General features: G+C 43.2%; 1 protein-coding gene across 2 annotated transcripts; it reads left to right on the forward strand.

Annotated features, from left to right (window-relative positions):
• Window positions 1-32,599: 32,599 nt before the first annotated feature.
• EXO5 (exonuclease 5) lies at window positions 32,600-52,696 on the forward strand. 2 transcript variants are annotated; one of them, XR_011557590.1, is made up of 6 exons: window positions 32,600-32,832; window positions 39,847-40,112; window positions 41,248-41,352; window positions 41,438-41,610; window positions 43,502-44,228; window positions 47,481-52,696. XR_011557590.1 is itself a non-coding variant. In XM_070735236.1 (5 exons), exons 1-5 carry the CDS (start codon window positions 32,732-32,734, stop codon window positions 43,964-43,966), a joined length of 1,110 nt encoding a protein of 369 aa, XP_070591337.1. In that variant the 5' UTR covers window positions 32,600-32,731; the 3' UTR covers window positions 43,967-52,696. The 2 variants fall into 2 exon arrangements, 1 of the variants encoding a protein (XP_070591337.1); XM_070735236.1 differs by having other exon boundaries at window positions 43,502-52,696.
• The last annotated feature ends 19,393 nt before the right edge of the window (window positions 52,697-72,089 follow it).

Raw genomic sequence — 72,089 nt, forward strand, 5'->3', positions numbered from 1 at the left:
AACAGATGTCCATGTGCCGCCTCTATGTTGGTTGAGGCAGGCAGAGTTTCCTTGAGTACTATTTGTTGGGGGTCAAGGGAAAGGGAGGGTTTTGCCTTCTCTTTCTGCTCAAGATCCCCATGGACCATTGGTGGGCCACTATGTGACACAGAATGCTGGACTCGATGGGCTTTGGCCTGATTCAGCATGGCTCTTCTTATGTTCTTATAGAAACACAGAAGACTGACGGCAGAAAAAGATCTCATGATCCATCTAGTCTCCCCTTACACCATTTTTTGTATTTTATCTTAGGATGGATCTATGTTTATCCCAGGCATGTTTAAATTCAGTTACTGTAGATTTACCAACCACGTCTGCTGGAAGTTTATTCCAAGGATCTACTGCTCTTTCAGTAAAATAATATTTTCTCACGTTGCTTTTGATCTTTCCCCCAACTAACTTCAGATTGTGTCCCCTTGTTCTTGTGTTCACTTTCCTATTAAAAACACTTTCCTCCTGAACCTTATTTAACCCTTTGACATATTTAAATATTTCGATCATCTCCCCCCTTTTCCTTCTGTCCTCCAGACTCTACAGATTGAGTTTATTAAGTCTTTCCTGATACGTTTTATGCTTGAGACCTTCCACCATTCTTGTAGACCATCTTTGGACCTGTTCAATTTTATCAATATCTTTTTGTAGGTGAGGTCTCCAGAACTGAACGCAGTATTCCAAATGTGGTTTCACCAGCGCTCCATATAGCGGGATCACAATCTCACTCTTCCTGCTTGTTATACCTCTACCTATGCAGCCAAGCATCCTACTTGCTTTTCCTACCGCCTGACCACACTGCTCACCCATTTTGAGACTACCCCTAAATCACTACCCCTAAATCCTTCGCTTCTGAAGTTTTTGCTAACACAGAACTGCCAATACAATACTCAGACTGAGGATTCCTTTTCCCCAAGTGCATTATTTTACACTTATTTTCTTAGTGATGGGCTCCTGTGGGGTACGGTGAGGTACACTGAACCGGTAGAAAATTTTTTGAATTTTTTTTCTTTTTCTCCCTTCTAGGCTGTGGGTATATTTTTCCAATCGCAGTAAATGAGGTTGCATATGTATAATTTTAGAAGAGCTGTGCGTGCGTCCGTGTGTGTGTGTACATAAACATACACATAGAAGCAATGGGTGGAAGCTGAAAAAGGAGAGAAGCAACTTAGAACTAAGAGAAATTTCCTGACGATTGCAACAATTCATCAGTAGAACATCTAGCCTCCAGAAGTTGTGAATGCTCCAACACTGGAAATTTTTAAGAAGATGTTGGATAACCTTGTCTGTAGGGTTTCCTGCCTAAGCAGAGGGTTGGACTAGAAGACCTCCAAGGTCCCTTCCAACTCTGTTGTTATTGTTATTAGTTTATATAGTAGATAATGCATATTTTTGTGTGCCTGTGGGTAATATGTACCGTATGTACACATATGGCATATATGCATAGAATTATATAGTATATTCCGGATGTTCAGTAATAGTAAATAGAAAGGGAAATTATATCCCTTTGAGGGGAGGGGAGGCCAGGCACCCTAACCCTAATCCAAATCCTTGACGTGAGTGATGTCAAGTTGGCCAAGGTAGTCACATGACCTTTAAGCCACCCCTGTCATATGATCATCAAGCTACTCCTACCTGGTCACATGGCTGGCAAGCCATACCCACAAAATAAGCCACGCCAACAGTGTGGTAGTAAAACATTTTGCAGCCCTTCATTATGTTAGATGGTTGTTGGGGGTATTATCACAGCTGTTCCAAGACTTCTGGCAGGAGCCAAATAATTTTATCCTTTTCCTTTTGTTTTTCCTTGGCCAGCAACACGAGTTTTTTTATTAGACATTTTTGAAAGATGCAGTGTTTACATGTCTTCACTCAATGTCCTTCTCTTTCATGGGAAGAATATTAGAACATGATCACTGACAATACATCAATAATAAGGTGGCAGGTACAGAAGTGTTTAGTAGCCGCAAGAAGATGGATCTGGCTGAAGCGCAAATTTCCTCAGCCGCGGAAGTTGCAAGATGGCCGCTGCTACTAAAACAGCCTTGCAAAAAGGCTACTGCGAACAGGATATTGCAAATCAAAAGAATGTGTCTTTTAAAGGGAAACTGTCCAGAAGAAGATAAACAAATGCCGCCGCTTTAAATCAGGAGTCTCCAAACTTAGCCGCATAGCTGGGTGGAGAGGCGCGGCATAAAAATCCGATAGATAGCTAGATAACTAGATAGCTAGATAGATAGCTAGCTAGATAGCTAGATAGCTAGCTAGCTAGCTAGCTAGATAGCTAGATAGCTAGATAGCTAGATAGCTAGATAGATAGATAGATAGATAGATAGATAGATAGATAGATAGATAGATAGATAGATAGATAGATAGATAGACAGACAGACAGACAGACAGACAGACAGACAGACAGACAGACAGACAGACAGACAGACAGACAGACAGACAGACAGACAGACAGACAAATAATTCTGGGATTAATAATAATAATAATAATAATAATAATAATAATAATAATAATAATAATAATAATAATAATAATTTATTACAACAACGATAAAAACAATATTATACTGGCACAAATCTAATATTAAAAACCCCTAAAAACCCTATCATAATTAAAAACCAAACAGCACATACATACCAAACATAAATTATAATAAGCCTGGGGGAAAGGTGTCTCAAATCCACCATGCCTGGCGGTATAAGTGGATCTTAAGTAGTTTACGGAAGACAAGGAGGGTGGGGGCAGTTATAATCTCCGGGGAGAGTTGATTCCAGAGGGCCGGGGCCGCCACAGAGAAGGCTCTTCCCCTGGGGCCCGCCAGACGACATTGTTTAGTCGATGGGACCCGGAGAAGGCCAACTCTGTGGGACCTTATCGGCCGCTGGGATTCGTGCGGTAGCAGGTGGTTCCGGAGGTACTGTGGTCCAATGCCATGTAGGGCTTTAAAGGTCATGACCAACACTTTGAATTGTGACCGGAAACTGATCGGCAGCCAATGCATAATAATAATAATAATAATAATAATAATAATAATAATAATAATAATAATAATAATAATAATAATAATAATAATAATAAATAATTCAAGTCTTAAAGTTGCCAAATTTGGGGACCGCAATTCAGAGACTTACATTTGGTTGCGAACATTGTATGCCCTCTGTTAATGATATGTGCATAACTGGTTGGGTGTTACAATATATAAGTAATCCAGCAATGTATGTTTACAGGATTTAGCCCATTGTTGCTTTAAGAGCTTTGTGATGCATTAAGCCATAAGAGGGAACCAGCAGCATCTCTCTTGGGTGTGAATTGTTGTAAGAACTACTGTGTGAAGTAAGAACTATGTGTTCTCATGTTGGTTTGTATATGTATATGTATTGAGAAGATTGATTGATGTATTTTTGAATGACTAGGATTGTTACTGACTACGATATTTTATAAATGTAAATAATATTTATATACTCAAGCTATCTGGTCTTGTTATATGTAGTACTATTCATATCTCTGGGTTATTAGCTGGATATTTTCTATTGCCATATGTTCCTCTATATTGTAACTTAAGAGTAGCACTGCTTACTCTTTATCATCTAACACGCTCAGATGATCTAATTTTATAAATTAGAAAAAAATTACAGGAAGTCCTTGACTTATGACTGTAATGGAGCCTGCCCATCATGATTGCATCAATAGCAATAGCACTTAAGACTTACGGTATATACCACTACATAGGGTTTTTACAATCCTCTCTGTAGTTTACAGAATAAGCATGTTGCCCCCCACCCTCAGAAAAATCTGGGTCCTTATTTTACCAACCTCAGAAGATCAAGATACAAACTTAATATTAACCACTCCAAACTCCAAATACAACTTTAGTAATCGAGTTGTCGAAGCATGGAATTCACTACCGGACTCTGTAGTATCATCCCCTAACCCCCAACACTTTACCCTTAGACTATCCACGGTTGACCTCACCAAGTTCCTAAGAGGTCAGTAAGGGGCGTACATAAGTGCACCAGAGTGCCTACCGTCCCCTGTCCTATTGTCTCTCCTATATCTCCTATATCTTCTCTTCTATACCTATATCTTTTCCTGGTATTCTCTCATAGTTATATTTCACTCCTTTATTTTCTCCTCCATTCCCCCCTTAATACATTCTACCAGATTATATATCCTCTATAACCCTCATTGTGTATTATTATGTATTGGACAAAACAAATAAATAAATAAAATAAATAAGAGCCTGAATCAATCTTGATCATGTCAGACTCCTGGAAGTGGGCAGAATTAATCTGCAACATTGCAAAAATGGGGGGTCTTTTTAATGCTTTCTTTTTTCCCCACTAAGAAGAGATTAAAAGGACCCAAACCCCTTTTATTATATAAAGAAACATGATGATGTTGATGATGATGATGATAATACTAATAATAATAATAAATAAATAATTTTTTTAAATTTTTTTTTAAAAAGGTGGTTCCACCGGGATTTGAACCCCGATCGTTAGATTCAAAGTCAAGAGACCTAACCATTACACTATGGAATTATCTATGCTTTCAACCTCTCTCCAAAGCAAGTAAAGGGAGGTCCTTTCAGCAAAAGGAGCTGGGAAATCCCACAATTTCAACGTCATGGAGTGTTCGGGATTTGGATTCGGGTTTGGTGATATCACCCAAATTTTTTGTAAAGTCCGCCCGAATCTGCCGAACCCAAATTTCGTTGGGTTCGCCCATCACTAATTGCGACCTCTTAATACAGTTCCTCATGTTGTGGTGACCCCCAACCATAAATTAAGCGCCAATTCTCCCAACAGAGAATTAAGCAGATTGGTAGGAAGGTCAGAAGGACAACCCCACTGTAAACCTCTGATTTGTCAGATTGTAAAAAAAAATGTTCCAAAGTGCCAGAATAGAAGCTTTAGTTCCTAACACCATGGCAAATTTGACTTTTTCCATGGCCTTAGGTGACCCCCCGTGAAATGGTTGTTCGACACCCAAAGGGGTCCCGAGTCCCAGGCAGAGAACCATTGCATTAGCGGAAATTTTGCGTACTATGGAGAATCTAAATACCACCTCTGAGTGGCCCTGCCCCCTTCTATTATCTGCCTCCCAAGACCCAGCTGATCAGAAGGAAATGGGAATTTTGCAGGATCCTTCCCCTGGAGTGGGACAGGAGTGGATATTTTACAGTATTGTTCCCCCAGGAATAGGAAGGAAATGGGGATTTTGCAGTATCCTTTTCCTGGAGTAGGAAAGGAATGGAGATGTTACAGGATACTTCCTCTAGAAGTGGGGAGGGAATGGGGATTTTGCACTATTCTTTCCCTGGAGTGAGGAGGGAATGAGGATTTTGCAGCATTCTTCCCCTGCTATGCCCACCAAACCAAGTCCATAGAACCGGTAGTAATCATTTTTGAATCCTACCATTGTTGATCTACATGAAGGACCCAATCTTATTACCTATTTGTGATGGTCATAAGTAGTGTTGGGCGAACCCAACGATGCTCGGGTTCGGGTTCAGCACCTGAATTTTTTAAAAAGTTCGGGTTCTGCACCCGAACCTGAACCCGAACTTTTGCTGAACTTCTGAGTTTGGCACTCGGGAAAGCACCAGGAAGCGCTGCCGCCCAGTTGTCACCTTTTGGAACAGTCGGGGCATTTCCCGGCGCTCTCCCAAACTTGAACCCGAACCCAAACTTTTGCCGAACTTCCAGGTTTGGCATTCTGGAGACCGCCGAGAAGCGCCCCGGCTGTTTCTGAAGGTGACAGCTGGGCGGCGGTGCTTCCCAGAACAGCCAGGGAGCTGTCGGCCAGTCGGGAGGCAAAAAAGGAGGTGGGGAATCCCACGAGGGGATTCCTGGGGCGGAGCTTTGACGTCACTGAGACATCCTTCCTGGAGTCCTGTGGCTGCCATATCATGTTAGGATAGGATTCAATATCTGGACTTCTAACATAAATGTCTTATAACAGGACTGCACGTAGGTCACAAAGTGAGTCTGCATTTCTGGTGAGATCTGTTTGGAAGTGACTGGCCATAAAGCAGTTCAAGGCAGCTCTCCTTGAATAACAAGAATGTGCCAGCAGGATGAGAACTGTGATAAAAGGATGCATGTTTACATTTCCTGGGGCACACCGGACGAAAGCAGCAATAAAAGACCTTGCTTTGTGGAAAACAGGAAGATAACCATATTCACAACAAAGGAGCCCAGGAAATTGGCCATAAGAGACATTTGTTCAGTAGAAGCTAGTTACGTGCCATATGTAGATAGGAAGGACTTGGAAGTTGTGTCATATCTTAGAGTTATGTTATTGGATGTTTGTATACCACTTGACATATACGTATAACCTTACCCAATTTGCATATTCCCCCCAATAAAAGGAAGTGCACGGCCCAAAACTGTGTCATTTCACCCAGAGAGAAATGTGTCCAAGTTTTCTTTCTAGGATTCGAATTCGTGAGTGACCCCATGCGTCTGGGTTGCCCTTAGTCCCTTTGAAGACATTGTCTTGATCAGGGACTTTGTGGCATCCGCAGAGTCCCCGTTTCAGCCGACCAGGAAGGACATCTCAGTGACATCAAAGCTCCGCCCCTGGAATCTCCTCGTGGGACTCCCCACCTCCTTTTTCACCTCCAGACTGGCCGACAGCTCCCTGGCTGTTCTGGGAAGCGCCGCTGCCCAGCTGTCACCTTCAGAAACAGCCAGAGCACTTCTCAGCAGTCCCCCAAATGCTGAACCCGGAAGTTTGGCAAAAGTTCGGGTTCGGGAGAGTGCCGGGTAGCGCCCCAGCTGTTTCGGAAGGTGACAGCTGGGCAGTGGCGCTTCCTGGCGCTCTCTCGAACCCGAACCCGAACTTTTGCCGAACCTTTGCAAAAATTTGGGTTCGGGTTCAGTGTGACGAGTGGCGCAAAGTTCGGTACGAGCCCGAACTTTGCAGGTTTGGTTCGCCCAACACTAGTCATAAGCAAACCTCATGGCTGTTAATTAACACTCCCGTTGTTAAGTGAACCAATGATACAATACACATCAGTTTTACCCCAAAATGGAAGTAAGTGCAGCGTTCAGCAAAACTGTCATAAAACACAATCACAGGACTGCAAGGCATGGCTGATGTGCCAGCTGAGCGGTGCCAGAGACTTTTAATCAGTTTGTAATCATGCTGACAATGTCATTCTGGAGTGTTCTTGGGCTACCTTTCCTACCGCAGTCAAGTTTTGCCCCAGATAAGGGGAAAAAAGCAAACAGAACTTTTAATGAGCTGCCACCAACTTCAGAGTGGAGAAGCAAAACCTATTATCTGCCCTGATTATCCACCAAATTGGATCGGTTCTGGCATGAAGGACTGAAAGCCTGGTTAAAAACAACTCACAGTGTGAGCTTTGTCAACCGGCCAAATTCAACACCTTCCCAGCAGCCTCGGGTTAAGCAGTCTGGGCCCCCAGGGAAGCAGGTCGACGTGTGTGTTGATGCCTTTGTCATTCTTTGGGGTGATTTTATTCCATTTAGCCCTTAACTTCCTACCTCCTTCCTCAGATTCGTATCTGTACAGGTTTGCAAGCTTCTGGTGGAGTTTAAAAGGCTCCTTATCCCAATTCGGTAGATAAACTTTTATCAGAGATGAGGAATTTAGAATGAATGGAGAAGCAAACAGTAGGAGAAGATGTTAGCAGGAGGACAGAGCTTAGGGACTAAAATCCTAGGCTTTTGTTTCCCAAGCAAGCAGCATTTTCCACCCAATTTCTGTCCTTTGCCCTGTTCCATGTTCCAAAATATTGTGCTATTACTAGAAATAAATAAAAAGGCTAAATAAAGGTAAATAAACAAGACTTTACAGACAACCCTCACTCCGTAAAAGACCTTGGAATACTCATACCTAATGACCTAAGTGCCAAAGCCCACTGCAACAATATCGCCAAAAAGGCTTCAAGAGTTGTTAACCTAATCCTATGTAGCTTCTTCTCTGAATCATACTACCAACCAGAGCATACAAAACTTTTGCCAGACCAATCCTCAAATACAGCTCATCTGTCTGGAACCCCCACCGCATTTCGGACATAAATACATTAGAAGATGCTGGGGCAGCATTTAAGGAATACTTTGAATGCAAAACCTTTCTCTTCTTCATCAGTCCCCTGATGTCCAGAAATACTTCACAAGAAGAGTCCTCCATTCCTCCATATGCAACAGAACCTACGCAACCAGACTCAAAATCCCAGGCTTAGAAAACTTAGAGCTACACGACCTAAGCATACCCATAAAATCATCTGCTACAATGTCCTTCCCGTCAATGACTACTTCAGCTTCAACCACAACAATACACGAGAACACAACAGTTAGAAACTCAAAGTAAATCACTCCAAACTTGACTGTAGTAAATACGACTTTAGCAACCAAGTATTTAATGCATGGAACTCACTTCCTGAATCTGAAGTATCTTCACCTAAACTCCAAAACGTTACCCTTAGACTATCCGCTGTTGACCTCACCCAATTCCTGAGAGGTGAGTAAGGGGTGTGCATAAGTGCACCAGAGTGCCTACCATCCCTGTCCTAATGTTTCCCTATTATTTGTTCTGCCGGGCTCTCTGAGAGAAGCCTCCCGAAAATTCAAGGATACAAATTTCAGACACACACACTTTTGAAAATTCAAAACAATGTTCTTTATCACAAAAGTCAAAATAAACTAAGCACTCTTTTTGTATTACAAAGAGCACTCTTCCCAAAACAACCAGGTAGTCTGTACAATTTTCCTTAATTAAGCAGTCAGTAAGTACTTAGCCAGAAGCTGTGAAGAAACTTCACACCCCTTCTTCTTCCAACGAAGGGAGAGACACACACACACGCTGCTCTGCTTTGGTTTCAAAGGCGTGAAAAAGTAACAATGTCCAGCAACACAAGATTCCTGACGAAACTGCAATAGATATTCTTCCACAATGGCCAAACCCACATGTTGCTATTTATAGCAGCAGCCCTAATTACTGGAGTTCCACCCAAACACAGGTGGCCTCCCTTATTTCCTGTAATATATTCTTACTTGGTCTCTTCTATGCATAATTCTGCGCTTGTGTGGGTCCAAAATGTCATCATCTGAAGCTATAGAAGATAAGGAAGATTGACTGCCTTGGCTGTGTGCCAAGCCCTCCTCTGCCGAGTCACTCCCACCTTCTTCTTCGTCCGAGGAAACTAAATTCTGATCTGATTCTGTCGGCAATAACACAGGCCTGTGACATGTTGAATTTTCCCCTGCATCCACCTCCCCATTCCCTGGGGCAGGAGCTGGGCCAGAGCCAACCACAACATTATTAGTACCAATATCATGTATATAAGCATTGTTATATCTTTGTATACTCCCAATACATACTTGACAAATAAATAAATAAAAATAAAAATAAAAAGGTAAAAGTTTCCCCTGTCCTGATGTCCCTGACTCTAGGGGACAATGTTTATCTCTGTTTCTTAGCCAAAGAAGCCACCATTATCTGAAGACCATTTTCAATGGTCAAGTGACTAGCATGGCTATACGCCAAAGGTGAATGGAATGCAATTACATTCCCACCAAAGTGGTACCTATTTATCTACTGACACTTGCATGCTTTCAAACTGCTGGGTTGACAGGAGCTGGGGCAAGGATGGGAGCTCATCCCATCCCACTGCACTTGGGTTTCAAACCCTGGCTGTCAATTTTCCCGCTGACAAGCTCAGCATCTTTAACTGCTAAAACATTGCGCTTCTATTAGTAGAAAAAAAGATGCCCCTTTTAATCTTAAGAAATTCCCCTTAATCTTATCTCTTCTGGGGACTGGGGCAGCATTTAAGGAATACTTTGAATGCAAAATCTTTCTCTTCTTCATCAGTCCCCTGAATTAGCCAGCCTAAGATCTTAAGATCTGTTCCCTTGATTCCATTCAGATGTAGGATTAAAGAGAAATAAGGGATTGTCATGGATATTGTTAACATCAAGGGGAGGGAGGGAGAGAGAGAAGCAGAGAGACAGAGAAAGAGAAACAGAGAGACAGAGAAAGAGAGACACACAGAGACAGGGGGAGAGAGAAACAGGGGGAGAGAGAGAGAAAGAAAGAGGTAAAGAGAGAGAAAGAGAGAGGCAGAGAGAGAGGCAGAAAGAGGGAAAGACAGAGAGACAGAGACAGAGAGAGAGGCAGAAAGAGGGAAAGAGAGAGAGACAGAGAGAGAGAAAGAGGGAAAGATAGGGAAGGGGAGAGAGAGAGAGAGGGAAAGAGAGAGAGGGAAAGAGACAGAGAAAGAGGGAAAGAGAGGGGGAGAGAGAGAGAGAAAGAGGAAAAGAGAGAGAGAGAGAAAGAGACAGAGAAAGATGGAAAGAGGGGGAGGGGAGAGAGGGAAAGAGAGAGAGAGAAAGAGACAGAGAAAGAGGAAAAGAGAGGGGGCTGGGAGAGAGAGAGAAAGAGGGAAAGAGATATAGAGAGAGGTAGAAAGAGAGACAGGGAAAGAGACAGAGAGGGAAAGAAGGAAAGAGAGGGAGAGAGGGGGGAAGAGAGAGAAAGAGGGAAAGAGAGAGATACACAAAGAGACAGAGAAAGAGGGAAAGAGAGGGGAAGGGGGAGAGAGAGAAAGAGGGAAAGAGAGAGAGAGAAAGAGACAGAGAAAGAGGGAAAGAGAGGGGGGAGAGAGAGAGAGAAAGAGGGAAAGAGGGGGAGAGAGAAAGAGAGACAGGGAAAGAGACAGAGAGGGAAAGAAGGAAAGAGATGGAGAGAGGGGGTAAGAGATAGAAAGAGGGAAAGAGACAAAGAGACAAAGAGACAGAGAAAAAGGGAAAGAGACAAAGAGACAGAGAAAAAGAGAAAGAGAGAGACAGACAAAGAGACAGAGAACGAGGGAAAGAGAGGGGGAGGGGAGAGAGAGAGAGAAAGAGGGAAAGAGGAAGAGAGAGACAGAAAGAGAGACAGGGAAAGAGACAGAGAAGGAAAGAAGGAAAGAGAGGGAGAGGGGGGAAGAGAGAGAGAGAGAAAAGGCAATTATTCTGAACTTTAGTCTATTTTCTGTTCTGCAACAAAGGGATAGAGACGGGGTGAAGTTCAAAATTTTCCCCTATTTTTTGTAGGCGTGGCTTGGTAGGCACATTGCAAAAATCCCCATTCCCCACCCTAGTCCTGGGCCAGCCACAGGCGGTATTTGCCGATTCTCCAAACTACCAGTTCGCTAGAACCTGCTGAATTTCACCCCTGGATGGAGAGACTGGAGTTCACTTGGAAGCTACTCAGAACAGATTGTAGCAATTTTAACTTTTTTGCACTGAACTGCTTCTTTTTCTCTGTTCTATTATGGTTAGCAGCTCGCCTCTTGACTCCAATTGACGGGGTTGTTTCGAAGCCCTGGGATATTCAGAGGCATTCAACCTGCTGAAGAGAGAGCAGAAGAGGGCAAGAGAATTAAGTACAGTAATATATAAATATTTGTCCTTGCTATGTTAATAACAATATCCTATACCTGTACTAAATTAATCATTATATTATTTTATTTCCTTCTGTTAAGCCACTCATAGAATAGGTTTTAAGGTTTGTAATAGTCCAAATCTTCTTTCTCTTTCAATTCTAAGGTCAATTTATCTATTTATTTATTTTTATTTATTTATTTATTTTGTCCAATACATAAAGAGGGTTTTAGTGGGGGGTACATATATATAGGTTGGGCCCAGAGGCAAATAAGGAGCTGTGATGTTCCTGCAATACACCAGGGTGATTCGACACAAAAATATGTAACCCTTCCCTGGTGCAGAGCTGAAGGGATTGGATACTGTAGCCTAGAGGATAATTCTCTGCCTTACAAGGCAAAGGTTGCAGGTTCAAGTCCCAGTGGGTATGGCTAGCTGATGAGGCCAAAATAAGGCCGAAATAGATCTATCCTAGTCTCCCTTAATTTTCAAATCCTTCTTATATAGCTTGCCGTTATTTAGTATTAAATACTTTTTTTAAAAAAAAAATTTGCTTAGGAGGCAAATGTTTAGATTGGAACTGGAAGGAACAAGCCGTTTTAGGTTGTTGTCTCAATGAAGATTAAGGGGCGTGCATAAGTGCACCATTGTGCCTACTATCACTGTCCTATTGTCCTATTGTCTTCTTTTATCATTATTTACTACCTATGTTATGCTTATACAAACTAGAATCCTATACTTGCTGAAAGAAAGAAGGAAAGAGAGAGGGAGGGAGGGGGGAGGGAGGGGGGAGGGAGGAAGGAAGGAAGGAAGGAAGAAAGACAGACAGGCAGAGAGACAGAAAGAAAGAAAGAAAGAAAGAAAGACAGATAGACAGAAAGACAGACAGAAAGAAAGAAAGAAAGAAAGAAAGACAGACCAAACGAAAGAAAGAAAGAAAGAAAGACAGACAGAAAGAAAGAAAGAAAGAAAGAAAGAAAGAAAGATTTTCAATCATCCTTGTCATGATTGTCTCAAAGTTGCTTTTGTAGGAAGCAACTGGACTTTCTGGTTTTTCTTTGAAGATGTTTCGCTTCTCATCCAAGAAGCTTCTTCAGCTCTGATTGGATGGTGGGGAATGGAAGGATTTATACTCCTTGCAGACAGCTGGTCGTTTGCTTTCTTTTAGAGAGTCGTTGAGGCCCCTTGGAGGTTTATCTGCATCCTCAGGGTCACCTGAGTGGTGCAAATGGGTATGGATCCGCAGTGGGTTGCTATTGGAACAGTAAAAGATGCCGCACTGGTAGTAAAAGTTGAGCTGTGCGTGATTTTGGGTGTCTTGCGTGCGCGCATGCATGTCCCAGCGTGCTTTTGCTTCTGTACATACTGAAGCTGAGTGACAGGCGGGGACCAAAGGCGAACGAGCTGCTGTTGTATCCTGTAATGGCTACCTTGTAACTCTGTAAATAGTTTGTTCCTCTTTCAGCGCTGTCTGAGCCCAAGCAGGAAGTCGCTCCTGATTGGCTCAGACGCGGCCGGCTCTGGCTTTGGCGGGAACCGCAAATATATAAAAGGAGCGGTTTCTCCAGCCAGAGTCAGTCGGTACTCGCTGAATTGTCACTTTACCTTGCTGAGCTGTCACTTGTTCTCTGAGCTGAATAAAAGTACCGATTGCTCCAAACCCTGTCTCTGGGTCTACTTCACTGGCGACGAACGGACGGAAGAAACTTCGCGTGCAACATGGACAAAATCCAGATCGGCCAGGCTCCGGAACTCTTCGATCCCGAGAAATCGACATGGGACGAGTACATGGCCACCTTCGAGATCTTCCTCGAGGCGGCGGGAATGCAGGACGCCGAAGCCGATCGCAGACGGGCTATTTTCCTTAACTACTGCGGCGCAGAAATCCGCAGACTCGCCCAAACTCTCACCGAGCCGGAACAAGCAAGAGCCACAGCGTGGGACGTCCTACAACAAAAACTGGCGAGCCATTTCAAGCCGACCAAACCAGCCATGGTTTTTCGGCATCAATTCCACATGATGGCTCAGAGGGAAACCGAGTCGATCAGCCAGTTTACAACACGGCTGCGAACAGTACTTGCTCAATGCAAGTTTAAAGACCCGGAAGCTCGCCTCACCGACGCCTTGGTTTTCGGCATGAAAAGCAACACGGTGAGAAATAAACTCCTCATCGAAGAAGAGCCGACTCTACAAACCGTGATTAAACTGGCGCAAACCGCAGAAGCAGCCGACGCAGCGGCGAGAGAATTGAAAGAGCACGGAAGGCGAGAAATCATTGCAAAAATCGACTCAACGTCTCCCAGCGCCGTGGAAACAGACAACCTCAGCCAACAAACCCCCAGCGGAGACAACTGCCTCCTGGTGCAAGACCAGCCGAGACACCTGAGAGCTACTCACCCAGCACCCTGCGCGGGCTGCCGGGGAAATCACCAGCGCCATCGATGCCCTTTCAGAGACGCTACATGCCGCCGTTGCAACCGGAGAGGCCACATCGCCATCGCATGCAGAGCAACGGCGCCAGAGGAAACATTTGCCACACCACAATACCAGCGACCTCCAAACCAGACCCCCCAATCGCGAGAAAGGAGACCATTCCGCAACGCGGGTCAAAGGAACTACTCAACCGCTAACCGCGACTACTATAGAGGTAACTCTCAATTTTCCGTGAATAACACGGCAACCAAAAAAGGGGCTAAAATTGTTATATCACTGTTACTCAATAACCAACCTTGCTCAATGGAGCTGGATACGGGCTCTAGATATACCATCATGCCCTGGGAAAAATTTAAACTGTATATGCCTAATGTATGTAAGGCTGACCTAAATCAAACCTCTTTGGTGATTAGAGACTTTCAGGGGGGAGTCATCTCGGTCTTGGGAACAGCAAATGTACCTATCGCATTCAAGAATGTTAAATGTACCCTTCCCATGCTTATTGTAACAGGGGCCAAGCACTCTCTTCTGGGTTTAGCATGGATGGAACCACTGGGCATCGAGATTTCGGGTGTGTGTAATGTAAACTGTTATGATATGCCTAACTTTGTGAAAGAGTTCCCCGAAGTGTTCAGCCCCACATTGGGATTGTATAAGGGCCCCCCTATATCTTTCTCTATTGACCCCAAGGTCCCACCGATCAGACTAAAACCTCGCAGGGTCCCCCTGCCGCTCCTTCCCAAACTAGACATACAGCTGGACAAACTCATTAGCCAAGGTATTTTGGTCCCTGTAGAACAGGGGCCATGGGAAACTCCCATAGTTACCCCTCTGAAGCCAGATGGCTCTTTAAGAGTTTGCGCTGATTACAAATCGACCCTGAACAGGGCACTCCAACACCACCCCTACCCCATTCCGGTTGTGCAACAACTGCTACACTCCCTGGGGGAGGGGAAAAGGTTCGCAAAGATCGACCTGGCGCAAGCTTACCAGCAACTTCCGGTCGATGAACAAACAGCAAACGCCCAAACAATTGTAACGCACAGGGGGGCTTTCAAATGCACGAGGTTACAGTTTGGGGTAAGCATAGCCCCAGGAATATTCCAGAGCATTATGGAACGCCTATTGTCAGGGGTAAATGGGGCCATTCCATACTTTGATGACATCTTAATTGCAGGGGAAAACCAGGAACAAGTAAACAAAAGAATAAGGGAAGTACTTAAGAGGTTACAGGACAAAGGTTTAAGAATCAAGCCTGATAAATGTGTCTGGGGAACCAACAGTATAGAATTCCTAGGATATAAAATAGATAAGGAAGGAATCCACCCCACAACAGAGAAGCTGAGAGCAATTAGAGAAGCCCCAGAGCCACGAGATAAGAATGAGTTACAGGCATTTTTGGGCCTCCTTAATTTTTATTCCGTTTTTTTAAAGCAGAAGGCAACAGTAGCAGAGCCTCTCCATCGTTTACTCCAGAAGGAAGCCCGCTGGACATGGGGGAAAACTGAACGTGAAGCTTTTTCTCAAATAAAAAAATTATTAACCTCTAAAAGTGTAGTAGTCCAATATAGTGCTTCACTACCAATTAGGCTCACGTGCGACGCTTCGCCGTACGGCATAGGAGGAGTCCTAGCTCACGTTCTACCTAATAAGACAGAGGCCCCAATAGCATTTTTTTCTAGAACCATGACCAGCACAGAAAGGAATTATAGCCAGTTAGACAAGGAGGCTCTAGCATTAGTGGCAGGGGTAAAGAAGTTTCACAATTACATTTTTGGAAGAAGCTTTGAGTTAGTCACTGACCACAAACCCCTACTAGGCCTGCTAGCCCCCAACAAGCCCACTCCACCTTTTATGTCTCCAAGGCTAATCAGATGGGCTCTTTTCCTCTCAGGGTATCAGTATGAGCTCACCCACAAGGGGGGGAAGGAAATCAATCATGCAGACGGCCTCAGCAGATGCCCCATAGCAGACTTAGTGGAAGACCCTGTTCCTTCCACAGATGTGTTAATGATAGAACTCGAGGAAAGCCCAATAACCACAGCAAAAGAGGTAGCTGCCCACACGCAGCAAGATCAAATCCTTAAACAAGTGGTGAACTGTGTTCTAAGGGGATGGCAAAATGATGTTGTGAAACCTGAATTGTGTGATTTTAAAAACAAAAGACTTGAGTTATCGTATGTAAAAGGTTGTTTGCTGTGGGGGGATAGAGTGATCATTCCCAAAAGCCTAAGGGGAAAGGTACTCAAAATGTTACATGTGGGTCATCCTGGGATTGTCAGGATGAAGAGCCTGGCAAGGGGGCACTTATGGTGGCCAGGGCTGGATGCTGATATTGAAAGTTGGGTGTCAAAGTGTGATCCGTGCCAAGAGTCACGGCCCAGTCCCCCCAAAACAACTCCGGCTGAGTGGGAACAGCCTGCTGGTCCGTGGTCTAGAATCCACATTGATTTTGCTGGCCCAGTGGGGTCTCAGTATTTTTTAATAGTGGTTGATGCCTTCTCCAAATGGTTGGAAATAATAGCAATGAACAACATAACCACAAGTGCCACTATCAAGGTATTGAGCAGACTGTTTGCATCCCATGGTTGCCCAGATCTCTTAGTGTCTGACAATGGGCCACAGCTAACAGCCAGGCAATTCGAATTGTTCCTAGATGGCCTAGGGGTCAGGCATGCCCTCATCTCGCCTTATTCGCCCTGGGCTAACGGATTGGCAGAACGTTACGTACGGGTGGCAAAGGAGGCATTGCGCAGGTCAGGCCCTGGGGATGTGCAACAGAACTTGGACCAATTCTTACTCACCCAACACATTACCCCTAACTCGCACACACATGTAAGCCCTGCAGAGTTATTGATGGGAAGGAAGTTGAGGTCACCACTAGACAGGTTAAACCCAAGGTTCTGTGTCAATAATAACCAAATGTGTATAAAACCTGAAAGAGAAATGTATTTGGGACAAAATGTATATGTAAAAAGTTTTGATGGAAATGTAAACTGGATGAAGGGAATTATTGTTAAGCAAAATGCACCTAAGACCTATGTTGTTAAACTAGAGGATGGTCGTTTGTGGAAACGACACATAGACCACATTCGGAAGCGAACAGAAAATCAATTGCCACAAACCGCTGACATGGATTCTCCCCCTTCAACAGACTTTAGTACATTGCCCGAAATAAGAGACACGCAAAGAGACTTATCGGGTCAGGGGGAACCATCCAGCGACGCCGAACCATCTTCGTCTTCCGAAGCCTTCGTTGGGCCCGCCAGGCCAAGTCCGCCACACCGGGAGAACAGCGGCGAGCCATCCTCCACAGTCGGTGGCGAAGGAGAAATAGAACTGCGCAGGTCAGCGCGAGCTCCTCAGAGGCCCCACCGATTGGACGACTTTGTCACATGGCTTTCTTGATGGATGTGTCCAACTATGAGGGGAGGGGTGTTGTATCCTGTAATGGCTACCTTGTAACTCTGTAAATAGTTTGTTCCTCTTTCAGCGCTGTCTGAGCCCAAGCAGGAAGTCGCTCCTGATTGGCTCAGACGCGGCCGGCTCTGGCTTTGGCGGGAACCGCAAATATATAAAAGGAGCGGTTTCTCCAGCCAGAGTCAGTCGGTACTCGCTGAATTGTCACTTTACCTTGCTGAGCTGTCACTTGTTCTCTGAGCTGAATAAAAGTACCGATTGCTCCAAACCCTGTCTCTGGGTCTACTTCAGCTGCCATAAAAGCTGCCATAAAATGAGCTACTGTAAAAGGACATGACTTGCCCCTACACCAGAGGTGCTACCCCTCCCTGAACACCCCATATACACCTGATAATAAAGTCTAGGGGAAAGTTTGGTAGGGAAGGTTTGCCGATGACTCTAAAGTGTGCAATAGGGTTGATATTCCTGGAGGCATCTGTAATATGGTAAATGATTTAGCTTTACTAGATAAATGGTCAAAGCAATGGAAACTGCAGTTTAATGTTTCCAAATGTAAAATAATGCACTTGGGGAAAAGGAATCCTTAATCTGAGTATTGTATTGGCAGTTCTGTGTTAGCAAAATCTTCAGAAGAGAAGGATTATGGGGTAGTGATTTCTGACAGTCTCAAAATGGGTGAACAGTGCAGTCAGGTGGTAGGGAAAGCAAGTAGGATGCTTGACTGTATAGCTAGAGGTATAACAAGCAGGAAGAGGGAGATTATGATTCTGCTATATAGAGTGCTGGTGAGACCACATTTGGAGTACTGTGTTCAGTTCTGGAGACCTCACCTACAAAAAGATATTGACAAAATTGAACGGGTCCAAAGATGAGCTACAAGAATGGTGGAAGGTCTTAAGCATAAAACATATCAGGAAATACTTAATGAACTCAATCTGTATAGTCTGGAGGACAGAAGGAAAAGGGGGGACATGATCGAAACATTTAAATATGTGAAAGGGTTAAATAAGGTCCAGGAAGGAAGTGTTTTTAATAGGAAAGTGAACACAAGAACAAGGGGACACAATCTGAAGTTAGTTGGGGGAAAGATCAAAAGCAACATGAGAAAATATTATTTTATTGAAACAGTAGTAGATGCTTGGAACAAACATCCAGCAGACGTGGTTGATAAATCCACAGTAACTGAATTTAAACATGCCTGGGATAAACATATATCCATTCTAAGATAAAATACAGAAAATAGTATAATGGCAGACTAGATGGATCATGAGGTCTTTTTCTGCCGTCAGTCTTCTATGTTTCTATGTTTCTAAGTCAAAGGGGAACCAGATTCACTTAACAACTGTGTTTTTAGCTTAACCACGGTGGCTAGAAAAATCGTAAAATGGGGCAAATTCACTTAAGGAATGTTTCACTTAGCAACAGAAATGTTGGGTTCAATTACGGCCATAAGGCGAGGCACAGACGTGTCCTGGCAGTCTCCAGGAATCAACGGTCAACAACAAAAACGTCAATGAACACATCATTTTTCTACATAAGTGTTGGCAGCAAGTTAGGAAAATCCTCAAATCTAACAGATAGGAAACATTTTCACACTCGGTGACTTTTTAGGAGGCCCATTCTGAAACGCAGTAGGTGGAACAGAACATAAACGAAGCTGTTTGATTTGCGTTGATACATAAATGATTCATTTGTTTTGCGGAATTTTTTATGCAGCCCCAGTGCCAAAGAACTGCAGGCGACAATCAACAAAAACAAATGCTAAGTAACAAACAACAGATTCAATCAATGCAAGAAAACAACAGAAAGATCAAAAATCATAATCGTGAACAAGAATTAATAAGATTCTTCTCCAGTCATGTATGAAGTCATTTTCTTCTTCTGCCATCTGAAATTATAGTTTTGTTAACAACTTTGAGGAAACATGTAAACTCTTTAAAAAAAAATGTTTTTTGGCATTCCTAGCTTTCGTTTTATTTAGGAGCTCAAGGCGATGCAGTTCCCCGTCTCAAGGGTTAAATCCAACAAATTATTATTATTATTATTATTATTATTATTATTATTATTATTATTATTATTATTATTATGTCAATACAACACAGCAAACGAGATCACTATGCTGGATTTCGTATTTCATCACCAGTCGGGCGCTTCCCAAGCACCTAGGACTGCGTGATGTAGTGGCGAATTATGTTTGCCGATCCCAGTAAAGCAGCTTTTTGCAATTGACAGATGGAGATTTTGTCAATTCCGATGGTTTTCAAATGTCCACTGAGATCCTTTGGCACTGCGCGCAGCATGCCAAGTACCACTGGGACCACTTTCACTGGCTTATGCCAGAGTCGTTGCAGCTCGATTTTTAGATCTTCGTATTTCACTAATTTCTCTAGCTGCTTCTCCTCAATTCTGCTGTCTCCTGGGATTGCGATGTCGATGATCCATACTTTCTTTTTCTCCACGATCACAATGTCTGGTGTGTTATGCTTCAGAATTCGGTCAGTCTGAAGTCGGAAGTTCCACAGTAGTTTTGCTTGCTCATTTTCGACCACTTTTTCGGGCTTATGATCCCACCAGTTCTTTGCCACTGGTACATGGTAGTTCCGGCACATGTTCCAGTGGATCATCTGTGCCACAGCATCATGTCTATGCTTGTAGTCAGTCTGTGCGATCTTTTTGCAGCAGCTGAGTATGTGATCGATTGTTTCATCTGTGTTATTGTTATTGTTGTTGTTGTTATTATTATTATTATTTATTTATTTATTAGATTTGTATGCTGCCCCTCTCCACAGACTCGAGGCGGCTCACAGCAGTGATAAAAACAATATACAGTAACAAATCTAATATTAAAGTTTAAATTTCTCAAACGCTCTGGAGAACCGGTACTAGAAATTTTGAGTAGTTCAGAGAACCAGCAAATACCACTTCTAGCTGGCCCCAAAGTATGGTGGGAATGGAGATTTTGCAATATCCATCCCCCAGGAGGGGAGGGGGAATAGGAACGTAAGAAGAGCCATGCTGAACCATTTTTTATTTATTTTTATTAATTTAATTTTGTCCAATACACAATAATACACAATGAAGGTAGTAGAGGACACCTTCAAGGAAATAAAATTAGAGAAGGAATAGAAGAGAGAGTATAGGATAAAATGAATCAATGAGAGAATAGAAAAAGGATAAAGGGATAGAAGAGAAGACATATGGGATACAGGAGAGACAATAGGACAGGGGTCTTAGGTAGATGCACCACTGTATTAGGGAAGTTAGGGAAGGAAAAAGAGAAGTGGATAAGCAGTGTTTTATTTTATTGTCTCAGCCTGCTGTTCCTGCCACCCCTATCATAAATTTCTGATACATTGAAGCTCTCTGACCTTTCTACATTATTTTACCCTCACTGCAACGGCCGCCATTTCCTCCTCCCTTTGACTGATGGTGGGATGTTGAGATAAAAAGCTATGAGGCCAGAGAGAGAAGAATAGCTCGGAGAACTTGCAGTTTTCCTCAGTAAGTTCAAGTTCATTAACTCATGATACCTTTTTCCTCCAGATTCCAGTTTTAATGATATTCTAGAAAGCTGCAGAGGTAGCATTAAAAAAAAATGGCAGCATTGTTTCTAGGAATTAAGCCAAGCTCATTAAACTAAATAAGAGGGATGTAATAAACATAAGAGTAATTCTTTTTGCAGGACACCAAACTCCAAGCCAAAACTCATCAGAGCTAGTAAAACATCCACTAAAGCAAAACGACACACACACACACCATTAAAAAACAACAAGTTAGAAAATTTAAAGAGCCAATGTCAGAGGATTGTCATAAAATCAAAAAAAGGAATGAAAAAGAGATACCTGAATAAGATCATTGCTAAGATTTAATGTATATTCTGCAAATATAATCTGTGTAATAGAAAATAAGCACTGTTAGAGTTGTATTACAGGCACGTCACAAATTGTCCAACTTTTTTTAATGTCTTTTGTCTTTTGTTGTTTGTGTTTTGTGTATTATAAATAAAGTTTATTTTTATTTTTGAAAAAAACAACCGGAAATATATATTTGTTGTGGTTGGCCCTGGCCCAGCTCCTGCCCCAGGGAATGTGGAGGTGGATGCAGGGGAAACTTCAACATGTCACAGGCCTGTGTTATTGCTGACAGAGTCAGTTCAGAGTTTAGTTTCCTCGGACGAAGAAGAAGGTGGGAGTGACTCGGCAGAGGAGGGCTTGGCACACAGCCCAGGCAGTCAATCTCCCTTATCTTCCATTGATTCAGATGAAGACGTTTTGGATCCATGCAAGCGCAGAATTATGCATAGAAGAGACCAAGTAAGGACATATTACAGGAGTTAAGAGAGGCCACCTGTGGTTGGGTGGGGCTCCAGTAATTAGGGCTGCTGCTATAAATAGCAGCATGTGGATTTGGCCGTTGTGGAAGAGTATCTGATCGCAGTTCGTCAGGAATCCTGTGTTGCTGGTTTCTGGACTTTGTTGATTTTTCACGCCTTTGAAAACAAAGCAGAGCAACGTGTGTGTGTGTGTGTGTGTGTGTGTGTGTGTGTGTGTGTGTCTCACTTCGTTGGAAGAAGAAGGGGTGTGAACTTTCTTCACAGCTGCTAGCTAAGTACTTAATGACTGCTTAAGGTTAATTGTACAGACTACCCAGTTGTTTTGGGACGAGTGCTCTTTCAATACAAAAAGAGTCCTTTGTTTATTTTGAATTTTGTGATAAAGAACATTGTTTTGAATTTTCAAATGTGTGTGTGTCTTAAAATTGTACCCTTGAATTTTTGGGAGGCTCCTACCAGAGAACCCGGCAGAACATATATTTTTGTCTTGAATCTCATGTCTAGATACGTCAAACAATGCAAATGAGATTTGCAAGATTTCCATAGTTCAATCAAGGTACCAGCCAGTTAATAATGTTCTCCACAAAGGACAACATTTTGCACACGCTTTTTCCCAACCACCTTTCAGTGTTGCCTTGCCTCTGGGCATGCGGTTTTCCTTACGTTGATGTGGAGCGCACACTTAATTTATTGTATTGATTTTATTTAAAAGAAAAGAGATAGGGCTGCACAGCTCCGTCTTAAAGACTCCAGGCAGATAAATGTCCAATACAAGTAGAAAAAATAAAATTAAAAAAACAGTAACTTCCCCATCCCACCCACTGGCGACAACAATTGCCACAAAATGAGCCACTTAATAGGTTCCATCCAGTGCAGGGCTACCAAAATTTTTACTACCACACTGTGGGCGTGGCTTATGCAGGACATCCTGCATTTTATTTCAACATCTTTCAGTGCAAATTGCTCCATTTTCGCTAGCCCACTGCGTTCCCCCCCCCATCTGAGCAGTAGCCCACCCTTGGATTCCCTCCCACTTTGGGGTCTCCAGGCTCACGGCCTGACAAAGAAGTGTAAAAGGAGGGAGGGGGGCAATCTTACTTCCATAGGGATGATGTTCCAGAGGGAGGGAGCCACCATTGAAAAGGCCCTTCTCACTGAGAAGGCCCTTTTACACCACAATGTAACAAAGCTATTGAGCTCTGTGAGCCGGGGTGGGGCAGCAGGTAGAGTGCAGTACTGCAGGCCCCTGAAGCTGACTGTAGATCTGCAGGTCAGCGGTTCAAATCTCATCCCTGGCTCAAGGTGGACTCAGCCTTCCATCCTTCCAAGGTGGGTAAAATGAGGACCCGGATTGTGGGGGCAATATTCTGGCTCTGTTAAAAAGTGCTGTTGCTAACATGTTGTAAGCCGCCCTGAGTCTAAGGAGAAGGGCGGCATAAAAATCAAATGAATGAGTGAATGAATGAATGAATGAATGAATGAATGAATGAATGAATGAACAAATAAATAATGTTGAACTTATGGCACATGTACCACAAGTGGAATGCAAAGCCTTCTCTGTGGACACGCCGGCTGTTGTCCCAGCCTAGCTCCACCGCGCATGTACGCATGCCTCCCACCAGCCAGCTGGTCTTTGGGTCTCTGCCGTGCATTCATGCACAGGCGGTGGGGTGCATGTGTTGGATGTGTGCATGCATGTGCAGGGTGGAGCGCATGTGCAGTAGTGCTAACATTGCATTTTAGGGGTGCGCATAGGTGCATACATGGCCTCCTCATTCCCATAACCTGTTTTGGGCCTGGAAGGCCTCCTGCACCAACCTGGAAGCCAGAAATCAGCAAGGGGGGTGGGGCGCATGAACAGGAGACACATGTGCATGCACAGTGGCGGGATCAGTAGCGGGTTCCTACCGGTATGGTGGACACCATTGTACTGGCAGTGAAAATTGAGCTGCGCGCAAAGCTCAGTGTCTCGATCGTCCAAGCGAGATTTTGCTTCTCTGCATGCAAAACGCAAAAATCTCATGAGGGAATGATGGGCGCGCATGTGAGATTTTAGCAATTTTTTGCTTCTGCGCATGCACAGAAACTCGGCTTCTGAGCATGCTCAGAATAATTTTTTTTTTAAAAAAAATAATAATTTAAAGAATCCAAAAAAAATTGAAAAGAAGAAGACGGTGCCCATGGACCCCAAATCGAGTCGGTAGACCAGCATGTTGCTACTGGTTCAGGTGAACCGGTCCAAACTGGGACAAACCCACCTCTGATAGATGTGACCGGGGAAAAAATGGTCCTACAAATAACCTGGTCCCGAACAATGTAGTTCCACCGCTGGAAATGAAGATGTGTGCGCAGCTCCAGCTGATCGGCAGCTGTTACTTTCTGTATCACTGGTCTCAGCTCGGCTCTGTGCTCCTTGCTTTTTTCCTCTTTCCTCCTTCCTGGTCTCGGATGAGCTTCCCTCTCTCCTGCCCGGCTCCTCTCTAGCCTCACATGGCCACCTCCTGCCTGAGGTGCAAGCAACAGCCATGGGTGGAAGCGGCGCTGACAGCATTTATGCTTAGAAACATAGAAACATAGAAGACTGACGGCAGAAAAAGACCTCATGGTCCATCTAGTCTTTTACTATTTCCTGTATTTTATCTTGCAATGGATATATGTTTATCCCAGGCATGTTTAAATTCAGTTACTGTGGATTTCCCAACCACGTCTGCTGGAAGTTTGTTCCAAGGATCTACTACTATTTCAGTAAAATAATATTTTCTCAAGTTGCCTTTGATCTTTCCCCCAACTAACTTCAGATTGTGTCCCCTTGTTCTTGTGTTCACTTTCCTGTTAAAAACACTTCCCTCCTGAACCCTGGCAGCACCTGTTCACCTAGCTACCCATCCTGAGGCGGGGGAGGCAACCCAGGAAGGAGAGTGAAGCACATTTTGTCACCCCAGCGAGCGACATTGGTAAGGTTGTAAGTCAAGGACTTAACAGTTCACATGAACGATGATGATCATTTAAGCCACTCCCACCTGATCACATGGCCGGCAAGCCGCTCCTGCCCAGTCACATGACCATTAAATAAGTTATGTTCTGTGTTAGCAAAAACTTCAGAAGAGAAGGATTTAGGGGTAGTGATTTCTGACAGTCTCAAAATGGGTGAACAGTGCAGTCAAGTGGTAGGAAAAGCAAGTAGGATGCTTGGCTGCATAGCTAGAGGTACAACAAGCAGGAATGGGGAGATTATGATCCCGCTATATAGAGTGCTGGTGAGACCACATTTGGAATACTGTGTTCAGTTCTGGAGACCTCACCTACAAAAAGATATTGACAAAATTAAATTGGTCCAAAGACGGGCTACAAGAATGGTGGAAGGTCTTAAGCATAAAACGTATCAGGAAAGACTTCATGAACTCAATCTATATAGTCTGGAGGACAGAAGGAAAAGGGGGACATGATCGAAACATTTAAATATGTTAAAGGGTTAAATAAGGTCCAGGAGGGCAGTGTTTTTAATAGGAAAGTGAACACAAGAATAAGGGGACACAATCTGAAGTTAGTTGGGGGAAAGATCAAAAGCAACATGAGAAAATATTATTTTACTGAAAGAGTAGTAGATCCTTGGAACAAACTTCCAGCAGATGTGGTAGATAAATCCACAGTAACTGAATTTAAACATGCCTGGGATACACATATATCCATTGTAAGATAAAATACAGAAAATAGTATAAGGGCAGACTAGATGGATCTTTTTCTGCCGTCAGTCTTCTGTGTTTCTATGTTTCTATAAGCCACACCCACAGTGGCAGTAAAAATAAGCCACACCCACAGTGTGGCAGTAAAAATTTTGGCTGCCCATTGCTGATTACACTCCTTGATGCAAAGATTAGTGGAGGAAGATTTTAAAAAATAAAAGAAGGTGGTTGCGATCGTAATACCTGCCCTTTTTGTATTTTTCCCACCCCACCAGGATGTCAGACAAGCATTTTTTAGCCGGTGCTTATTCTGAAAAATGCTTCATTTGAAGTTAATTCTCTACTGTTGCTTTCCAGGCCAACCAATAAAATCATACATTTATATTGGCGGAATACTTGTAAACGAAAAGGCTTCTTCTTCCTTTCCCCATCTGCAGTGCGAGGTGAATGCCAATAATACACATTTTTTAAGATGGCTTAGATTTGGCCTTCATTCACATGTTATTGATCGCTTTTGTATTTTCTGCCGAAATAGTCCACTGGCGTAACAAATCAAATAATTTGCAACCAGGAATTGAATAGACAGGCACCATGGAATGTTAATGTTCTGGCCTTAATATTGTTATATTTAATTACTAGTGATTCTCATACAGAATAATAGAGTTGGAAGGGACCTTGGGGGTCTTCTATTCCAAACCTCTGCTCAAGCAGAAAATTGGGACTTATTTACAGGACCGTCTCCTGCCGCATACCTCCCAGAGACCTATTATTATTATTATTATTATTATTATTATTATTATTATTATTATTATTATTATTATTATTTATTGGATTTGTATGCCGCCCCTCTCCGTAGACTCGGGGCGGCTAACAACAGTAATAAAAAAACAGCATGTAAATCTAATACTAAAACAACTAAAAAACCCTTTTTGTAAAATCAAACATCCATATACACAAACATGAATTGTAAAGGCCTAGGGGGAAAGAATATCTCAGTTCCCCCATGCCTGATGGCAGAGGTGGGTTTTAAGGAGCTTATGAAAGGCGAGGAGGGTGGGGGCAATTCTAATCCTCGGGGGGAGTTGGTTCCAGAGGGCCGGGGCTGCCACAGAGAAGGCTCTTCCCCTGCCAAAAGACATTTGTTTTGTTGATGGGACCCAGAGAAGGCCAACTCTGTGGGACCTAACCGGTCACTGGGATTCATGCGGCAGAAGGCGATCTCGTAGATACCCTGGTCCGGTGCCCTGAAGGGCTTTATAGGTGATGACCAACCCTTTGAATTGTGACTGGAAACTGATCGGCAACCAATGCAGACTGCGGAGTGTTTGTGTTACATGAGCATTTTGGGGAAAGCCCATGATTGCTCTCGCAGCTGCATTCTGCACGATCTGAAGTTTCTGAACACTTTTCAAAGGTAGCCCCATGTAGAGAGCATTACAGTAATGGAGCCTCGAGGTGATGAGGGCATGAGTGACTGTGAGCAGTGACTCCCGGTTCAAATAGGGCCGCAACTGGTGCACCAGGCGAACCTGGGCAAACGCCCCTCTTGCCACAGCTGAAAGATGTTTCTCTAATGTGAGCTGTGGATCGAGGAGGACGCCCAAGTTGCGGACCCTCTCCGAGGGGGTCAATAATTCCCCCCCCCCCCCCCCCCCCCGGGTGATGGATGGACAGATGGAATTGTCCTTGGGAGGCAAAACCCACAACCACTCCATCTTATCAGGGTTGAGTTTGAGTCTGTTGACACCCATCCAGGCCCCAACAGCCTCCAGACACCGGCACATCACTTCCACTGCTTCGTTGACTGGACAATAAGAGCTCACAGAGTTGGCCTCCTCCGAGTCCCATCGACTAAGCAATGCAGGTTGGCAGGATCATGGGGGAGAGCCTTCTCTATGGCTACCCCGGCTCTATGGAAACAACTTTCCTCCGATATCCATACTGCTCCCACCCTGCTGGCCATTCGCAAAGCTACGAAGATCTGGCTTGGCTGACAGGCCTGGGGACCATAAATTCACAACTTGATGGCCAACTGTAAGAATGGTGTGTATGTATATGAGTGAGATTTTCTTTTTATAATAACTTTTTATAGGTTTGTTTTAGTTTGTTATGTTTTAATCTCAGTTAACTGTTCGACTTCTTTTACTGTTTTGTATTTATTCTTATTGTACTTATACCGTTGTTGTAAGCCACCCTGAGTCCTTCGAGATTGGGCGGCATAGAAGTCGAATCGATAAATCGATAAATTGATAAATCAGTAAATCAGTAAATCGATAAATCGATAAATCGATAAATCGATAAATCGATAAATCGATAAATCGATAAATCGATAAATCGATAAATCGATAAATCGATAAATCGATAAATCAATAAATCAATAAATCAATAAATCAAGCAGGAGACCTTATATCTGTGATGGCAAACCTAGGGCAGAGCCCTCTTGGTACCTGCACCATTACCAGCTGCTTTTGTGGTTTCCGGCGGCACATGCATGCCGGCCAGGTCATTTTGGGACGTGTAGGAGCCTCGGGAATCCAAAGACCAGATTTCCGGGGCTCTGGTGCATCTGAAGACCAGCTGGACAGTGTGCATGGACATGCTGGAAACCAGAAGACTCCGGCCCACGGGTGCTTAAATCTGAATGATGAAATGTTTGCATTGAAAATGGCTGCGTTAACATTTCTTCCTATTTGGGGTTTTTAAGCTTGACTTCTGCTTGTCTGCATTTCTTTTGGGTTCTTTTTGCTGATCTTTTTTCTTGCTGTTAGCTACTCAAGGTCACTGTTGAAGAAGAAGGGCAGCTGTCTCAATTGAATTAACTAAGTAACAGCTAACAACTAAGAGCCTTGTGGTGCCTGCATTGGCAAAATACCTTACTCCGCCAGACTTGAAATTCTTGGTTTAGACAACTTACAACTCCATCGTCTCCATTCCAACTTAATTATAGTTCATAAAATCATATACCAAAATGTCCTACCTGTTAACGACTACTTCACCTTCAACCGTAACAACACACAAGCACGAAATCGATTTAAACTAAATGTCAACCGCTCCAAACTTGACTGCAAAAAATATGACTTCAGCAACAGAGTAATCAATGCCCGGAATGCACTACCTGATTCTGTGGTTTCTACTCCTAACCCCAAAACCTTTAACCTTAGATTATCTACAATTGACCTCTCCCCCTTTCTAAGAGGTCTGTAAGGGGTGTGCATAAGCGCACTACTGTGCCTACCATCCCTGTCCTATTGTCTTACTTTTTATCATTACTTATCTAATGTTTTATTTGTACAAATTTCCACTTTATAATTGTTTGACAAAATAAATAAATAAATAAAATAAATAAATAAATGTATTTATTTATTAAATTTATTTATTAAATTTATTTATTTATTAAATTAGTATGCGGCCCCTGTCCATAGATTCGGGGTGGGTGCAAACTGATGCGTGCTAGAGAGAGAGAGAGAGAGAAAGAGAGAGAGAGAGAGAGAGCAAGAATCTCATCCTCAGCCATCCCAAGTTACTTTTTATATCTCATTTCTAGTATTTCAGTGCCATCTGGTGTTCAATGCATTAAACTCCTGAAAGCTTTGAACAAAGGAATCTCACACTGATGGCAGAACCTATTTTAAGTTTCAATGTGCAAAATCTATTCTATGCTAGATTCTCTATTCTCTTCTCTCTTCTCTATTTACTATTCTCTATTCTATTCTAGATTCTATTGTCTATTCTATTCTACTTTATTCCCTGTATTCTGTATTCTATTCTATTTTATCCCATGCCATCCCATAGGTAGTCCTTGATCTACAACCATAGTTTATTTATTTTATTTATTTTTATTACTTAGATTTGTATGCCGCCCCTCTCCGAAGACTCGGGGCGGCTCACAACACGTGGAAACAAATCATAAATAATCTGACAATTTAAAATATTAAAGATTTAAAAAAGACCCCATATACTAACAGACATACACACAAGCATACCATATATAAATTAAACATGCCCAGGGGAAGATGTTTCAGTTCCCCCATGCCTGACGGCAAAGGTGGGTTTTAAGGAGTTTACGGAAGGCAGGAAGAGTAGGGGCAGTTCTAATCTCCGGGGGGAGTTGGTTCCAGAGGGCCAGTGCCGCCACAGAGAAGGCTCTTCCCCTGGGGCCCGCCAACCGACATTGTTTAGTTGACGGGACCCGGAGAAGGCCCACTCTGTGGGACCTAATCGGTCGCTGGGATTCGTGCGGCAGGAGGCGGTCTCGGAGATATTCTGGTCCAATGCCATGAAGGGCTTTAAAGGTCATAACCAACATTTTGAATTGTGACCGGAAACTGATCGGCAGCCAATGCAGGCTGCGGAGTGATGGTGAAACATGGGCATACCTAGGTAAGCCCATGACTGCTCTCGCAGCTGCATTCTGCACGATCTGAAGTTTCCGAACACTTTTCAAAGGTAGCCCCATGTAGAGAGCATTACAGTAGTCGAACCTCGAGGTGATGAGGGCATGAGTGACTGTGAGCAGTGAGTCCCGGTCCAGATAGGGCCGCAACTGGTGCATCAGGCGAACCTGGGCAAACGCCCCCCTCGCCACAGCTGAGAGATGTTTTTCTAATGTGAGCTGTGGATCGAGGAGGACGCCCAAGTTGCGGACCCTCTCTGAGGGGGTCAATAATTCCCCCCCCAGGGTGATGGACGGACAGATGGAGTTGTCCTTGGGAGGCAAAACCCACAGCCACTCCGTCTTATCCGGGTTGAGCTTGAGTCTGTTGACACCTATCCAGGCCCCAACAGCCTCCAGGCACCGGCACATCACTTCCACCGCTTCGTTGAGCCCAAAATCTACGATGTTAAGTGATAATTTGTTCAGTGAGCTTTGCCCCAGTGTACAACATTTCTTGCCACAGTTGTTAAGTGAATTACTGTAGTTGATAAGTTAGTAATATGTTTGTTAAGTGAATCTGGTTTCTCCATTAACTTTGCTTGCCAGAAGAAGATCGCTAGGGGATCACATAATCTTGGGACCCAGCAAAGGTCATAGGTATGAACCAGTTGCCAAGCATTTGAATTTTGATCCCCTGATCATGGGGATGCTGCAACAGTTGTAAATTGGACAAACTGCACAGTACCAATATTTTCCCATTTCTTTTATAGAAATATATACTGTATATCTGAAGAGGACACCCAAAGGAGTCCAAAAAGTCAAAATTAATTTATATCCTTTCAGTATTATTTTCATAAATAACTCAAGGTGGCAAACATATCCAAAACACCACCTCCTCCTAATTTCCCTGCAATTTATTTATTTATTGGATTTGTATGCCGCCCCACTCCGTGAACTCGGGGCGGCTAACAACAGTGGTAAAAACAGCATGTGACGATCCAATACTAAAACAGCTAAAAACTCTTGTTATAAAACCAATCATACATACAAACATACCATGCATAAATTGTTGAAGCCTAAGGGGAAAGAATGTCTCAGTTCCCCCATGCCTGATGGCAGAGGTGGGTTTTAAGGAGCTTACGAAAGGCAAGGAGGGTGGGGGCTATTCTAATCTCTGGGGGGAATTGGTTCCAGAGGGCCGGGGCCGCCACAGAGAAGGCTCTTCCCCTGGGTCCCATTGTTTCGTTGACGGGACCCAGAGAAGGCCCACTCTGTGGGACCTAACTGATCGTTGGGATTTGTGCGGCAGAAGGCGGTCCCGGAGATAATCTGGTCCGGTGCCATGAAGGGCTTTATAGGTGATGACCAACACTTTGAATTGTGACCGGAAACTGATCGGCAACCAATGCAGACTGCGGAGTGTTGGTGTGACATGGGCATATTTAGGAAAGCCCATGATTGCTCTCGCAGCTACATTCTGCACGATCTGAAGTTTCCAAACACTTTTCAAAGGTAGCCCCATGTAGAGAGCATTACAGTAGTTGAGCCTCGAGGTGATGAGGGCATGAGTGACTGTGAGCAGTGACTCCCGATCCAGGTAGGGCTGCAACTGGTGCACCAGGTGAACATGGGCAAACGCCCCCCTCGCCACAGCTGAAAGATGTTTCTCTAATGTGAGCTGTGGATCGAGGAGGACGCCCAAGTTGTGGACCCTCTCCGAGGGGGTCAATAATCCCCCCCCCAGGGTGATGGATGGACAGATGGAATTGTCCTTGGGAGGCAAAACCACGTGTAAGGTTGTTTGGGCTAAAAGAAAGGGGCTGGCCAGGCAGGGCTTCCAACTTACTGCCGCTACTGGTGCATGTTTTTCTGGCGTGTGCATGTGTGCATCAGCGCGAGATTTGGCTTCTGTGCATGTACAGGAAGGAAATCTCACGAGAAGACTTGTGGGCGTGAGAGATTTTGTTGATTCTTTTGCTTTTGCACAAAAAAAGATTGGTGAAAATCGCTGAAATCTCATGTGCGCATGTGTCGTCCTGTGATATTTTGCTTCCTGAGCATGCGCAGAAGCCAAATCTCTCTCTGGTGTGTGTGCCTGCCTACCAGTCACACGGAGCTCATCTGAGCACAAAGCCTGAAGATGATGAGTGGGACCTCGTCAAAACGTCGCCAGGGGTCTGTCAACCTTACAGGGGAAAAGATCTGAATAGGCCAAGAAAATGCCAGGATGCTCGTGAAAATCTACAAAAACAAATATAGGAAACAATACATAGAAAACAATAAAAGAAAACTACAAAAAATGTAAACATATACTGTATATATGTAATGTTTCTATGTATTGTTTCCTTTTTTGTATATTTCACAAGCGTCAGCTTTTAAAAAAACTTTCAATAAAAATCTTTTTTTAAAAAAGAATAGAACAGAACCTTGGAGGTCTTCCAGTCCAATCCCCTCCCTCCCTCCCTTCCTTTCATTTATTAGAACAGCAGAGTTTGAAGGGACCTGTCCTGGAGATCTTCTAGTCCCCTAATAATCTTTGTTGTTTTTCTCTACACTCTCAGAGGTCTTCAAACTTTGCAAGTTGAAGTCTTGTGGACTTCAACTCCCAGAATTCTCCACCCAGCTACACTTGAAGACTTGTGGACTTCAACTTTAAAACTTGAGGACTTCAAATTGAAGACTTGTGGACTTCAACTCCCAGAATTCTTGAAGACTTGTGAGCTTCAACTCCCCTTCAACAAGAGGTCCTTAACAAGCTATGCTGGCTGGAGAATTCTGGGAGTTGAAGTCCACAAGTCTTCAAATTGCCAAGTTTGAGGACCCCTTGTTTTAAGGTCTCAGCATCCCCAAGTCCCTCGCTGGCGAAGCGGGGAGGCGTCTCTAATCTTTGGGTGGGTGGGAACCGGAACGGGGATGCAAGGAAGGAGGACAGCCCATTTCAGCCGGAAAGAAACAAAAAGAAACGCAGCTCCTAACTTAAGGCTCCTCCTTCGAGCAGCTGACACAACGATCTTGCTTTTTGAGAAGAAGAAAAACAAAGCGCGAAACATGTCCGGCCTTGACTCCGGATTGCAAGACCCCGAGGCCGCCTCGGGTTTTTCCGACCTGAGCGACTCCGAATTCTTGCAGATAGAAGAGCCGGAGATCGGGTGAGAGGGGCGGGCTGGGCCCAGTTCCCAAAACCTCCGCTTCAGTCTCCTCCCTGGGATGCGCGCTCCCCGGAGCCAGCCACGAATCTAATGAATCGGGTGCGCCGTTTTTGTTTTGTTTTGTTTTGTTTTTATGGTCAAAGCCGCGTTTGGAGTTCGAACTCCATGTTTGCAAGCCCTGGGATGTGGGCAACGGGGCTAAAGCGCACGCAGTTTGTAGCTTGCGTGTGTGTCTGTTTTCTCCACCCGCATTTGCGCTCCCGTGGGGATTTTAAAAAAGTAGGGGGGTCACTTTCAAAAGGAGGCGGGCGGCATAAAAGTTTAATAAAAGTGCAATATAATAATAATAATAATAATAATAATAATAATAATAATAATAATAATAAACAATAGAGTTGGAAGGGTCCCTGTCTTTCGTAAACTATTCAAGACTCATTTATACCGCCAGGCATGGGGGAGATAGCCCTTCCCCCTAGGCCATTACAAGTTATGCATGGTATGTTTGTGTGTATGTTTGGTTTTATAATAGGGGTTTTTAGTTGTTTTTTATTATTGGATTGTACATGTTGTTTTTATTATTGTTGTTAGCCGCCCGAGTCTACTGAGAGGGGCGGCATACAAATCCAATAAATTATTGTTGTTGTTGTTGTTGTTGTTATTATTATTATTATTATTATTATTGCCGGATCAAATGATGTTCCAGTTATTATTACTGTGGTTCACTGCACAGTCAGCCAGATATTCAGACTGTATTTGACATTTTTATCTGCTTATCAAACTTCTTCCCCAGGACCTGGGACAGGTAGATGTGGGTATTTGATTGTATTAAAGGTATCGCCCTGAGTCTGCGGAGAGGGGCGGCATACAAATCTAATAAATTATTATTATTAATAATAATAATAATAATTATTATTATTATTTAATAATTTATTCGATTTTTATGCCACCCTTCCCCTTAGACTCAGGGTGGCTTACAACATGTTAGCAATAGCACTTTTTAACAGAGCCACCCTATTGCCCCCACAATCCGGGTCCTCATTTTACCCACCTTAGAAGGATGGAAGGCTGAGTCAACTTTGAATCGGTGATGAGATTTGAACCGCTGACCTACAGATCTACAGTCAGCTTCAGTGGCCTGCAGTGCAGCACTCTACCTGCTGCGCCACCCCGGCTCTATTATTATTATTATTATTATTATTATTATTATTATTATTATTATTATTATTATCAGGATAGGATGCAAGCTATTTGAATATGAATAGCTCAGGCTGGTAGTTAGGCTGTTGATTTGAACTCTGAGCTTGGCAATTTGGTTGCAAACATTTAGTCACCATTTGAGGAGACATCATCAGTGTCTTTTGAATTGTGCTTGTCTGTCAGAACACAGGTCTTTGAATACCTGTGCAAATTAGTCTGAATGTTTTTCGGATATTTCTGAGTCATAGTGTGATTTTGGCTGTTGCTATTGGGCTGTAGTTAATAATATTAATAACAACAGAGTTGGAAGGGACCTTGGAGGTCTTCTAGTCCAACCCACTCCTTACACTGGAAAGCCTACCCTATTTCAGACAAATGGTTATCCAACACCTTCTTTAAAACTTCTAGTGTTGGAATATTCACAACTTCTGGTGGCAAGCTGTTCCACTGATTAATTGTTCTAACTGTCATGGAATTTTCTCCTTAGTTCTAAGTTGCTTCTCTCCTTGTTTAGTTTCCACCCATTGCTCCTTGTTCTACCCTCAGGTGCTTTGGAGAATAGGTTGACTCCCTCTTCTTTGTGGCAACCCCTGAGATATTGGAACACTGCTATCATGTCTCCCCTGGTCCTTCTTTTCATTTAACAACTAGACTTACAATCCTAGGTTTAGAAAGCTTAGAACTACTTCGCCTTAAACATGACTTAAGCATAGCCCATAAAATCATATGCTACAACCTCCTTCCTGTCAATGACTACTTCATCTTCAACCACAACAACACACGAGCATACAACATGCAAACTCAAAGTAAACTGCTCTAAATTCATCTGCAGGAAATACAACTTTAGTAACCAAGTAGTTGCATGGAACTCACTACCACACTCAGTAGTATCATCACCTAACCCCCAAAACGCTGACCTCTCCGATTCCTAAGAGGTCAGTAAGGGACATGCATAAGTGCACCAGAGTTCCTTCCGTCCCCTGTCCTAATATTTCTCTTTGACTAATATCATGTATATAAATATTGTTTTATCTTTATATACCACCAATATGTACTTGACAAAACCAATCACCTCGAGGTTCGATTACTGCAACGCTCTCTACATGGGGCTACCTTTGAAAAGTGTTCGGAAACTTCAGATCGTGCAGAACGCAGCCGCGAGAGCCATTGTGGGGCTTCCAAGATTCGCCCATGTTTCCTCAACACTCCGTGGCTTGCATTGGCTGCTGATCAGTTTCCGGTCACAATTCAAAGTGTTGGTCATGACCTTTAAAGCCCTACATGGCATTGGACCAGATTACCTCTGGAACCGCCTGCTACCACACGAATCCCAGCGACCGATAAGGTCCCACAGAGTTGGCCTTCTCCGGGTCCCGTCGACTAAACAATGTCGTTTGGCCGGCCCCAAGTGAAGAGCCTTCTCTGTGGCGGCCCCAACCCTCTGGAACCAAATCCCCCCAGAGATTAGAATTGCCCCCACCCTCCCTGTCTTTCGTAAACAACTCAGGACTCATTTATACCGCCAGGCATGGGGGAGTTGAGATATTCCTTCCCCCTAAGCCATTACAAGTTGTGCATGGTATGTCTGTGTGTATGTTTGGTTTTATAATAAGGGTTTTTAGTTGTTTTATTATTGGATTGTTACATGCTGTTTTTATCATTGTTGTTAGCCGCCCCGAGTCTACAGAAAGGGGTGGCATACAAATCCAATAAATAAATAAATAAATAAATAAATAAACAAACAAACAAGACATACCCAGTTCCTGCAACCTTTCTTCATCCTGTATATTTTAGTCTTCAGTCCCCTAATCATTTTTGTTGCTCTTCTCTGCACTCTTTCCAGAGTCTCAACATCCTTTTCGCATTGTGGTAACCAAAATAGAATGCAGTATTTGAAGTGTGGCCCTACCGTGGCATTATAAAGTGGTATTAACAGTTCACGTGATCTTGATTCTATCCCTCTGTTAATAAGTAATAAATAAAAGAAAGCAAACTGACGTCACAAAGACATCCTTCCTGACCGGCCGAAACGTAATATTACTGTATTTTACTAAAGGAGAAACATGTTTCTAAAGACAGAAACTCAGCTCTCTGTCCCAAGTAGAAACTAAAGAGCTAACTTTTAACATATGCAGATTTGGCAAACCATTCAAGACAGGGTTAAAAACCCAAGAAAGCCAGCATCTAGGATTTAATTACATCTGTTAAACAAGATTAAAAACCTCAACTCATTTCCGAGGCAAGGTGATTAAAATCGAATAACAAAATGCACAAAACAAGCCTCTGCATTACAAAATGCTGTAGGAAAAACTGTATGAAAAAAAAATCCATAGACTCATCAAACCAGGTAGTCAACTCCCCCAGAATTACACGGTGGTTGGTGGCTCTGCTTCACCATTAAGCCATCTTTCCCATCAACCTCCATGTTATTAATTGCTTAATATTACTTAATTAATTATTACTTGCTATACTGCTTGCTATTAATTACTTGCCCCTTGGCCAATGAACAAAATGTATCTTTGTTGTGTGAATGGGAGTGATTGATTTGTAATAAGTTTGGGTTTTAGATTAGTTAATTTTTTAGTTAATTAGATTTAAGATGTTTTTTATTGTTTTTCTATATGTTGTAAGCTGCCCCGAGTCCTCGGAGAGGGGCGGCATATAAATCTATTCCATCAGTCAATCATTATTTCAAGGATCTTTCTCCCATTTGTAACTGATCCAGATAGATATTTCTTCCAACATTTGGAAGACATTGAAACTCTGGAGAAGGTGCAGAAAAGAGCAACCAAAATGATCAGGAGTCTAGAAACCAAGACTTACGAAGAGAGGGTGCGGGAACTGGGCATGGATAGCCTAGAGAAAAGGAGGGCCAGAGCGGACATGATAGGTATACGAGGGGTTGCCACAGAGAGGAGGGGATCACTTTATTCTCCAGGGCACTGGAGGGACGGACGAGGAACAACGGCTGGAAGCTGACCAAGGAGAGATTCAACCTGGAAATAAGGAAGAACTTCCTGACGGTCAGAATGATCAACCAGTGGAACAACGTACCAGCGGACGTTGTGAACTCCAATACTCTGGACATTTTAAAGAGGAAATTGGACTGCCATTTGGCTGGGATGCTATAGGGTTCCTGCTTAGGCAGGGGGTTGGACTTGATGACCCGCATGGTTTCTTCCAACTCTAACAATGAATGAATGAATGAATGAATGAATGAATGAATGAATGAATGAATGGAAAGACTGCTGGAAGTAAGGAGCATCCGTCAAAAACTGCTCTTCCTGTCTGCTATTCCTGATCAGGATAGCAAACAACGGAGATCTTTCCTTCATCAGGATACTCTTTCTCCCTCCCTTCCTCCTCCTCCTCTCTCTCTCTCTCTCTCTCTCTCTCTCTCTGTAGATTCTCAGTTCATCCAGGTCATGGTTGCGTGAAAGGTGCTTTTTCAGAAGGCAACAGGACTTTCTAAGAAACATAGAAGATTGACAACAGAAAAAGACCTCGTGGTCCATCTAGTCTGCCCTTATACTATTTTCTGTATTTTATCTTAGGATGGATATATGTTTATCCCAGGCATGTTTAAATTCAGTTGCCGTGGATGTACCAACCATGTCTGCTGGAAGTTTGCTCCAAGCATCTACTACTCTTTCAGTAAAATAATATTTTCTCACGTTGCTTCTGATCTTTTCCCCAACTAACCTCAAGATTGTGCCCCCTTGTTCTTGTGTTCACTTTCCTTCCCAGGTTTCTTGTTTCTTTCTTTTGAAGATGTTTTACTTCTCATCCAAGAAGCTTCCATGTGACCCCCTCACGCATGTACGCATGACACCACCACCACTCCCGCTCTTAGCACATGATGCCATGCCCATTTTGCTCTTTCCCCAGACTTCAGAGCTTTTTTAGGAGCCTGGGGAGGGCAAAAATAAATACGATTTGTTTGTTTGTTTGTTTGTTTGTTTGTTTGTTTGTTATCATCATTTTTTATCCATCCTGCCGCCTCCTCTTTGCTGGTCCAGCTGCCTACAAGGAGTATAAATCCTTCCGTTCCCCACAATCCAGTCAGAGCTGAAGAAGCTTTTTGGATGAGAAGCATGTTAGGGTGATAAGTTTAGAACTGACCAGCTGATGCAATGTAATGATGGGAATGAGTCAGCATGGTTTTTGGCTGTTATCCCTTTAAGAAGAAGAGGCCCTATTAGGGTGTCTCTCTCGCTGTGTGTTCTTCCCTGCTATAATTGCTGCTTGTTTGACATATGCCTATAGTATGTGTATGTATAATATATATTATTTTGTAGATAAAACTACTATTTATTACAGTGGTACCTTTTCTTACGAACGCCTCTAATGAACTTTTCGAGATATGAACCCAGTGTTTAAGATTTTTTTGCCTCTTCTTCCAAACTATTTTCACCTTACAAACCCAAGCCACCGCCACTGGGATGCCCCGCCTCTGGACTTCCGTTGCCAGCCGAAGCACTGGGATTTTCCTGAGCCTCCCCTCGCTGGGAATCCCCGCCTCCGGACTTCCTTTGCCAGCTGAAGCACCCGTTCTTGCGTTGCTGTGATTCCCCTGAGGCTCCCCTCGCTGGGATTCCCTTCATTTTTGCCAGTGCTGCTTTGAATCCCAGTGAGGGGAGGCTCAGGGAAATCCCAGCAACACAAGAATGGGCACTTTGACTGGCAACGGAAGTCTGAAGGTGGGGTTTCCCAGCGAGGGGAGGCTCAGGGGAATCCAAGCAACGCAGGAACGGGCGCTTTGGCTGGCAATGGAAGTCCAGAGGCAGGGATACCCAGTGGTGCAAGGCAAAAGGGGTGTCTTTTTGGGATCGGGTTGCATGCATTAGTTGCTTTTACATTGATTCCTATGGGGGAAATTGTCAGGATGAGCGTAATTAAAGTCCGTTTGAACCTTAAATCATCCTGGAGGCGATGGAGTGACAGAGGATACATTTGTTTTCAAAACAAGATTTCTTTTTATTATAAAAGTAGAAAATTAAATATGTCATGAGAGACAAATGAAAAATACATCTTCACATGATGGCTGCTAAGACAGGAATGAATAAACTAATATGGAGAATAGGATAAAGACGGATGTGAGGTATAATGACGTGGCAGGATTTTACATCATAGTAGGAGGACCTAATAAAACACACACAGTTAACTATTTAATTATTGAATGTCTCTGAATGTCTCTGTGGCTGTCAATATTCAGCGTGACAAAAATTGCTTCTTACGAACTTTTCTACTTACGAACCTGGTCACGGAACGAATTAAGTCCGTAAGAAGAGGTACCACTGTAGAAACATAGAAACATAGAAGACTGACGGCAGAAAAAGTCCTCATGATCCATCTAGTCTGCCCTTATACTATTTCCTGTATTTTATCTTACGATGAATATATGTTTATCCCAGGCATGTTTAAAATCAGTTGCCGTGGATTTACCAACCACGTCTGCTGGAAGTTTGTTCCAAGGATCTACTACTCTTTCAGTAAAATAATATTTTCTCATGTTGCTTTTGATCTTTCCATCTAACTTCAGATTGTGCCCCCTTGTCCTTGTGTTCACTTTCCTATTAAAAACACTTCCCTCCTGGACCTTATTTAACCATTTAACATATTTAAATGTTTCGATCATGTCCCCCCTTGTACAAACCTTTTTGCTATTTTTGCTCCTGAGTTGTCTCACGTAGTAAAGCTGTGCACACTCTGACAAAGAGAAACATCTTCAAAAACAACAACAACAAAGTCCAGTTGCCTCTTGAAAAAGCACTTTTGCGGACATGGTAATCCAAAGTCCTTGCTTGCTCCTAACAGGGAACCCCAACTCCTAAGTGGTCCCAGCCCTCAGCATGATGATTCTCGGACAGATGTGGAAAAAAGGATGAGGAGGACAGCAAAGAGAAAGAGATCGAGGACCCCTCTCGAAGATTTCCACCTGCGCTATCTTCGTGTCACAGATCTCTCTGCTCAAGTATGGTGTGAGCAAGAGACAGTTTATTACAAAGAACAACCAAGTGTGCAGTTGCCAGAGAAGAAAACAGTTGTCTTAAACGCAGGAACGTCCATCCATCTTGCCAGAGGTAACGTCATTTGGATGTTTGGGTTAAATTCTAGTCATTTCTATATACGAGGGTCGCCCAGAAAGTAATGCACCACGTTCTTTTACTCAGCCTACAGTAACGAATTGTCAGGAGTGCGTGTGTAAATTTTGCATTTCTTCAAACAGATAGCATAGCTGCAGCAGCGTTTTGAAATGGCGTCTGTAAGTGATGTATGTTACAAGCAGCGTGTCATCATTGAGTTTCTCACTGTGGAGAAAGAAACTGTTGGGAACATTCATGAACGTTTGAGTGCAGTTTATGGAGAATCTGCAGTCGACAGAAGTACGGTTAGTCGCTGGGCACAGAGGGCGAGGCCATTAGAAGACGGAAATGGCTTTGTGGCCAGAACATGGAGTGGTACCGGCAGGGCATACATGCCGTTGTGTCTTGCTAGAGGGAGGCCATAGACCGGGACTGAGATTACATAGAAAATAGGGAGTGTAGAAGAAACATCATTCTTTCTTGTGTGTAAGTTTCATTGTGTTCAATAAACAATTGTGGAAGAAAAAAAATGTGGTGCATTACTTTCTGGGCGACCCTCGTTCATTGCAAGGGGTGGGGTATAGAATAGAATAGAATATAATTTTTATTGGCCAAGTGTGATTGGACACACAAAAAAATTGTCTTAGTGCATATGCTCTCGGCGTACATAAAATAAAATATACATTTGTCAAGAATCATGTGGTACAACACTTAATGATTGTCATAGGGGTCAAATAAGCAATGAAGAAGCAATATTAATAAAAATCTTAGGATATAAGCAACAAGTTACAGTCATACAGTCAACATGGGAGGAAATGGGTGAAAGGAATTATGAGAAAAACTAGTAGAATAGAAGTGCAGATTTAGTAGAAAGTCTGACAGTTTTGAGGGAATTATTTGTTTAGTAGAGTGATTAGTAGAGTATAGGATCATAGAGCTGTTAGGAACAGGTCCATATTTCCAATTTGTAAAATAGTGTGCGGGGGTGTGTTTCCTGCATAATAAAGCTGCTAGCCCTTTAGGTGCCCCAGAGCTACCTTTTTGTTATGGTGGTGGTGGTAATGAGACTAAATTGCGACCAATTTTAAGAGCAGGAAAGCAACATTCTTTTTCTGTGGCTGTTTCTATCCAGAACTGCAAGATCATGACTTGGTGCCCATCAAGACCACGAGCCGAGAAGACAGATGGGCTGTCAAACTGCTTAACCTCCTCCTGACCATAACTGACCTTCGAAAAGGTGGGTGCGCTGGTTGTGAAACGCTCCCCACGCCCCTCAGGATGGCAAAGGTGCTAACTGTATATGTCGCCTTCTCCCTGCCCAGGTCAGCGTGTGCGTGAATGTCCAGTCTTTGGCGTATTAGAAGGCATTTTCGTGTCTGGGATTATTGATCAGCTGAATCATACGGCTAAAGGGGAATTGCAACTGAGTGAATTGAAGACAAGGGAAAGGCCTTCCTTGCCTTCACCTTCGCAGAAGAAGAAGGACCGTTTCCAGGTGGGTCGGGGTGAGATTGCAGGCCCTATGCTGGCCGAAAGCGAGACTTGGAACCCGGATAAAAGGAGGGAATTGGCTGCATTCACACCATGGATTCAGCTGGGACACCGAAAGTCCTAAGAGTTGGATTCACACTTAAGTTGGGAAGTAACTAGGAAGTCATCTAATCCATGGATCCCCAACCTCTAGGCCGCAACCATTATTATTATTATGTCAATACAACACAGCAAACGAGATCACTATGCTGGATTTCGTATTTCATCACCAGTCGGGCGCTTCCCAAGCACCTAGGACTGTGGCGAATTATGTTTGCCGATCCCAGCAAAGTGGCCTTTTGCAATTGACAGATAGAGATTTTGTCAATTCCAATGGTTTTCAAATGTCCGCTGAGATCCTTTGGCACTGCGCGCAGCATGCCAAGTACCACTGGGACCACTTTCACTGGCTTATGCCAGAGTCGTTGCAGCTCAATTTTTAAATCTTCGTATTTCACTTAATTTCTCTAGCTGCTTCTCCTCAATTCTGCTGTCCCCTGGGATTGTGATGTCGATGATCCATACTTTCTTTTTCTCCACGATCACAATGTCTGGTGTGTTATGCTTCAGAATTCGGTCAGTCTGAAGTCGGAAGTCCCACAGTAGTTTTGCTTGCTCATTTTCGACCAGTTTTTCGGGCTTATGATCCCACCAGTTCTTTGCCACTGGTAAATGATAGTTCCGGCACAAGTTCCAGTGGATCATCTATGCCACAGCATCATGTCTATGCTTGTAGTCAGTCTGTGCGATCTTTTTGCAGCAGCTGAGTATGTGATCGATTGTTTCATTATTATTGTTGTTGTTGTTGTTATTATTATTATTATTATTATTATTATTATTATTATTATCAGCAGCAGCAGCATTTATTAGATTTGTATGCCGCCCTTCTCCGAAGACTCGGGGCAGCTCACAGGATAAAATATTTATTTATTAGACTTGTATACCTCCCCTTTCCGGGGACCCTGGGCGGCTCACAACATACATTGCAAACAATAAGTACACAAATCTAATAGTTAAAAATATAACTAAAAACCCATTAATTTAAAAAACAGTCAATTTACTCAATCACACCCACACATAACATTAATGGTCAGAACAGAAGGGGGAGGCATATACTAGTTGCCCCAAGCCTGGCGACATAGATGGGTCTTAAGGCGACATAGATGGGTGACAGCCCCAACCCTCTGGAATCAACTCCCTCCGGAGATTCGTACTGCCTCCACCATCCCAGCCTTTCGTAAAGCCTTAAAAACGCACCTCTGCCAACAGGCTTGGGGTCATTGAATTTTAACATCTACCCTGGCTTATGATTGAACTGATAATGTATGCTAGTATGAAGCATGGATGGCTGGTTTTTTAAATAAATTGGGGTTTCAGAATATGACTTTTGTTAGTTTTTCTACATGATTTTAGACTTGAAATTTTTTTGTATTTAAATGTTAGATTTCTCGCATATTCTGTATTTGTTTTGTTGCAAGCTGCCCTGAGTCCAGAACTCAAATGAATGAATGAATGAATGAATGAATGAATGAATGAATGAATGAATGAATATAAAGAGACCTGAATGAATGACTGTATTTGCACACATGCAGCTTGACATGCACAAGTCTTGGGCCAATGGGGGAAGGTGAATTTACTTAATGACTGTATGATTCACTTACCAACTGTATTGATTTGCATAACCACCATGGCAGAAAAATAAAATCAATTCGAGGGTTTCTTAATAACCATCTTGTTTAGCAATGCAAATATTTATCCAAATTGTGGTCGTAAGTTGAGGTCTACTTTACTCAATGAGACACAGGTGAGGCTGAAAGTTGGATGCAACTCAAAAAGGGCTGTTTGATTCATTGCAGGTCTCTTTATATAAACATCTCTTTGATGCGATGGTGCAAGGATGCTTAACCCAAGATATCTTCGTACATCACCTTCACCTGAAGCCCCAACAGTCACTTGGACAGGAGATCCAAGAACACGCTCAAAAAGCTGGATTTGTGGTGCAACGCTTCGAAGACCTCCTGGAGCTGGTGCTTCTCAACTTGATCCACTCGGACATTCCGGCCATTGACCGCCTTCAAATTGAGTACATTCATCAGCAGACCAACAAGTTGCTGGGCACCGAAGTCATGACCTACGACCATGATGAATTGATGTCCATGTGCCATTATTTCTTAGCCTATTGGAAAGGGCAAAGGGATCCCAAGGGAGTAGACATCGAAGACACTTGGAAATGCTCCTATTGTGCCTTTGCCGACATCTGTGATTGGCGCCGGCAGAGAGTGGGCAGCCTGACCCGAAAGGGCAAAGAGAAGAAAACCTGAGCGAGAGCCAATCCAGTCCTAGCCAACTCCCTGCTCTTCCCTTCTGTCATTCTTCCAACAGTATCACTGGGCTTGCTAAAGGCAGTAGAAGCTGTAACCCATCGTGTTTTCAACAAAACTTCCCTAGATCCATGAATTTATTGGATTGGCCCAACTTCTCTGGCCCAAGAGCCAAACGACTGAAGCTTCACTGGTTTTCTCTTTATATCAGAAAACTTTTTCTCAGAAAGCTCAACATCCTGAATGTAAACCTGAGACCAAGGTATGGGTGGTGGTGGTGGTGGGTGGGTGTGCATATTTAAAAATATTTCCAGGTCAAAATGTTTTATTTATTTTTATTATTAGAGTTGAAAGGGACCTTACAGGTCATTGAGTCCAACCCCCCTGCTTAAGCAGGAAATCCTACAACACCCCAGCCAAGTGATAGTCTAATCTCCTCTTGAAAATGTCCAAAATTGGGGAGTTGACAACCTTCGCTGGCAGGCCGTTCCACTGGTTGATCGCTCTGACCGTCAGGAAGTTCTTCCTATTTCCAGGTTGAATCTTTCCTTGGTCAGCTTCCTCGTCCGGCCCTCTTGTGGCCTGGAAAATAGTGTGACCCCCTCCCCTCCGTGGCAACCCCTTAAGTACCTGTATACAGCTATCATGTCCCCCCTAGCTCTTCTTTTTACTAGACTATCCATGCCCAGTTCCAGCAACCTTTCCTCATATGAACTGGTCTCTAGTCCCTTTATCATTTTAGTTGCTCTTTTCTGCACCCTTTCCAGAGTCTCTATATCTCTTTTGAAGTGTGGTGACCAGAACTGGATGCAATATTCCAGGTGCGGTCTGACCAGGGCCTTATAGAGTGGTATTATTACCTCTCTGGTCTTGGAGTGTATCCCCCTGTTCATGCAGTTTAGGATTGTGTTGGCTTTTTTAGCCGCTGCTGCACATTGCTGGCCCATGTTTAACTGGTTGCCCACCAAGACTCCAAGATCCCTTTCACAGTCACTTATGGTGAGTGTGGTTTCGCCCAATTTGTATGCATGTTTTGGGCGGTTTTTTTGCCTAGATGCGGGATTTTACTTTTCTCTACATTGAACTTCATTTTGTTCATTTCGGCCCACTGTACAAGTCTGTCTAGATCTTTTTGTATCCTGTGCCTATCCTCTGTTTTTGATAAATTTGCATAGTATTCTTCTCTTAACTCTGGACAGCCATAAGCCGGATTACTATATAATGTAGTACCAATGCACCTGGAAGGTTTGGCATCCTCTGGTCCTCATCCAAAGGCAGTCCAGGGCAGAGTTCCCCAACCTTCCTAGGTTGATGGCCCAGAGCAGGGAAAGAGGGGATGGTTTTGTGGGAGGGGTAGGTTGTTCACGCGAGTAGGGCTACAAGTGCCTGTGATGTTCAGGCAAGTGGGACTGCAAGCCCTCATGCAAGTGGGGCCATGAACACCCATGGCATTTGTGCAAGTGGGTCCTGAGCACACGTGAGACTTGTGCAAGTGAGACCCTGAACACCTCTGATGCTTGTGCAAGTGAGGCTCCAAGCACCTGCAACATGTGAGTGCTCTGATATGGGGGAACCAGTCAGCCACACATGTGGCTCACTTGCAGATAGGATGTGGCCCAGAGGTTGAGGATCCCTGGTCTAGGGGTTGCACCGTCTCTCTCAGCCCTGCGCTCTGGAACAGCATCTCCTTCCTTCCCCCAATACCTCTGTGAAATAAGTATCATAATTTTTTTCTACAAGTAACCCTCAACTGATGACAACAACTGAGCCCAAAATTTCTGTTGTTAAGGATGGTTTGCCATATTTTACGATCTGTCTTGCGACAGTTACTGTTCTGCCGGGTTCTCGGCACGAGCCCCTAATTAAATGCAAAGGTAGAAAAAGCAGACACACACACGTGAAAAGTCAAGAACACTGTCTTTATCCAAAGGAAAATAGAAGCAAAACACCCTTTTGGTATTCAAAGAGCTCACTTTCAAAGCAAACAGACTTGAATGCAGTGAAAAAACAAGAAACAAACACAAAGCAATTAACAAGCAGCTGTGAAGACATCACAGCTACTCTCCTTCAAACGTTTTCAAACTCACACGTTTGGCTATGGTTTAAGTTCAGAGTCCTGATATCAAAGCACAGAGAGTCCTTGGGGAATCCGGAGAGTAAAGCCACTTCCACTGTCACGAACAGATAAATTTCCACCCTTCTGCAGCCAAAACACTGCCAATTTAAGGGCAGCCCCAATTAGTTGAACCGCATCCAACCACAGGTGAAACTCCCTTATCTCCTGAAGTATTTCCGCAGCTGCTCCTTCCTAGTCATTGCTCTGCGGCTGCGTACATCAATGAATGCTTCTTCATCAGAGTCCAGCGAAGATAAGGATGAGGATGAATTGCTCCCTAATGGGCTGCATGCCATGACCCCCTCTGAGGGTCCCATTTCACAGTCACTCCCTGCTTCCGACACTGCTTCGCTGTTCGAAGCAGTCGGCAGTAAAACAGGCCTCTGACACTGGGAGGATTCACCCACATCCACCCCCCCAGTCTTTGGGGCAGGAGCTGGCCCAGAGCCAACCACAACAGTTACTAAGTGAATTGCTGCCAGAAGGTCAAAATTAATTGTCTGAATTTTGATCACGTGACCAATGGAGATGCTGCAACAATGGTAAATGTGATAAATGGGTCATAGGGCCCTTTTTTCAGTGCTGAGGTAACTTTGAATGGTCACTAAATAAATAGTTGGAAGTTGAAGACTACCTGTATTAATCTCCTTAACAGTTTAGATATGGAGTATCTGAGATGTAGGGAAGGGCATTATTATTTGAACTGTTAACTCTGTTGTGGTTAGCTCTGGCCCAGCTCCTGCCCCAAGGACTGTGGATGTGGGAGAGACATCCACATGCCGCAGGCCTGTTTTGCCCCCGGTGGAATCTGCTGATGAAGGCTCCTCTGACCAAGAAGACATGAGTGACAGGGAGGAGGAGAGTGTGGCAGACAGCTCAGAAGGAGATCAATTATCTATCTCCTCCTTGGATTCAGAACAAGAGTTAATGATACAGCCACGCATACGGAGAGCAATGCATAGGCAGCAACAACTGAGAGATTATTATCAAAGAAAATGAGGCCACCTGTGGTTGGATGGGGCTGTGGTAATTAGTGAGGCTGCTATAAATAGCAGCCTGTGGGTTTGGCCATTGTGGAGGATTATCTGATCGTTGTGTTTCGTGACTGCCTTGCTGACTTCGACCTTTGTGTACTGATTTTTCCCCACTTTGAAACTAAACCAGAGCAAAGTGTGTTTTACTTTGTAAAAGAAGAAGGACTGTGAATTTTCCTCACAGCTGCAAGCTAAGTATCTCAGAACTGATAAGGGACTTGTACAAATTACCAGTTTGTTTGGAGACAAGTGCTCTTTGCTATACAAAAAGAGTGCTTAGTTTATTTGGATTTTTGGTATAAAAAACATTGTTTTGAATTTTCAAACGTGTGTGTGTCTCAAATTTGTATCTGTGAATTTTCAGGAGGATTGTACCAGAGACCTCAACAGAACACTCTCTATCTCAAAAAATTACGTCTGAATAAAATAGATACTAGGAGCTGTAGTGGTGCAGTGGTTATAGACTCGGCATATTACTCACAACAATCTGGCTCCTCATTTTACTGACCTCGGAAGGATGGAAGGTTGAATCGACCTTGAGCCAGTGAGAATCGAACTGCCAGCAATCGGCAGTTGGCAGTCAGTAGAATTAGCCTGCAGTACAACATTCGAAGGGCTGCGCCAGCCCAGAATACAAACTCTGGGGAGCGGGAAAGAGAGAAAGAAGAGAGGTTTCTGACTAGATGTAATTGGTTGTGACTCAGCAGTCTTGTTAGGCCTCAAAACTCCTAAAAACGGACACACCTCTTCTACGACAGTCGCCCGGAAAGTAATGCACCCAATTTTTTTTCTCAGCCTACAGTAATGATACAATTGTGAAACTTTAGAGATACATTATTTGAATTGTCAGGAGTGTGTGTGTATAACAGAAATGTATCATGTTTCTTCAGCCAGATAGCGTAGCGTGTTTCGAGATGGCGTCTGTAAGCGATGTGCGTTACAAGCAGCGTGTTGTTATTGAATTTATCACTGCGGAGAAAGAAACTGTTGAGAGCATTCACAAACGTTTGTGTACAGTTTGCGGAGAATCTGCAGTCGCAGAAGTACGGTTAGTCACTGGGCACAGAGGGTGAGGCCATTAGAAGACAGTTTGGCTATTTAACCAAGAGGAATCAGAATTTTATGTGATTTGGAATAAAGTGTATATATGGATAAATAAGAAGAAGAAGTAAAAGTAAAAATTAGGCGAGAATGGTAGAAGCGTTGTTATGATTTAATTTTTGAGTTTTATCTTGTTTATATAGGAAGGTTTTTTATATATGAAGGTTAAACAAAATTGCTTCTTTTCATTTAAATTAATATGTTGATTTAAAGTATTAATAATGTATTCTTTTTTCTGTATGGAAATTTGACTTCTAGAATAAGAGGGGAAATTGCAACCCCAATTTTATGTTAAATGTGTGTTTGTTAGTTTGTCATTTTTATGAAAAATCAATAAAGTTTATATATATATATACAGTAGTCCCTCGCTATACTGCGCTTCACCTACTGCGGCTTCACTTCATCACGGGTTTCTGAGGAAGTCGATCGGCAGATTTAAACAGCCCGCCGAACTCGATCGGCAGGTTTTTCAAAAAATATATATACAGTGTATATCTAAAATTGTAAATACGTATTTAAATACTGTATCTAAAATAAATACTGTGTGGGAAGGGTTTATAAACACTTAAAACAATGAAAACTTACCAAACAATTAAAATATAAATACTTAAATAAGTACTATCAGTCGATAAATTCCCCATCGCGGATTTCACCTATCGCGGCCAGGTCTGGAACGTAACACCAGCGATAGGTGAGGGACTACGGTGAGGGACTACTGTATATAAAAAGAAGACAGTTTGGCAGAACTCCAAGGCTTCGTGACCAGAACAAGGAGTGGTATGGACAGGGCATACACACCCTTGGATCTCGCTGGAGGAAGGCCATAGAACGGGACGAAGATTACATGGAAGAATAGGGAGTGTAGAAGAGACATCATTCCTTCTTGTGTGTAAGTTTCATTGTGTTCAATAAATAATTCCTGAAGGAAAAAATGTGGTGCATTACTTTCTGGGAGACCCTCGTACAAAAGGAGACGCTAAGTAAACTAACCCTCCATCCCGTCTCTCATCATTTCGAGTCTCTTGAAAGAGGCTTGCAAACAGAAATAGAAAAGCAGCAATTATCGGAGCGTTCTGTTTCTGTTGGAAAAGGTTTAAAAAGGCGGTTCTGGTTTTATGCCAGCACTTTTCCTTCTTCACAGTCTGTTCTGCTAGCTCCAGATTCTTCTAAAGAAAACAAGAACTTAAGAAAGTTTGAACTAAGATTGGCATAATAGAGAGTTTGATATTCTTTATACTTATATAATGTATTTTTTTTTAGTGTAAGGTGGGTTTTTAGTGTAAGGTGGGTTTTTTTGAGGTTTTCTCATTTGATAATATTATATAAGTTCTACAGAATGTTTTTTTAATGGAAGAAAGATAAGCCTCCATTGAATGATTAATAGAAAAAGAAAAAGAAATATGTTTTATTTTAAGCATGGTTTTAGTGTTTGTACTTATATACTGTTTTTTATCCTATGTTGGAGAAAAATAAAATCTGTATTTGGAAAGAAAGAGAGAAAGGAAAGAAAGAAAGAAAGAAAGAAAGAAAGAAAGAAAGAAAGAAAGAAAGAAAAGAAAATAAGAACACAATTGTAGGGGAGGGAAAGGACTGGGAAGAACTGTTTTCACAGGAGAACCCAATTGAATTCATGGTAGAACAATGTTTGCATCTAGCTAAACTATTAGCGTTCAATGTTCGAGCAATTAGCCTCCATTGAAATTAACTTGGATAGATGAGTGCCTTGAGTGTATATTGCAAGAGAAATACAGTGCAAACAACCCTCACATTCAACCCAAAGGTGCTTTTTCAAGAGGCAGCTGGACTTGTTCTTTTTTTTCTTTGAAGACGTTTCGCTTCTCATCCAAGAAGCTTCTTCAGCTCTGAGTAGATAGTGAGAAATGTAAGGATTTATATTCCTTGCAGACAGCTGGTCATTTGCATTCTCATTGAGGTCACCTGAGTAGTGCAAATGGTTCCTTTCCTTGGCAGTTTTTCTAGAAATCGGTTCATATTCCCACACATTCGGGAATGCAACTTTGAGACCACCATGACTTGAATGATTCCATAGAATTTTAGCCATGCACTTGGGATGAGCACCCTCAAATGGTGTGGGCGTATGAATGGATTTCCCAAGAAAGGAAGGGAAAGGAAAGGAAAGGAGAAGAAAGGAAAGAAGGTGGGGGGAAAGAAAGAAGGAAAAAAGAAAGGAGAGGAGAAGAAAGGAAATGAGGGGAAAAGAAAAGAAGGAGAGAAAAGGAAAGGAGAGGAAAGAAGGAAAAAAGGAAGGGAGGGGGAAAGGAAAGAAGAGGAAAGGAAAAGAAAGAAGGAGGGGGGAGAAGAAAGGAAAGAAGGAGGGGGAAAAGAAAGAAGAAGGGAAAGGAGAGAAAGGGAAAGGAGGAAAGGAGAGGAAAGGAAATGAGGGGAAAAGGAAAGGAAGAAAGGAAAGAAGGTGGGGGAAAAGAAAGAAGAAGGGAAAGGAAAGGAGGAGGGAAAAAGAAGGAATGGAAAGGAAAGGAGAGGGAAAGAAAGAAGGAAAAAAGAAGAAAGGAAATGAGGGGAAAAGAAAGAAGGAGAAAAAAGGAAAGGAGAGGAAAGAAGGAAAAAAGGAAAGGAGAGGGAAAGAAAGAAGGAAAAAAGAAGAAAGGAGAGAAGAAAGGAAATGGGAAAAGAAAGAAGGAGAAAAAGGAAAGGAGAGGAAAGAAGGAAAAAAGGAAGGGAGGGGGAAAGAAAAGAGGAAAGGAAAAGAAAGAAGGAGGGGGGAGAAGAAAGGAAAAAAGGAGGGGCACAAGAAAGAAGAAGGGAAAGGACAGAAAGGGAAAGAAGGAAAGGAAAGGAAAAGAAAGAAGGAAGGAAAGGAAAGGAGAAAGAGAAAGTTGCTCTTTTTACTTACATTAACATCACAGCATGCTTCCCATCTGAGTGGAGTTATACATCTCTATAAGAATATAGGAAACAGACTTTGCCCTGCCAACTGTAGACCAATTAGCTTGCTTTGTACAAAAAGGAAGCAACATGCAAAGTGTCCTTATTTAAAGCGATTGCATTGAGCCCAAAGTGAAACTGGTTGAATTTAGAGGAGACCATTTAACCTTAGACCACCGTCTGCTCTTGCACCATTTAGCTGAAAAAATACACCTCACTGCCCAAAGGCACGTTTTTGCAAATCTGTGTGGATTTCAAATCAGTGTTTGATCTGATTCTGCAGAGGAGGTTGTGGCAAAAATCTTTGGAAGTCCTCAGTATATAAAAGATTGCTCCCTCTTATTATCCCTCCTTGCTGAGGCACAGATTTTTCTCTTGGGGGCTCTTTCCCCCCAAAAAGAGGAACGAGGCAAGAGCATAATTCAGCCCCTTTACTTTTTAATTTGTACATCAATAATTCAGGCTGTCTCATCATTTTAATTTTAGGCAGCAATCCCAGCCTTGCAGTATGCAGACAATGGGGTAATTTTGCTTATTTCCCAGTGGGAATGAGGGGACATTTGTGAGCGTTGTTTCCTTTTGGGTAGAAGAACAACTTGTAATATGCTGCTATATTAAAAAAACAACAACCCTAAAGGACTAGAATTTGCAAAACAAGCCAGTACGTCATACAACTGGCAGATTAAACAGTTCCCAATGGAGCGAGTAGGTACTTATAGATACCTTGAAGTGAGTTCCGGGTTTCCTTATCTTAAAGTGCACATTTTTCTTATCGGGCAGCTGTCTTAAGATTTTTCTATTCAAAGGAGGTGCATTTTCTTCCTTCTTGCTTGCTAAACTTCACCTCTCACCTTTATGGCGTTCCAATTTGCATTTTTACCAAGTTTCCTATCCCAGTGGCTTTCTAGTCCAGATTTATAAGAGCGATACTTGCGGTTCCAAGATGCATTAAGAATGCTGTTAAGAGACTTAAGTGGGGTTTGTTGAGAAAAGTCCGTCTTTCTCTCTCTCTCTCTACTTTTTGGTTGAAATTCAGTTTTTTTTTCATCCTGTGGGTCTGTCCACTTATTCCCAGAGGCCATTTTTAATCAACTTGGTGAACAAAAACTAATCGCAAACTAGTCCTTACCATTTTCTTTGGAAAAGTCTGTGACCATTGTTAGGACTCTGTCCATAATGGTTGAGTTGGCAATATACAGTATATAAACCAACAATATGTGTTGTAACTGAGCTATGTCTATTTAGCTGAGGTATCGCACACTGCCACAAGAGGGAGCTAGAGTTCATAGTTTAATTCTCTGAGTCACCCTCTCTGTTTCTCTTTGTCTAAACTATTCACTGTTAATGATTGCTCACTGTTAGATTAGCTCTGCAATCTCTCTGTATTTAGTTATGTATTATACCAAAAATGTGTTTAGGCTTGATATCCTTGTTTGCTGATTATGACAAAGGGAATTGTTAAGAAAGACTGTACTTAATATCTGGATTGTTATTCTGACTTATTATGTGTATGCCGTCAGACTGTTTATCTGAATATGTTATTTCTCAAAGTAAACTTTAATTCAAGTTAGTATATCTGTGTGTGGCTGAGTAGTTATTCACAACTAATCTCAATCTAAATGTTTCTGTGTGCGTACAACCTTGGTAAACAAAGATTACTCTGCTCATAAATTAACAACCATTAAGGCTTGAAAATGCCAGGATTCATCTTAAATAACTTATCCTTATCCTGGAGTATTGATTTTCAAGCCACCTTAAGCCCAATATCTGACTCTACAGTTAATGGAGACTTCACAAATGAGTCTGTACCTTCATTTTATCTCCCTTCAATTCTAATTCTGAAATTTTGTTGAACTTAGACTGGGCGTTCTACCTTCTGTGGAAGCGGTTTTAAAATAATTCCTTTTCAGCAGAATTTATGTGAAATCCACAAGCCATATGCTGCCTTTATATACAGCAATGCTTCTCAAATAGTGGGGCAGGGCTCTCGGGGGGTGGGGGGCATGGAGGGATGACAGAGGGCGCCTGACCCCAAGGAACTTTTTTTTTTGCCGCAGGGAATAGGGTTATTTCCACCGAACAACAGCACACAGCACAGAGCAGGAGACATGAAGTGCGTATAAGAAAGCCTTAAGAGACACTATGAAAAAATATTTAACAGGGATGAAAAGAAAGGAGGAGAGAGATGGAGATAATGAGACAAATGTAAGTCTCCCGGAAGCTAAGACAAGGAAATATGAAGAAGTGTATGTAGCACTTGGCTTCACTTTGACTACGGTGGGAGACAAGGAAAGACCGGTATGTTTACTGTGTCTAAAAATGTTGGCAGCGGACAGCATGAAGCGAAATAAATTAAGGTGTCACTTAAATACATTACACCCCAATCATGCTGACAAGCCACTTAACAAAAATGTGCTGGATATTGCAAATGATCATCCCAGTTGGGGGACGTGCAAAATGTTTACTTCTTCTTGTGGGAGGGGGAGGCTAACAGAAAATAATTGAGAAGCACTGATATACAGGAAGTTGTTTATTTATCCAATTAAAAAATAAACCTCCCCAGTAGAGGGCACAATATCCATATTTGGCTGCTTTTATCAGCCCGGGACACTGAAATATCTTTTCTCCTTGCCTGATTTTGTGGTGCCATTTGTTTTATCTGTCTTCCTTATGGTTTGGACTGGGAGTCACTGCTCACAGTTACTCATGCCCTCATCACCTCGAGGCTCGACTACTGTAACGCTCTCTACATGGGTCTAACTTTGAAAAGTGTTCGGAAACTTCAGGTCGTGCAGAATGCAGCTGCGAGAGCAATCATGGGCTTCCCAAGATATGCCCATGTTACACCAACACTCTGCAGTCTGCATTGGTTGCCGATCAGTTTCCGGTCACAATTCAAAGTGTTGGTTATGACCTATAAAGCCCTTCATGGCACCGGACCAGATTATCTCAGGGACCGCCTTCTGCTGCACGAATCCCAGCAACCAGTTAGGTCCCACAGAGTTGATCTTCTCCGGGTCCCGTCAACTAAACAATGTCGCTTGGCGGGACCCAGGGGAAGAGCCTTCTCTGGGGCGGCCCCAGCCCTCTGGAACCAACTCTCCCCAGAGATTAAAATTGCCCCCACCCTCCTTGCCTTTTGTAAGCTTCTTAAAACCTACCTCTGCCCCTAGGCATGGAGGAACTGAGATACTCTTTCCCCCTAGGCCTTTACAATTTTATGCATGGTATGTCTTTATGTATGTTTGGTTTTATAATAAGGGTTTTTAACTGTTTTAATATTGGATTGTTATATGCTGTTTTTATTGCTGTTGTTAGCCACCCCGAGTCTGCGGAGAGGGGTGGCATACAAATCCAATAAATAAATAAATAAATTGCCACGGCTATTTGTGTTATAGTTACTCCAGTAATGTATTTCACCTCCAGTGTTTTAGATACAAATACAGATTAACAGTTGGAAGGGAACATAAGAACATAAGTAGAGCCATGCTGAATCGGGCCAAAGCCCATCGAGTCCAGCATTCTGTGTCACACAGTGGCCCACAAATTGTACATAGGGATCTTGAGCAGAAAGAGAAGGCAACTCCGCCACTTTCCCTTGACCTCCAACAAATGATACCCAAGGGAATCCTGCCTGCCTCAACCAACATAGAGGTGGCACTTGGACATCCGTTTCAATAACCACCAATACACTTGGTATCCGTCTAATCCTGCCTTGAAGCTATCCAGGCTGACAGCTGTCATGACCTCTTCTGGAAGTGAATTCCATAAACCAACGACCCTTTGGGTGAAGAAATATTTCCCTTTATTTGTCCTCACCTATGAGCTTTAGGGAGTCCCCCCTTGTCCTAGTACTGTATTGTGTGATTGAGAAAATAATTTTTCTCTATCCACCTTTTCTATCCCATGCATGATTTTATACACTTCAATCAAGTCACCCCTTAAACGCTATCTTTCAAGGCTGAAGAGATCAAGGCGTTGCAACCTGGTTTCATAAGGGAGGTGCTCCATTTCCTTGATCATTCTTGTTGCCCTTTTTTGCACCTATTTCCAGTTCCGTTATATTCTTGAGGTGCGGTGACCAGAATTGTACACAGTACTCCCAAGTGTGTTCTCAAGTAAACAGTTCTCCAAGTGTGGACCTTAGAGATCATCTAGTCCAATTTTCTCACTCAAGCAGAAGACCTTACACCAGGGGTCCCCAAATCTTTTACACAGAGGGCCAGTTCACTGTCCCTTGGACTGTTGGAGGGCCGGACTATAAAAAAACCTATGAACAGATTCCTTTGCACACTGCACATACCTTATTTCTTTCTCTCTTACTCACTCTCTCTCTCTTTCTCTCTCTCTTGCTTTTTTCTATCTCTCTTGCTTTCTCTCTCTCTTGCTTTCTCTCTCTTGCTCTCTCTCTCTTGCTTTCTTTCTGTCTCTTGCTCTCTCTGTCTCTTTCTCACTCTCTCTTGCTATCTCCCTTTCTCTCTCCCTCTCTTTCTCCCCCTTCCTTCCTCCCCTCCCTCCCTTCCTCTCCACTTCTCTTTCCCTCCCTCTTTTTCCCTTCTCTTTCCCTTTTCTTTCTTTCTCTCCACTTCTCTCTCTCTCTTTTCCCTCTTTCACCCTCCCTCTTCTCTCCCCGCGGAGGACTCACCCGACAAGCCTCCACCCTCCGACCCCAGACTCATTCAATCCCCATTCAGAAAACAGGAGCTAGCAACTCAAAAGAGGAGGAGGCGGGTGTGTGCGTGTATGTGTTGTGCCCAGCTCAGCTTTCGGCAAGCCTTACTTTACCTCAGGTGAGATGAGATTGAGGGGGACGTTCTCACTGCTTTTCCAGTGTGGCCTTGGAAAAAACCCGCGGGCCAGATAAATGGCCTCAGCGGGCTGCATTTGGCCCGCGGGCCGCAGTTTGGGGACCGCTGCCTTACACCATTTCAGACAGATGGCAGTCCGGTCTCTTCTTGAAAGCTTCCAGTGATGAAGCTCCCACATCCGAAGGCAAGCTGTTCCATTGGTTGATTGTCCTCATTGTCAGGAAATTTCTCCTTATTTCCAGGTTGAATCTTCCTTGTCTTCTGCTTGAGCAGGGGGTTAGACTAGAAAACCTCTAGGGTTCCATCCAGTTCTTTTCCGATTGAAGTTTCTGTAATCATATAGCAACTGTATTTTTTATATATTTTATGTCAACTTTATTTGCAATTTTGTTGCCGCTCAGAGTCGCCTTTTATAGCAAGATGTGGCATACAAATTTAATAAAAAAGGGAATTTTTAAAAAATCTTGTATTGCTAATTAGAGTTGTAATTGTTTATTATTGTATTTTCTGACCTAAAAGTTTTGATTTGGATTGTAAAGGTTTTCCAGGAATAATGTAAGCAACACCAGAGGGCAGTCTTACCATAAGGTTTAGCATTGTCGACTGTTTACTAAAGTTTGTATAAAGCTCAGCGGTGCAGATGATACCAAATTGGCCATCAAAAAATGCATCATTGTGCAAAACCTCATCTCTCCAGAGAAGACACTGATGCTGAGAAAGGTGGGAGATAAAAGGAAGAAGAGGATGACCAGCAGCAAAGTGGATGGATTACAATTACAGGTAGTCCTTGCAACCATTCGTTTAGTGACATTTGAAGTTACAACCCACTGAAAAAAGTGAGTTATGAGCCATGGTGGCACAGTGGTTAAATTACAGTACTGCAGGCTACTTCTGCTGCCTGCCTGCTGCCTGCAATTTAGAAACATAGAAACATAGAAGTCTGATGGCAGAAAAAGACCTCATGGTCCATCTAGTCTGCCCTTATACTATTTCCTGTATTTTATCTTAGGATGGATCTATGTTTATCCCAGGCATGTTTAAATTCAGTTACTGTGGATTTATCTACCACGTCTGCTGGAAGTTTGTTCCAAGGATCTACTACTCTTTCAGTAAAATAATATTTTCTCATGTTGCTTTTGATCTTTCCCCCAACTAACTTCAGATTGTGTCCCCTTGTTCATGTGTTCACTTTCCTATTAAAAACACTTCCCTCCTGGACCTTATTTAACCCTTTAATATATTTAAATGTTTCGATCATGTCCCCCCTTTTCCTTCTGTCCTCCAGACTATACAGATTGAGTTCATTAAGTCTTTCCTGATACGTTTTATGCTTAAGACCTTCCACCATTCTTGTAGCCCGTCTTTGGACCCGTTCAATTTTGTCAATATCTTTTTGTAGGTGAGGTCTCCAGAACTGAATACAGTATTCCAAATGTGGTCTCACCAGCATTCTATATAGCGGGATCATAATCTCCCTCTTCCTGCTTGTTATACCTCTAGCTATGCAGCCAAGCATCCTACTTGCTTTCCCTTTAAGCAGTTCGAATTTCACCAGGCTCAAGGTTGACTCAGCCTTCCATCCTTCTGAGGTCATTAAAATGTGGACCGGATTGTTAGGGGTAAGGAGCTGACTCTTCCGAATGGACTCTGGGTGGCTTACAATGATAAAAATGGTATAAAATATAGCTACAATCATAAACAAGAGTAAAAACACTATAAAAATACATTAATATCCCTACAAACCATACATATTCTCAATCATACGTGACTGCATCAAAGTTAAAACAGCCCCAGGCCTTCCAGAAAAGGCAGGTTTTAACAGCTTTCTGGAAGGCTGGCAGGGTGGAGATAGTATGAGTCTCCTGCAGCAGCTGGTTCCAAAGCACCAGAGCTGCAACAGAGAAGGCCCTTCCCCGTGGTCCCACCAACCAGCATTGTTTGGTAGATGGGACCAGCAGATGGCCAACTCTGTGGGTCCTTATTGGTTGCAGGGAAATATGAGATAATTGCAGCATTCTCATGGTCATGTGATCAAAATCTGGTTGCTTAGCAACAGGGTCATATCTATGATGATTACAACATCCCAGGGTCACCTTATGCGACCTTCCTGACAAGCTAAGTCCACGAGGAAGCCAGAGTCATTTAATAAACCTGTGACTTAATTTGGACAACTGCAGAGAGTCACTTAAGCAATTTTGACAAGAATGATCATAAGAATAACCAACTAATTTCTAAGATTCAATAGTGTTTAGAGTATTCTGTCGGGCTCTCTGGTAGATTCCTCCCAAAAATTCACAGGTACAAATTTCAGACACACACACGTTTGAAAATTCAAAACAATGTTCTTTATAATGAAAAGTCACTTAAACTAAGCCCTCTTTTGGTATCGCAAGGAGCACTCGTCTCCAAACAAACTGGTAATTTGTACAAGTCCCTTATCAGTTCTGTGATACTTAGCTTACAGCTGTGGGGCAATTCACAGTCCTTCTTCTTTCACAAAGTGAAACACACTTTGCTCTGATTTAGTTTCAAAGTGGGGGAAAAAGCAGCGCACAAAAGGTCAAAGTCAGTAAAGCAGTCACGAAACACAATGGCCAAACCCACAGGCTGCTATTTATAGCAGCCTCACTGATTACCACAGCCCCACCCAACCACAGGTGGCCTCATTTTCTTTGATAATAACCTCTCAGTTGTTGTTGCCTATGCATCGCTCTCCGCATGCGTGGCTGTATCATTAACTCTTTTTCTGAATCCAAGAGGAGCTAGATAATTGATCTCCTTCTGAGCTGTCTGCCACACTCTCCTCCTCCCTGTCACTCATGTCTTCTTGGTCAGAGGAGCCTTCATCAGCAAATTCCACCGGGGGCAAAACAGGCATGCAGCATGTGGATGTCTCCCACACATCCATACTCCTTGGGGCAGGAGCTGGGGCAGAGCTAACCACAACATTAGAGTATGTTCTAATAGAAGACAATGTCTGCAGCTCAGTGTTGAACTATGCAATAGTGGTCCATATCCAGCTCAGCTTGCCACAGATTACAAGGACCAGGAGACGGAGCAATACTGGCATCACAGGCCAGTTTTCTTGCCATCTGAATCTGAGAGTGAGAGTGAAGGAGAATAGGAGTGTGGGAACCACCAAAGACTGTAGACTCCTCCCCTCAGTTAGGATATTATCTGAGTCACAGGACAATGGGGACGTTGAGGATCCTATATTAGAAGCGAGAGTCAGAAGAATGAGAGCTAGACATGAATAGCTCTATAGAAGAGGGGGTCTAGGCATTGAATATCTCTATGGGACATTTGGCCACATTTTGGCTGTATATATAGCCAGGCTGACAGGAAAAGGGGGTGTGGAAAGACAATATTTGGCATGGATGCCATAGCCTTGGAATGGAGATCCAGGTCTGTTTCTTGGGATCTTCTTGCCTGTGTTTTACTAAAGCCCTGAAATTTCCCTGGGATTGTGTGAGAGTACTTTGTCAAAGCAGAAGAGAGATTGCGGGAACTGGGCATGGATAGCCTAGAGAAAAGAAGGGCCAGAGGGGACATGATAGCTGTATACAGGTATATGAGGGGTTGCCACAGAGAGGAGGGGGTCACTCTATTCTCCAGAATACCAGAGGGCCGGATGAGGAACAATGGCTGGAAGCTGACCAAGGAGAGATTCAACCTAGAAGTAAGGAAGAACTTCCTGACGGTCAGAGCAATCAACCAGTGGAACAACCTGCCTGCAGAGGTTGTGAACTCCCCAACTCTGGACACTTTCAAGAGGAGATTGGACTGCCACTTGGCTGGGGTGCTTTAGGATTCCTGCTCAGGCAGGGGATTGGACTTGATGACCTGCATGGTCCCCTTCAACTCTAACAATCAATCAATCAATAATATTAATGAGAGATTTATGACTCTTTGCTGGTGAGCGTCTCAGACAGGGCCATTGTTATCTCCGGCTAATGATGGAGATGCAGCCAAGATCACAGTCCATTGCTTTATTTATTATTTATTTATTTATTACTTAGATTTGTATGCCGCCCCTCTCCGAAGACTCGGGGCGGCTCACAACATGTAAAAACAAATCATAAGCAATCAGACAAATTTAAAATATTTAAATATTTAAAAAACCCCATATGCTAACAGTCACACACACAGACATACCATGCATAAATTAAACGTGCCCAGGGGGAGATGTTTCAGTTCCCCCATGCCTGACGGCAAAGGTGGGTTTTAAGGAGTTTACGGAAGGCAGGAAGAGTAGGGGCAGTTCTAATCTCCGGGGGGAGTTGGTTCCAGAGGGCCGGGGCCGCCATAGAGAAGGCTCTTCCCCTGGGGCCCGCCAACCGACATTGTTTAGTTGACGGGACCCGGAGAAGGCCCACTCTGTGGGACCTAATCGGTCGCTGGGATTCGTGCGGCAGGAGGCGGTCTCGGAGATATTCTGGTCCGATGCCATGAAGGGCTTTAAAGGTCATAACCAACACTTTGAATTGTGACCGGAAATTGATCGGCAACCAATGCAGACTGCGGAGTGATGGTGAAACATGGGCATACCTAGGTAGGCCCATGACTGCTCTCGCAGCTGCATTTTGCACGATCTGAAGTTTCCGAACACTTTTCAAAGGTAGCCCCATGTAGAGAGCATTACAGTAGTCGAACCTCGAGGTGATGAGGGCATGAGTGACTGTGAGCAATGAGTCCCGGTCCAGATAGGGCCGCAACTGGTGCACCAGGCGAACCTGGGCAAACGCCCCCCTCGCCACAGCTGAAAGATGTTGTTCTAATGTGAGCTGTGGATCGAGGAGGACGCCCAAGTTGCGGACCCTCTCTGAGGGGGTCAATAATTCCCCCCCCCAGGGTGATGGACGGACAGATGGGATTGTCCTTGGGAGGCAGAACCCACAGCCACTCCGTCTTATCCGGGTTGAGCTTGAGTCTGTTGACACCCATCCAGGCCCCAACAGCCTCCAGGCACCGGCACATCACTTCCACCGCTTCGTTGACTGGGCATGGGGTGGAGATGTAAAGCTGGGTATCATCCGCATATTGATGATACCTCACCCCATGTCCTTGGATGATCTCGCCCAGCGGTTTCATGTAGATGTTGAATAGCAGGGGGGAGAGGACCGACCCCTGAGGCACCCCACAAGGGAGAAACCTAGGAGTCGACCTCTGGCCCCCCACTAACACCGACTGCGACCGGCCAGAGAGGTAGGAGGAGAACCACTGAAGGACAGTGCCTCCCACTCCCAACCCCTCCAGCCGGTGCAGAAGGATACCATGGTCGATGGTATCGAAAGCCGCTGAGAGGTCAAGGAGCACCAGGACAGAGGATAAACCCCTGTCCCGGGCCCGCCAGAGATCATCCATCAACGCGACCAAAGCGGTTTCCGTGCTGTAACCGGCCCTGAAACCCGACTGCTGGGGACCTAGATAATCGGCTTCTTCCAAGGACCGCTGGAGCTGGAGTGCCACCACCTTCTCGACAACCTTCCCCATAAAGGGAAGGTTGGAGACTGGACGATAGTTGTTAAGTACGGCTGGGTCCAGGGAGGGCTTCTTGAGGAGGGGGCGCACAAGCGCTTCTTTATAGAGTGATGGAAAAACTCCCCTCCCCAAGGAAGCGTTGGTAATCTCCTGGGCCCAGCTCCGTGTCACCTCCCTGCTGGCCGAAACCAACCAGGAGGGACACGGATCCAGTAAACAGGTGGCGGAACTCACAGCTCCGATGGCCTTGTCCACTTCATCAGGTGTCACCAGATCAAACTCTTCCCAGACAGGTGGACAAGTACGTGCCCCAGTCACCTCGACTGACTCATTGTCAGTCGACTCTGTTATACAATTGGAGTCGAGATCGGCCCGGATCCGAGCGACTTTATCAGCGAAAAATGTGTTAAAATCCTCGGCACTACTCTGTAAGGGCTCCCCAACTCCCCCCTGGTTGAGAAGGGAGCGGGTCACCCTAAACAGAGCGGCCGGGCGGGATTCCGCTGATGCAATCAAGGCGGCATGGTACGCGCATCTTGCCGCCTTGAGCGCCACTTTGTAAGTCTTAATAAAAGCTCTTACAAGTGTTCGATCGGATTCAGACCTACTCTTCCTCCATCGCTTCTCTAGACATCTCTTTTGGCGTTTCAACTCCCGGAGCTCCTCGTTGAACCATGGGGCTCTACGGGGTCTAGCGCCATGGAGAGGTCGCAAAGGCGCAATCCGGTCAAGAGCCCCCGCTGCAGCCCTGTTCCAGGCCTCCGCGAGAGACTCCGCCGAACTGTGGACGAGTGCCTCTGGAATAACCCCAAGCGCCGTCTGAAAGCCCTCTGGGTCCATCAGGCGCCTGGGGCGGAACATCTTCATTGGTTCCGCCTCCCTGCGGGGGAGGATTGGAGCCAGGAAGTCAAGCCGTAGTAGAAAATGGTCTGACCATGACAAAGGCAACACTTCTAAGCCCCTTAGTCTCAGACCATTACTCAATTGCTCGGAAAGGAATACCATGTCAGGTGCGTGCCCTCCCTCGTGAGTCGGACCCTGAACTACTTGAGTCATGTCCACGGCTGTCATGGTGGCCATGAACTCCTGTGCCAACCCAGAGGTTTCGCCGAGTGACGGCAGATTGAAGTCCCCCAAGACAATAAGTCTGGGGAACTCTACCGCCAACCCGGCTACCTCCTCGAGTAGCACAGGCAGGGCTTTTGACACGCAGCTGGGAGGCAGGTACGTGAGAAATAAGCCCACCTGAACTCCTAAGTCCAACTTCATCAAGAGAGACTCGCAACCCGCTATTTCCGGAGCAATGAGTCTACGCAGGCAAAGGCTCTCCCTGGCTACAATAGCCACTCCTCCCCCCCTCCCCTGGGGTCGCGGTTGATGCCATATCTGAAACCCGGCTGGGCAAATTTCAGAGAGAGGAACACCTCCCTCCGGGCCCAGCCAGGTTTCAGTAATACATGCCAGGTCGGCCTCCTCATCCAGGATCAAATCCCGGATGAGGAGAGCTTTATTAACCACCGACCTGGCATTCAACAGCAGCAACCTGAGCCCAGGGCCAGAGTTACACTCATCACCAGTACCCAAGATTGGGCTCACAGAGCCAGAACAGGGGACCGTTATTAAGCAACGGTCCCTCGTTCCCCTGGAACGGGTAACTCTGTGGCCCCCGCCATATCTGCCTCTCCCCAGCAACACAGGGATATTCCGATCCCCTGCCACCCCAGAGATCGGTACCCCTCCCTCTCCTGTCTCCCGGGCGTCAGGTGGGCCAGACATATCATTCACACTGCTATCGATACACTCATCCATACCATACCCCCCCGCCCCCGCCCATCCAATCGTACCAGTCATTCCATTCGTAACCACAAGTATGTTTATCCCAGTCATCCATTACTTAAAGCCCCAATTTCGTTAAAAATCAATTAAATTAATAATAGTATAAAAAGACAGTTAACAGCAATTTAAACACTAAAAACATTAAAATATAAATATATAAAATATACGCTAAAATTATAAATTAATATAAAATTGATATCGATGGTGGTATAAACAGATCTTTAAAAACTCTTCAATCATCAGAAGTTAGTCAGTCCAGGCATGATGTTCTTCTGGTCTTCAACGGTCTTAGGTCTTAATCTAATTTAAGAAAGTCTTGGTCTTAATTTTCTCTCTTCCTGATGTCTTTTTTTAACTCTTGTATTTCAGAACTTACTTTGGTAAACTAAAGAGAGAGACTTTGCTTTTGAATCACAGCATGAATGGATCATTATTCCTAGAAATAATGGGCTGTTTCTGGCCTCCAGAGGGCCTCTGCGGGGTGGCGGAGGCCATTTTCGCCTTCCCCAGGCTCCAAGAAAGTCTCTAGAGCCTGGGGAAGGCAAAAAATGGGCCTACCAGTGTTCTGCCGGGCTCTCTGGTAGGAGCCTCCCGAAAATTCAAGGGTACAAATTTCAGACACACACATGTTTGAAAATTCAAAACTATGTTCTTTATCACAAAAGTCAAAATAAACTAAGCACTCTTTTTGTATTGCAAAGAGCACTGGTCAAAACAACTGGGTAGTCTGTACAATTTCCCTTAAGCAGTCATTAAGTACTTAGCTAGCAGCTGTGAAGAAACTTCACACCCCTTCTTCTTCCAACGAAGTGAGAGACACACACATGTTGCTCTGCTTTGGTTTCAAAAGCGTTAAAAATTAACAAAGTCCAGAAAACAGCAACACAGGATTCCTGAAGAACTGCGATCAGATATTCTTCCACAACAGCCAAACCCACATGCTGCTATTTATAGCAGCAGCCCTAATTACTGGAGCCCCACCCAAACACAGGTGGCCTCTCTTATCTCCTGTAATATGTCCTTACTTGGTCTCTTCTACGCATAATTCTGCGCTTGCGTGGATCCAAAACTTCTTCATCCGAATCAATGGAAGATAATGGAGATAAGGAAGATTGACTGCCTGGGCTGTGTGCCAAGCCCCCCTCTTCCATGTCACTCCCACCTTCATCTGAGGAAACTAAACTCTGAACTGACTCTGTCGGCAATAACACAGGCCTATGACATGTTGAAGTTTCCCCTGCATACACCTCCACATTCCCTGGGGCAGGAGCTGGGCCAGAGCCAACCAAAACAACCAGGCCCACCAGAAGTTGGGAAATGGGACAATTCCAGTCTTTGGAGGCTTCAGGGAGGCCTGCTAGGCCCAAAATGGGGTGCTGGAGGGTTGTGCGCACATGCGCAGGGGAGCATAAGGGGGTTGCAGTGGGGGAGCACTGGGGAGTTATGCACGCATGCGCAGGGATGCACGTGGCATTGAATTATAGATGTGGGCATGCACATGCACGCTTTCTGCACTCGAGGGAACAAAAGCTCACCATCATGCTCTAGAGTTTCAATATACCACTTTTAAGAAGTGTGCAGCATATTTTGAATACAAACCCTTTTAGCTTTTCAGCCCCAATTTGAGTCCAAATTAGATTGTCTGAATTATTTTGAAAGTCTGAAATCCTTTTCAACAGTTTCAGGAGCCCTTTCTTTCTACCACAAGGAGTTCCTCGGCACTCAAATTGGGACATTTCAATTCAGGAATGTTTTGCACAGCTCTTGCCATTTTTCACTGCAGGGGAGAAATTACAATCAGTATTTCACCGGTGGGTGACTAGCATCGAGGTGGGACTCACTCAATTCGCCTTCCTGCTTATGCTTTGCACGCTGGGATGTTCTGTACGAACCTGTGAACGTTAGGGCGGACGGTGGATTAAAAATTGCCAAGTAGGGAAGACAGTTGGCAGAGCTGTTCTTGGGAAAGGGCACGTCAAAACATTGTGTGTTGAATTAATGGGTCCGTTGCTATTTTGAGAGTTTGCGGTCAGCATATTTGCAAAACGTCTTGCAAGGTTGTGTTCAAACCTTTACCTGGGCTGTCCCCTTTTCTCTTGCATAGAAACATAGAAACATAGAAGTCTGACAGCAGAAAAAGACCTCCTGGTCCATCTAGTCTGCCCTTATACTATTTTCTGTATTTTATCTTAGGATGGATATATGTTTATCCCAGGCATGTTTAAATTCAGTTACTGTGGATTGACCAACCACGTCTGCTGGAAGTTTGTTCCAAGGATCTACTACTCTTTCAGTAAAATAATATTTTCTGATGTTGCTTTTGATCTTTCCCCCCAACTAACTTCAGATTGTGCCCCCTTGTTCTTGTGTTCACTTTCCTATTAAAAACACTTCCCTCCTGAAACTTATTTAACTCTTTAACATATTTAAATGTTTCAATCATGTCCCCCCTTTTCCTTCTGTCCTCCAGACTATACAGATTGAGTTCATTAAATCTTTCCTGATACGTTTTATGCTTAAAACCTTCCACCATTCTTGTAGCCCGTCTTTGGACCTGTTCAATTTTGTCAATATTTTTTTGTAGGTGAGGTCTCCAGAACTGAACACAGTATTCCAAATGTGGTCTTACCAGTGCTCTATATAAGGGGATCACAATCTCCCTCTTCCTGCTTGTTATACCTCTAGCTATGCAGCTATGCAGTCGCTTTTCATACTGCCCGACCACACTGCTCACCCATTTTGAGACTGTCAGAAATCACTACCCCTAAATCCTTTTCTTCTGAAGTATTTGCTAACACAGAACTGCCAATACAATACTCAGATTGAGGATTCCTTTTTCCCAAGTGCATTATTTTACATTTGGAAACATTAAATTGCAGTTTCCATTGCTTTGACCATTTATCTAGTAAAGCTAAATCATTTACCATAGTTCCCAGCAACAGGTAGGATCCCACAGAGCTGGTCTCCTCCAGGTCCTGTCTGCTAAACAGTCTTGGCTGATGGGCCCATGGGGGAGGGCCTTCTCTGTGGCTGGCCCAGCTCTCTGGAAACAACTCCCCCCTGAGATCCGGATTGCCCTCACTCTATTGGCCTTCCAGAAAGCATTGAAGACCTGTCTGTTCTAGGAAGCCTGAGGCTGTTGATCTCTCAATTTTTATGTAGTCTGCCCTTGAATGATGTGTGTGTATATGATTTTTTAACTTTTTTTCTTAATCTTTTATGATGTTTTTAAATGTATTTTATGTCCTGTTGTAAGCTGCCCAGAGTCCTTCAGGAGTTGGGCAGCACAGAAATAATCAATCAATAGATCAATCAATGTGCTGGAACCTTGGCTTGTGCACATACGCAGAAGAGAAATCCCTGGAATTTTTAAAAAAATATTTCCAAAAAAATTCCCCCCCCCCCCAAAAAAAGCTGAAAATAAGATGGCGACACATACGCAGTGCCAAAAACCCAGCTTCTGTGTGTTGTGGTTAGCTCTGGCCCAGCTCCTGCCCCAAGGACTGTGGGTGTGGAGGAGACATCCACATGCTGCAGGCCTGTTTTGCCCCCGGTGGAATCTGCTGATGAAGGCTCCTCTGACCAAGAAGACATGAGTGACAGGGAGGAGGAGAGTGTGGCAGACAGTTCAGAATGAGATCAATTATCTCTCTCCTCCTTGGATTCAGAACAAGAGTTAATGATACAGCCACGCATGCAGAGAGCGATGCATAGGCAGCAGCAACTGAGAGATTATTATCAAAGAAAATGAGGCCATCTGTGGTTGGGTGGGGCTTTAGTAATTAGTGAGGCTGCTATAAATAGCAGCCTGTGGGTTTGGCCATTGTGGAGGATTATCTGATAGTTGTATTTCGTGACTGCTTTACTGACTTTGACCTTTTGTGTGCTGCTTTTTCCCCACTTTGAAACTAAACCAGGGCAAAGTGTGTTTCACTTTGTGAAAGAAGAAGGACAGTGAATTGCCTCACAGCTGCAATCTAAGTATCACAGAACTGATAAGGGACTTGTACAAATTACCAGTTTGTTTGGAGACGAGTGCTCTTTGCTATACCAAAAGAGGGCTTGGTTTAAGTGACTTTTCATTATAAAGAACATTGTTTTGAATTTTCAAACGTCTGTGTGTCTGAAATTTGTACCTGTGAATTTTTGGGAGGAGTCTACCAGAGAGCCCGACAGAACACTGTGCATGTACAGGGGGGAAAAAACTTTTAAAAATTGCCCCCAAAAATACTTTTAAAAAATTAAAAAAAGTTTTTTTAAAAGATGGCACAGGCTGAACCGGTTCCAGGATGTAAAGTAAAGAAAGGAACTGTCCATCAAAGAAAGCTCCTGGGTGGGATGGGGGCAAATAAGCCAAGAGATAAAAGCGTTGACACAAAATATTTTTTTTAATTATGAATTTTGCAAAGACACGTTTAAGCAACAAAATATACATTTTTACCCTTCTGTAGAATTTCTTTTTATACAATGACAAATACAAGAGGCTACCATAGCAATAAATTAAATATACATTATGTACAACAGACATCATCAGCAACCTGTTATGAAGCATTGCTTCTTAACACAAAAGAAAATACTTCATTTCATCAGAGTCCTAAGGTTTTGGGTTGTTGTTTTTTTACAAAATCCACATTTCATTGAACTTTAGCAACACAATATTGTAATGGGAATATTTTCTCCCCCTGCTCTATCTAAATGGAGGAGTAAGATATATTCTGGTACTCTCCCCTCAAATTAGCATTTTTCTTAATTCGTTGCAGTACCATGCTACATTTCTGAAAGCCAAAGAAAACTTTAATAAAAGGTATCAATCAATGCATGCTTTATGTTTTTCTTTCAGATCAACAAAAAGTAACCTCCTGTTATGGTCTGATAATTTTTAAAAGGAGCCTGTTATGAGTAGTGTAATGGCTGTGGTCCTTCCCCTTTTGTAAAATAGTTTGCCCCTTGGACGCTAAACAAGTTGATGCAGAATCATCCCTTAAAACCAATCAGTGCAAAATTCTCTTTTTTTTAAAAAAAGAAAACTACTAAAAAATTGCTAATCTTTTGTCAACCTTTAGGGACAGAGAATTTTGCACATAGAAACATAGAAATCTGACGGCAGAAAAAGACCTCATGGTCCATCTAGTCTGCCCTTATACTATTTCCTGTATTTTATCTTAGGATGAATATACTTTTATCCCAGGCATGTTTAAATTCAGTTACTGTGGATTTATCTACCACGTCTGCTGGAAGTTTGTTCCAAGGATCTACTACTCTTTCAGTAAAATAATATTTTCTCGTGTTGCTCTTGATCTTTTCCCCAACTAAATTCAGATTGTGTCCCCTTGTTCTTGTGTTCACTTTCCTATTAAAAACACTTCCCTCCTGGACCTTATTTAACCCTTTAATATATTTAAATATTTCGATCATGTCCCCCCTTTTCCTTCTGTCCTCCAGACTATACAGATTGAGTTCATTAAGTCTTTCCTGATACGTTTTATGCTTAAGACCTTCCACCATTCTTGTAGCTCATCTTTGGACCTGTTCAATTTTGTCAATATCTTTTTGTAGGTGAGGTCTCCAGAACTGAACACAGTATTCCAAATCTGGTCTCACCAGCACTCTATATAGCGGGATCATAATCTCCCTCTTCCTGCTTGTTATACCTCTAGCTATGCAGCCAAGCATCCTACTTGCTTTCCCTACCGCCTGACTGCACTGTTCACCCATTTTGAGAGCACATTCTCTGTCCCTAAAGTTTGACAAAAGATTAGTAATTTTTTAGTAGTTTTCTTTTAAAAAATTATTCCTTCAGGAGATGGTGATGGCTATTGCCTCTTTGTTTATATCCAAGCATTTCGGTCTTAGCAAATTAAGATGTATGGATTTCAATTCCCAGAATTCCTCAGCCACGGGATTCTGGGAATTGAACTCCATTCATTGTAAAGTCCCCGATGTTAAAAAACACTGTTGTAAAGCCTCCAGATTCAGAAATAAGTGTTATTTCTTTTTTAAAAACCCAATTGCTGCAGAAAGAGAGAGAGTGAGAGAGAGTTTGCTTGAATCACTTTCTCTGATAAACCTGAATCTGAGCATCTATTGACTAAAGATCTATTGACTAAAGATTTGGCTTTGTACTTTGTACTTTAGAGTTGCCAGACTTTCAATAAATAAAAAATATTTATTATGGCTGGTCGCACAAGACAGCCAGATGTTTAGGTGGGATTTGGCGTTTTTGTCCATCTATCCAGTCTTTCTCAAGGATCTGGGATACACAGATGTTGTTATTTAATAACATGAAAGCTATTCCAGCAAGTGGCATCTCCTTCAATGAAAAACATGGCCATCTGTTTGATAGATTGAAAGGTCTGCTTGTCTGGATCTTTTTATTAGCTGTGTTCTCTTGAAGAAGAGAACAAATTCTTCATCCATATTAATAAAGGGGAGGGGGTTCTTTTTTAAACGATTCTGTTGATGAAATCCAACCAAGGAAATGCAGTTTTGAAATAAAGAATGAGGAAGGAATTCAAGATAAATAAATTAAGACATGGACTAAGAAGGCAAACTATTCTAAATAAAGCTGCTTTTTGCTATTTATTGATATGGTTGATCACATTATCAGCCAGATTGGCGTTTTTGTCAAATTATCAAACCCTTCCATGGACTTGGGATAGGTTGTCACTATTGTTTGATGATATAGAAACATAGAAACATAGAAGACTGACAGCAGAAAAAGACCCCATGGTCCATCTAGTCTGCCCTTATACTATTTCCTGTATTTTATCTTACAATGGATATATGTTTATCCCAGGCATGTTTACATTCAGTTACTGTGGATTTACCAACCACATCTGCTGGAAGTTTGTTCCAAGGATCTACTACTCTTTCAGTAAAATAATATTTTCTCATGTTGCATTTGATCTTTCCCCCACCTAACTTCAGATTGTGTCCCCTTGTTGTTGTGTTCACTTTCCTATTAAAAACACTTCCCTCTTGAACCTTATTTAACCCTTTAACATATTTAAATGTTTCGATCATGTCCCCCCTTTTCCTTCTGTCCTCCAGACTATACAGATTGAGTTCATTAAGTCTTTCCTGATACGTTTTATGCTTAAGACCTTCCACCATTCTTGTAGCCCGTCTTTGGACCCGTTCAATTTTGTCAATATCTTTTTATAGGTGAGGTCTCCAGAACTGAACACAATACTCCAAATGTGGTCTCATATTAAAGATATTGTTGCAGGATATAAGTTGTTTCAAGTAAAAGCTGCCTTTTGCAATTGATTGATAGTGATGAATGTCAATTATTATTATATATACAAAAGTTATTTAGTTAATGTTGGTCTTTATATGCTCCAAGCTCTTCCGAAGAATCTAGAATGTCATAATATTTTGGTGTGGGGTAGGTGTGGATCAAAACCCCGTGGCCTTTTGTAATTGACAGATGGAAATTTGGCAATGTGCAGATTTTCTCACTGGTATCCAAGATTTTTGGGTAAGGCATCCAGTGTGCCAGTAACCACTGGGACTATCACAACTGGTTTATGTCATAATCTTTCAACTTAGATATTTTAGATCTTGCTAATTGCAGTCTTCTCCAATTGTATTGTCTTCTAACATGCCATAATTGCCACATCAATTAACCAGATCTTTTCAGATCACAGTTAAATATGGTATGTTATGGGTCAAGAATGTCTATGGAGATTTTAAGTTATCCATGTCACAAAGGTGCCAATTGTCCCAAGAGGCAACTGGACTTTCTGATCTTTCTTTGAAGACATTTTGTTTTTCATTCAAGAAGCTCCTTCAGCTTTTGGGTCAAAAGTTTATCAGATTAGATTCAGAAATAATAATAATAATAATAATAATAATAATAATAATAATAATAATAACAACAACAACAACAACAACAACAACAACAACAACAACAGTTGGAAGGGACCAGGGAGGTCTTCTAGTCCAATCACCTGCTTGAGCAGGAAACCCTACACTACTTCAGACAGATGGTTATCCAACATCTTCTTAAAAACATCCAGTGTTGGAGCATTCACAACTTCTGGAGGCAAGCTGTTCCAGTGATTAATTGTTCTAACTGCCAGGAAATTTCTCCTTAGTTCTAAGTTACTTTGCTCCTTGTTTAGTTCCCACCCATTGCTTCTTGTTCTACCTTCAGGTGCTTTGGAGAAGAGTTTGACGCTCTCTTCTTTGTGGCAGTCCCTGAGATATTGGAACACTGCTATCATGTCTCCTATGGTCCTTCTTTCATTAAACTAGCCATGCTCAGTTCTTGCAACCGTTCCTCATGTGTTTTAGCCTCTAGTTCCCTAATCATCTTTGATGCTCTTCTCTGTACTTTCTCTAAAGTCTCAACATCCTTTTTGCATCATGACGGCCAAAACTGAATGCAGTATTCCAAGTGTGGCCTTACTAAGGCCTTATAAAGTGGTATTAACATTTCGCGTGATCTTGATTCTATCCCTCTGTTAATGCAGCCTAGAACTGTGTTGGCTTTTTTGGCAGCTGCTGCACCACTGTTGGCTCATATTTAAATGGTTGTCCACTAGGACTCCAAGATCCTTTTCACAGTTACTACTCTTGAGCAATGTACCACATATACATTAAATGCCATCTGTGTGATGCAGAGTCAAGACTAATTTATGCCGCCAGGCATGGGGGAGTAAGATATTCCTTCCCCCTAGCCCATTAGAAGTTATGCATGGTATATTTGTGTGTATGTTTGGTTTTATTATAAGGGTTTTTAGTTGTTTTATTAATTGGATTTCTACATGCTGTTTTTATCATTGTTGTTAGCCGCCCCGAGTCTGCGGAGAGGGGCCGGCATACAAATCCAATAAATA

The sequence above is a fragment of the Erythrolamprus reginae genome, chromosome 1 (assembly GCF_031021105.1).
Source record: "Erythrolamprus reginae isolate rEryReg1 chromosome 1, rEryReg1.hap1, whole genome shotgun sequence".
Lineage (NCBI taxonomy): Eukaryota > Metazoa > Chordata > Lepidosauria > Squamata > Dipsadidae > Erythrolamprus > Erythrolamprus reginae.

What these genes read in the sequence shown, in the direction of transcription:
- EXO5 (XM_070735236.1), top strand. Translation starts at nt 32,732, where the DNA reads ATGTCCGGCCTTGACTCCGGATTGCAAGACCCCGAGGCCGCCTCGGGT. An exon ending in ATAGAAGAGCCGGAGATCGG is followed by an intron (nt 32,833 to 39,846) that starts GTGAGAGGGGCG and finishes TGCTCCTAACAG; the next exon opens with GGAACCCCAACTCCTAAGTG. An exon ending in AGAAGAAGGACCGTTTCCAG is followed by an intron (nt 41,611 to 43,501) that starts GTGGGTCGGGGT and finishes GATTCATTGCAG; the next exon opens with GTCTCTTTATATAAACATCT.